Here is a 72,089-nt window from a genome sequence, read left to right on the forward strand (position 1 = left end):
CTTCCAGTCTTCTAACTCTTTCCATGCATATCTTCATTTGTTTTAGTCTCGATCTTCTACTGTAAATCAGCTTCCTTCCTTAACTGTAAGTCTTCCCTCACTTAAGTTCTGATATGACATTAAGTTCTAATATTAAGTTCTGACTTCCAGTAAGTCCTGATTTCAGTAAGTCCTGATTTGTCCTGTTGTTAAATTCTGAAAACTAAACACAAATCATATTAGACATGACATCTCAAATATATCTAACAATCTCCCCCAACTTAAAATTATGCAAAATATACAAGTTAATAAATTTGATGATGTCAAAAACATTTAAGTACAAATGCAAATAAGAGTTTAACTAGATAAATAACTACAATTTACAGTCCTTGTAGCTTTTACCAATCTCACTGAGTCAATCTGAATCCATGATGATTCTTGACAAAGCTTGATATCAGCTTTTCTTCTTTACTCCTTAGGACTTGAGATATTGTAGTCTTGACTTGCTTCATCTCTTCATTTTGACTTCCAATCTGGTAGATTGCAGTCCTTAAAGCAGAGATATGGTTTCTTTCTAAACCATCATTCAATCTTATTACCTTAGGATGAGAAGAATCTTCATTGTAGCACAGACATTTCTCATTCAGTATCACTTCAAGCATAGCAGAATCCTTCTTCATTAGAATCTCACTTCCATCATTTTCAACAATATTAGGAATGAATTCTGTAACTCTTGAACCAGAAATTCTTGCTTTATCTCTGATGGTCTTCAATATTAAGTTTGACCATCTCCTGGTATTATCAGACTTTACCTCTAAAAGGTAATGAAAGAATTGAAGTTCTTTCAGTGATTTGTTTAACACATCTGATTCTAACATTTGATATGTCCTTCCATCTTCAAGAAATAGAATCAGATTTTCCTTGACATTGTGCTTGTTATGAACATCCAGTACCACTTGAACAGTTATAACTTTATCAATGTGCTTATGTGTAACATCTTCAAGAGGTCTGTCAGTCAGTAAAAATGGATCTCTAGTAGCAACTTCATGTCCTGTCATGATCTTAGCTTCATCAAAACCTAGCCCAGCCCTGTCTCTTGGTTCTCTAGCATTTAACCCAATAGTCATGAAAGTAGACAGTAATTGGCTTTTCTTTGGATCTGATGGTTTGACATTTTTCCACAGAAGTTTCGTTTTATCAGCTACTTCCATCTTGTCTAAATCAACTTGAGCACTGTCAGAGGTTGACTTGATTACTTTATCAGAACTTGCTATTTCAGTTATAGCTTGTTGTTCTTCACTCTGAACAACTTGAGCCTTGTCAGAGGTTGTCTTTGATTCTTTAAAAATCTTCTTTCTTTTCAGAGTTTGAACATCTTCATCTTTAGCAAGATTATCATCAGTAACTTGAACCATTTTGCACACTACTTTCATCATGATTTGAGGAATTTTCATCTCCAGTGGCTTGGTTGGTTCATCAACTTTTCCTTTCCCTTTGTCTTTGGGATGAATCTCAGTTTGTGATCTTATTTTGGGCTTTAATGCCTCAGTTTGTGACTTCTCCTTGATCACAATGCCTTTTTCCTTAGACCTTGGAGGTTTCTTTGCAACAGAAGCTTTTGGCTTTAGATTTTTCTTTTCAGCTTTAAATCTAGCTTCTTCCTCCTTGAGATTTTCTAAATCCATTCCTGGATTATGCTTCAGAAATAATCTTCTAGCAATTTGCTCATCAAGTGTCTGAATCTTGGGATCCTTGTAGTAGAAAGTAGTCTACTTTCCCTTGAGTTTCAGAGTTTGCATGAACTTTTGAGAATCTTGACTTCCACCTTATATCAGAACATCAAGCTTTGTCATCAGACTTTCCTCATCAGAACTTGATATCAGATCTTGAATTTCAGTACTTGCTATCAGATTTTGAGTTTGAGCAGCTTCAGAAATTATCTTCTTTTGAGTAGAAGATTTGCTTGCTTCAGTAATTAGTTTCCTTGAAGAAACCTTGCTGCTCTGCTCTTTTCCTTGAACTTGACCTTTACCCTTGCTAGGGTTTCCCTGGTCATCAGCTTCATCATCCTTATTTTCAGTAATTGATCATTTGAGCATTTGGACTTAACTAACTTTTCCCCCTTTTTGGCATCATCTGATAGTAGGAGTGAGAGAAGAAGTTCCACTGAAGATTGAATATCATTCAATTGAGCTTGTTGAGAAGCTTGATTTTCCAGGACCTCAGAGATTTGGGCCTGTTGCTTCTCTTGAGCTTTCTCAATTACTTCTATTTTCTTAAATGTAACTCGGGATATGTCGATTCAACTTCAACATTTGTTTGTCAAATCATCACAAATTATTAGTAAACATAATTTTAATCAAAACATTCATCAAGAAATACAGTTCAAGTAGTTGAAGTAAAGATTAACAGGCTTCAAAGAATATTAGAGAGAGAGAGAGAGAGAGAGAGAATAAGAGAGATTAAGAATAGAAAAGTAGGTAAAAGATTAAAAAATCTTTTAACTCCCATATATACTCTCTCCACTCAACAGTCCTTTTTAGAAGTAAAACTAACACTTGTACACCTGTCAGCCAGTAAATAGTTAAAGCAAAGTTAGTGGGCAAGAGAAATAAGCAATAATTAACGTGCACATGCAGTTTTTCAAGACAAACACGTTTACCACTAACCCAAATGATTATGACTTTTTTTTATCTCACCGAATTATATTCTGATTTAATATGACCGTTTCAGCATTTAGCACAAATAAGTCAAGTAAAGAATAATGCCACATAAGCATCAGAGTTTCCATCAGAATTTAATATCAAAACCTGACTATTATCAGATTTTAACAGTCATCAGAACATGGCTTCTGTACTCAAAAAGTGAATGTTTGTTATTGTGATTCTTCATACAAATACTGACTTGTTTCTTCAAAGTTTAATCATTAGAACTTCCATCAGAACTTGTCCTCAGAATTTATACATATGACACTTAACTGTTTGTCAAAAATAACTTAATCACCACAGTAATTTTCATCATTCATATGGAGTGAGAGTGTGTGCATTAGCAAAATATCAGATAAAGATTAAAGTCTGATAAAATTCAGTACATCTTAGAAATAAGGCATCACTGAGAAAAGTGTTGAAAATCTGTCATTAATAATGAAGTCTACTATAGGATAAATTTGTTCATGAGTCCACCTCAACTATTTGTGTTCATTTTATGCATCTTTTGAAATTCCTTTTTACAGTGGCTTCTCAGTGTAAGTGAGTCACAACTGCTTATCAGAATTTATGCAATTATCAAAGTATTTCTCCAGTAATCATAGAATGTGAAAAGTCACCAAGAAAATTTTATTTGCTTTTCTAATGCATATTACTTAATACCAACAATGCACTTGGGTCTTCCCTTCCACATATTTACTCTAGATCTCAAAGGAGTACCTGACTTCAATTTTCTTTTCTTTTCTTTTCTTCAGATAAGTGAGGCTTATCAAGCATGTGGCTCATCCTTAAGATTTTCCTGTATATTTTGCATCCTGCAAAATCTGCATCTGAGTAACCTATTAGCTTAAAGTCTGATTCTCTAGGATACCACAATCCTAGATCAGCTGTACCCTTAAGGTACTTGAAAATTCTTTTCACAGCTATTAGATGAGGTTCTCTTGGATCAGCCTGAAATCTTGTACAAAGACAGGTAGCATATATGATATCAGGTCTACTTGCAGTTAAATAGAGTAAAGAGCCAATCATACCTCTATAGTTAGTAATATCTATTGATGAACCAGTATCTTTATCTAACTTGGTTGTAGTGGCCATGGGAGTTGAAGCAGTAGAACTGTCTTGCATTCCAAATTTCTTGAGTAGATTTCTGGTGTACTTGGATTGACTGATGAAAGTACCATCTTCAGTTTGTTTGACTTGAAGTCCCAGAAAATAACTCAACTCTCCCATCATACTCATTTGATATCTTGACTACATTAACTTGGAAAATCTTTCAAAAAGTTTTGTATTTGTAGAGCCAAAAATGATATCATCAACATATATATGTACCAAAAGTAAGTCATTTTCATGGTTGATGTAGAATAAAGTCTTGTCAATTGTGCCTCTATTAATCCACTTTACAGAAGAAATTGAGCTAAAGTCTTATACCATGCTCTTAGAGCTTGCTTAATCCATAAAGTGCTTTGTCAAGCCTGTAAACATAATTTGGAAATTTAGGATCTACAAAGCCTGGAGGTTGTTCAACATATACCTCTTCCTCCAATTCTCCATTGACAAAAGCACTTTTCACATCCATTTGAAAGACTTTAAACTTTTTGTGAGCAGCTTAAGCAAAAAAGATTCTTATGGCTTCCAATCTAGCAACTGGTGCAAATGTTTCATCATAATCAATACCCGCATGTTGAGAGTAGCCTTTAGCAACCAGTCTTACTTTATTCCTTGTAATTATGCCATCACTGTCAGTTTTGTTTCGGAATACCCATTTTATGCCAACAATAGACTGTTTTTTGGTCTTGGCAATAGGGTCCAGACTTTATTTCTTTCAAATTCATTTAACTTTTCCTGCATTGCTTGCACCCAATCAGCATCTTGAAGAGCTTCATCCACTTTCTTTGGTTTAGTCTGAGATAGAAAAGAATGATAGAGACATTCATTTGATGTTGTAGTTCTAGTATTGACACCTGCTTCAGGATCTCCAATTATCAAGTAAGGTGTATGTGATTTAGTCCACTTCCTTGCAGATAGAAGTTGATTTCTAGAACTGGATCCTCCCCCATGATCCATGCTGTCTCCATCAGCATTTTCTAATGCTCCCCTTGCAGTTATGCTCTCTGAAACTTCAGAATTTGAGTTGGATCCTTCAGGATTTGAAGAATCGGAGTTTCCAGAATTATCAGAATTTGGCTCATCCAAGCTTGATGAATCAGAACATGAAGAGCCAGTGACATGTTCTGATGCTTCTTGAGAGTCTTGAGTTGTGGTAGGATCATTAGTTTGCTCCCCCTGGACAGGTGCATTTTCCCTTTCAGTAGTTACCATAGTTTCAATGACATCAGAATTTAACCCATCAGAACTTACAGGATCAGGATTTTAATCATCAGAATTTGCAGATTCAGAATTTAAATCTTCATTTTCAAATCTCAGTTGATCATGATCATTGAAATCTTCAAGTCCAGTAATCTTCTTATCATCAAAAGAGACATTGATAGATTCCATGACAACCCTTGTTCTAAAATTATAGACTCTGAAGGCTTTTGTGGAAAGTGGATATCCAACAAAAATTCCTTCATCAGCTTTTAGATCAAATTTTGACAGCTGTTCAGGATGAGTCTTAAGAACAAAACACTTGCATCCAAATACATGAAAATATTTCAGATTTGGCTTCTTTTTCTTCACCATCTCATATGGTGTTTTTCCATGCTTGTTGATCAGAGTTGAATTCTGAGTAAAACAAGCAGTCTGCACAGCTTCAGCCCAAAAGTAGGCTGGTAGCTTTACTTCATCAAGCATAGTTCATGTAGCTTCAATGAGAGTCATGTTCTTTCTTTCTACAACTCCATTTTGATGTGGAGTTCCAGGTGCAGAAAATTCTTGTTTGACTCCATGCTCTTTGCAGAACTCTTCCATTATTATATTCTTGAACTCAGTTCCATTATCACTTCTTATAATTTTAACAGAATCTTTGACCAACTTATCCAGCTGTCTGATATGATCAGTTAGAGTAGATGCAGTTTCAGTCTTCTTGTGCAAGAAATACACCCAAGTGTATCTTGTGAACTCATCCACTATAACCATAGCATATTTCTTCTTTACAATGGACATGACATTGACTGGACCAAATAGATCAACATGTAGTAGGTGATAAGGCTCAAGAATTGAATATTCAGTTTTGCTCTTGAATAAATATTCTCTTTATTTTGCCTTTTGACATGAATCACAAAGGCCATCAGGAGCAAATACTGATTTTGGCAGTCCTCTCACAAGATCTTTCTTTACAAGCTCATTTATGTTGTTGAAATTTAAATGAGAGAGTTTTTTGTGCCAATTCCAGCTTTCTTCAATTGATGCTCTACTCAACAGACAGATTGCAGAACCATCAGAACTTGTTGAAAGTCTGGCTTCATAAATGTGACCATGCCTGTAACCTTTTAGAACCACTTTGCCTGTAGAATTGCTTACAACTTCACAGTGTTCTTCAAAGAAATCCATATGATAACCTCTGTCACAGATTTGACTCACACTTAGCAGATTGTGTTTAAGTCCTAAGACAAGAGCTACTGATTCAATGATAACATTCCCAAGATTGATATTTCAATATCCCAGAGTTTTTCCCATGTTGCCATCTCCATAAGAAACTCATGGGCCAGCTTTCTCCACAAAGTCTGATAGCAGGGCTTTATTTCCAGTCATATGTCCTGAACATCCACTGTCAAGAACTAGGATGTTTTTCCTGTTGCCTTGCAATCACAAAGACCACTATTAGTTAGTTTAAAGGACCCAGACTTGCTTGGATCCTTTGGCCTTATTATGTTTGTTAGCATTTGCAGCGGATTTAATTTCATAGTTTATGCTAACATGCTGTTTATCAGAATTTACAGTATCAGACTTTGCATCAGAACTTACACTAGATGGAATAATGCTAACATTCTTTAAAGAAGGTTTTATTTGATAATAATTATAAATGGAATGCCATAAACTACCACAATGAAAACAAGGATTTTGTGGTTTAAACCTAACAGACTGACTCTTATCTCCTGATCTAGGAGGTAAAGAGTTTATATCCTTATTCTTCCTGCAAAAAGAAGTAAGATGGTTAGAGTTTCCACAGTTATAACATTTCTTTCTAGGAGCATTAGGAACAGGCATATAATTATTGTTTTGATTCACACCTTCCTTTTCATTCCTATTTTTCCTAGCTTCCTTGACCTTGTTTACATTTCTAATCTTTTTCAGCTTATACTTAAGCTGCTTCTTTGTCATTAAGCCTATGTTGACTTCAGCTGGTTTATCCTGTTTTAATTTGTCAGAAGTTTACTTATCTTTGACTTCTGTCACGGACTCTTTCATCTTTTCAGAATCAGACTTTACAGTTTTTGCTACAAACTTAACAGGATTTAATTTTGGCTTAGTAGTCTGTTTAACAACAATTAGCTCAATTTGTTCAGTTCCTTTTTCACTTTTATCATCTCCATAACCTAATCCCTCTTTCCAGTTTCCACTACTTAGCAAATTCTGAGTTGTTCTACCAGAGTTAGTCCAAATTCTGATAATCTCTCTTTCCTTTTCTAACTCAATTTTTAGAGATTCATTCAATTTTAGCACTTTATCTCTAACATAAAAGGCATCATCTCTTTCTTTCTGAGTTTGATGGAACATAACTAACTCTTTTTCTAAATAATCATTTCTCTTTTTAAAAGCAAGATTTTCAGATGTTAATCTTTCACATGTTAAAGTCTGATCTCTATAACTAATGAACATGGTTTTAAGATATAATCTCAACTCAGTAATATCATCAGTATGAAAGGCATAAGTTGTTTGAGATACCTTAAGTTCAACAGTGTCAGTACTGCTATCAGCACTTGCCATCAAGGCATAGTTCACCTTGTTAGATATATTTGATAATGTCATGGCTAATATATTTTATGTTTAGCTTTCAGATCTTACTTGAACAGGATAAATCAGTACTTAACTGTTGATCAGTACTTATACTGGAAGTCAGGACTTAAGGATATCAGTACGTATGTTATCAGGAGATAATCATCAGAAGATAGATATCAGAACTTAAGTGCTGAAGGACAATCAGATAAGGACAGTAGCTGATTAAAGGAAAGAAGATCAAGATAAACATAAGAAGAGATATGCATGAAGAAGGAATTCCGTAAAGAATGGAATACTTGGAAGAAAAGATATCTGATTGATATATTTTAGGAAGCAGAATTATATTCCATATCAATTAGCGATTATCTTGTAACTGTGTAGTATATAAACACAGATATAGGGTTTACACTATAAGTGTTATCATTATTAGAGAAGATTATTCATTGTAACCCTAGCAGCTCTCGTGATATTTGTTCATCACTGAGAGGTAACAGTTCCATACTGTAACAGAGTTTATTGTTTCGATAAAGTTTGTTTTCTGTTACTTAGGTTCTTAAAGTTCGATTTGAGTGTACTATACACTGTATTCACCCCCTCTACACTGTGTGTGTGACCTAACAATTGGTATCAGAGCCTATCTGTTAACATACATACAGTTAAAGATCCAAACACAATCATGTCGGACACAGAAACTCCAACTAAGCCTACCAAAACTGAGGAATCACCAAAGACACAAATTCATAGTAGGTATGAGACCATCAGAGTTCCCATACTGAGACCATCTGAATATCCCATATGGAAGGTAAGGATGACCATGTTCCTGGAAGCAACAGATCCAGAATACCTTGATAGAATCAAGGAAGGCCCTCACAAACCAACCAAGCTCGCTGTTGCAGTTGCAGGTGAAGCAGCAAAGACCGTACCAAAAGAGAAGAGTGATTATACTGCTGAAGACATAGCATCAATTGCTAAGGATGCTAAGGTACGACACTTACTGCATAGTGCCATTGATAATGTAATGTCAAACAGGGTAATCAACTGCAAGACTGCTAAGGAGATATGGGATGCTCTGGAAACAAGGTGTCAGGGAACTGACACAATTAAGAAGAACAGGAAGACAATACTCACTCAAGAGTATGAACACTTTGACTCAAAGACAAATGAGTCATTGAATGATTTATATGATAGATTTGTCAAACTTTTAAATGATTTGTCATTGGTTGATAAAGAGTTTTATCTTGAAGATTCAAACCTTAAGTTCCTGTTAGCTCTTCCTGAATGCTGGGATTTGAAGACAACGACAATAAGAGACAACTACAATCTTGATGAAACAACTCTTGATGAAATCTATGGAATGCTCAAGACTCATGAGCTGGAGATGGAACAAAGAAGCAAGAGGAAAGGAGGAAAGTCAAGGACAGTTGCTCTTAAGGCTGAAGAAGAATTCCCCAAAGCAGCTTCCTCAAAGAAAGACAAGGGTAAAGCTCTTTTCATAAAGTTTGATACTGAGTCAAGTTCTGAGAGTGATGATGACTCAGATTCTAAAAGCTTGCCTGAGACTGATGCTGATGAGGAGATGATGAAGCTGTGTGCTCTTATGGTAAAAGGAATCACAAAGATCGCATACAGGAAGTTGAGGAAGGGAAAGAAGTTTTCCAGGAAAGGCATAAGTTCTGATAAGAAGAATTTCAGAAGATCTGAAGGCAGAGGAGGAAAGTCTGACAGAGGAGATTACACCAATGTTAAATGCTATAACTGTGGTGAGAAAGGCCACATATCTCCTGACTGTAAGAAGGTAAAGGGTGACAAAGGCAAGGCTCTTGTCACAAAGCAGAAAAGCTGGACAGACACCTCAGACTCTGAAAGTGAGGAAAACTATGCATTCATGGCAAATGCTGATAAAGAAAGTGCTGAGAGCAGTTCTGAAGCTGCTGAAACAAAGGTACCTCAGACTACTTATGCTTTTCATACTGATGATATTAATGAGTTCAGAAGATATCTTAAAACCATGTTTGTTAGTTATAGAGATCAAACTTTAACATGTGAAAGATTAACTTCTGAAAATCTTGCATTTAAGAAAAGAAATGATTTCTTAAAAAAAGAGTTAGTCATGTTCCATCAAACTCAGAAGGATAGAGATGATGCTTTTTATGTTAGGAATGAAGTGCTAAAATTAAATGAATCTCTAAAAACTGAGTTAGAAAAGGAAAGAGAGATTATCAGGACTTGGACTAACTCTGGCAAAACAACTCAAAATTTACTAAGTAGTAGAAACTGGAAAGAGGGCTTAGGTTATGGAGAAGATAAGAAAGATAAAGGAACTGAAGAAATTAAGTCTGTTGATAAGCAAAAGCCAAAGTTAAAACCTGTTAAGTTTGTAACTGTAAAGTCTGAAAATGAAAAATCAGAAGCTACAAAGAAACTAACTTCTGACAAACTAAAACAGGAAAAGACAGCTGAAGTGAACATAGGCTTAATGACAAAGAAGCAGCTTAAGCATAAGCTAAAAGATGTCAAGAATGCAAACAAGGTAAAATCACCTAGGAAAAATAGGAATGGAAAGGAAGGTATGAATAAAAGCAATGATTATAAACCTGTTCCTGATGCTCCTAGGAAAACATGTCATAACTGTGGAAGTTCTAACCATCTGGCTTCTTTTTGCAGGAAGAATAAGAATATTAACTCCTTACCTTCAAAATCAGGAGTTAAGAGTCCGTCTGTTATATACAAACCACAAAATCCTTGTTTTCATTATGGTAGTTTATGGCATTCCATTTATACTTGTAAGGAATATCATAGTTTGTACTATGATTATTATCAAATAAAACCTTCTTTGAAGAAAGTTTCCATTGTTCCTTCTAGTGTAAATTCTGATTCAAAGTCTGATAGTGTAAGTTCTGATAAGAAAATTGTTAACATAAACTCTGATGCTAAATCCGCTGCAAATGTTAATAAACTTAATAAGGCCAAAGGATCCAAGCAAGTCTGGGTCCTTAAAATTAATAATTAATGGTCTTTGTGATTGCAGGGCAACAGGAAAAATATTCTAGTTCTGGACAGTGGATGTTCAGGACATATGACTGGAAATAAGGCCCTGCTATCAGACTTTGTGGAGAAAGCTGGCCCAAGTGTTTCTTATGGAGATGGCAACATTGGAAAAACATTGGGATATGGCAATATCAATCTTGGAAATGTCATAATTAAACAAGTAGCTCTAGTCTCAGGACTTAAACATAACCTACTGAGTATAAGTCAAATCTGTGACAGAGGTTATCATGTTGATTTCTTTGAAGAACACTGTGAAATTATAAGTAAATCTAAAGGCAAAGTTGTTCTGAAAGGATACAGGCGTGGTAACATTTATGAAGCTAAGCTTTCAACAAGTACTGATGGTTCTGCAATCTGTCTGATGAGTAGAGCATCAATTGAAGAAAGCTGGAACTGGCATAAGAAACTCTCTCATTTAAATTTCAACAATATAAATGAACTGGTCAAGAAAGATCTTGTGAGAGGATTGCCAAACACAGTATTTGCTCCTGATGGTCTTTGTGATTCATGTCAGAAAGCCAAACAAAGAAAATCTTCATTCAAAAGCAAGACTGAATCATCAATTCTTGAGCCTTATCATCTACTACATGTTGATCTATTTGGTCCAGTAAATGTCATGTCTATTGCAAAGAAGAAGTATGCGTTGGTCATAGTGGATGAGTTCACCAGATACACATGGGTGTATTTTTTGCATACAAAAAGTGAAACTGCATCAACCTTGATTGATCATATCAAACATCTGGATAAAATGGTCAAAGATTCTGTGAAAGTTTTAAGGAGTGATAATGGCACTGAGTTCAAGAATTTGATAATGGAAGAGTTCTGCAAAAGCCATGGAATAAAGCAGGAATTTTCTGCTCCTGGAACTCCACAGCAAAATGGAGTTGTTGAAAGAAAGAATAGAACTCTCATTGAAGCTGCACGTACAATGCTTGAAGAAGCAAAGCTTCCAACCTATTTCTGGGCTGAAGCTGTGCAGACTGCTTGTTTTACTCAAAATGCAACACTCATTAACAAGCATGGAAAAACACCATATGAGATGGTGAAGAAAAAGAAGCCAAATCTGAAATATTTTCATGTATTTGGATGCAAGTGTTTTGTTCTCAAGACTCATCCTGAACAGCTATCAAAGTTTGATCTAAAAGCTGATGAAGGAATCTTTGTTGGATATCCACTTTCCACAAAAGCCTTCAGAGTCTATAATTTGAGAACAAAAGTGGTCATGGAATCTATCAATGTCTCTTTTGATGACAAAAAGATTACTGGTCTTGAAGATTTCATTGACCATGATCAGCTGAGATTTGAAAATGAAGACTCAAATTCTGATACAGAAAATCCTGATAGTCTAAGTCCTGATACTGTAAGCTCTGATGGATTAAACTTTGATGTTATTGAAACTATGGAGACTACGTCAAAGGAAGATGCACCTATGCAGGGGGGGCATACTCAAGATCCTACCACATCTCAAGAAACATCAGAACATGCATCTGGCTCTTCAAGTTCTGATTCGTCAAGTTCTGATAAGCCAAGTTCTGATAGTGCTGAAAATCTAAATACTGAAGAATCCAACTCAGAGAACATAGTTTCAGGGGGAGCATCAGAAACTGAAAATGAAAATAGCATGGATCATGGGGGAGCATCCAGTTCTAGAGAAAACCTTCCATCTGTAAGGAAGTGGACAAAATCACATACACCTGATTTGATAATTGGAAATCCTGATGCAGGTGTCAGAACTAGAACAAGTACTTCAAATGAATATCTTTACAATTCTTTTCTCTCTCAGACTGAGCCAAAGAAAGTGGAAGAAGCTCTTCAAGATGCTGATTGGGTACAAGCAATGCAGGAAGAGTTGAATGAATTTGAAAGAAACAAAGTCTGGACCCTAGTGCCAAGACCAAAGAATAGATCTGTTGTTGGTACAAAGTGGGTATTCAGAAACAAAACTGACAGTGATGGCATAATTACAAGGAATAAGGCAAGGCTGGTTGCAAAAGGATATTCTCAACAGGAGGGAATTGATTATGATGAAACATATTCACCAGTTGCTAGGTTAGAAGCCATAAGGATATTCTTGGCTTATGCTGCTCACAAAAAGTTTACTGTCTTTCAAATGGATGTGAAAAGTGCTTTTCTCAATGGAGAATTGGAGGAGGAGGTATATGTTAAACAACCTCCAGGTTTTGTAGATACCAAACATCCAGATTATGTCTACAGGCTTGATAAAGCACTTTATGGACTTAAGCAAGCTCCTAGAGCATGGTATGAGACTTTAGCTCAGTTTCTTCTGGAAAGTGGATTCAACAGAGGGACAATAGACAAAATACTGTTCTACCTCAACCATGGAAAGGACTTACTTCTGGTCCAGATTTATGTTGATGATATCATTTTTGGATCTACAAATGACAAACTTTACAAAAGTTTGCCAAACTAATGCAGTCAAGATATCAGATGAGTATGATGGAGGAACTTAGCTATTTTCTGGGCCTTCAAGTCAAGCAGAATGAGGAAGGCACTTTTATTTGTCAAACCAAGTACACCAGAAACTTGCTGAAGAAATTTGGAATGCAAGATTGTTCAAGTGCATCCACTCCAATGGCCACTGCGACAAAACTAGATAAGGATACCGGTAAATCAGTAGATATTACTGACTACAGAGGTATGATTGGCTCTCTACTCTATCTAACTGCTAGTAGACCTGATATCATGTATGCTACCTGTCTTTGTGCAAGATTTCAAGCAGATGCAAGAGAACCTCACTTAACAGCTGTAAAAAGAATCTTTAAGTATCTTAAAGGAACAGCTGTTCTGGGATTATGGTATCCTAGAGAATCAGATTTTAAACTAATAGGTTACTCAGATGCAGATTTTGCAGGTTGCAAAATTGACAGGAAAAGCACAAGTGGAAGCTGCCAATTTCTTGGAAGCAGATTGGTTTCTTGGTACAGCAAGAAACAAAAGTCAATTTCCACATCAACTGCAGAAGCAGAGTATATTGTTGCAGGAAGTTGTTGTGCACAGATTCTTTGGATGAAGAATCAGTTACTGGATTATGGGTTAACATATTTCAAAATCCCTATTTACTGTGATAATCAAAGTGCTATTGCTATGACAGGTAATCCAGTTCAACACTCAATGACAAAGCACATCAGCATCAGGTACCACTTCATCAGGGAACATGTGGATGAAGGTACAGTGGAATTGCATTTTGTTCCCATAGATCAACAACTAGCAGATATCTTCACAAAACCACTGTGTGATGCTACTTTTATAAGATTGGTAAATGAACTTGGAATGGTTTCAGGTTCTTTCTCTAAATCTGCTTAGTCTTGTTCTGTGTTATCAGACTTTATGCTCAGTATTTACAGAATTAATCTCATTGTGTATTCTGTGCTTAATTGATAAATGTCTTTAAGTACTGACTGTTGTCTGATATATGTTTCTAAACTCTGATAAGTGATATGTCTGTTCAAGTAACTATTCAATCCTATGAGGATAACTGTGCTAGATACTGACCTAGTAGTCTTCAATAAACAAATGATTCCATGTAAGAAGTAATTATTTCAGTGGAAACCCTATGACACTAGCAAATTCTGATAATTGAGCTTAGTTAAGTTTACTTTGTATATCTTATTACTAAGTCACAAATTAGAATAATGCTACTCATCTGTTAAGTTCTGATACTAGTAAAACTGCTGAATGTACTAAGTGCTGATAAACCTCACTTATCAAAAGAAAAAGCAAAAAGATCAAAGAATAAAATCAGGTACTCCTTTGAGATCTAGAGTAAAAATGTGGAAGGGACGACCCAAGTGCATTGCTGGTATTAAGTAGATATGCATTAGAAAAGCAAAATATTTTCTTGGTGACTTTTCACACTCTATGATTACTGGAGAAATACTCTGATAATAGCATAAATTCTGATAAACAGTCGTGACTCACTTACATTGAGAAGCCACTGTAAAATAGAATTTCAAAAGATGCATAAAATTAGCACAAAACAATTGAGGTGGACTCAAGCATGAACTCATTCATCAGTAGGTTTCAGGACAATGACAGCTCTTTAGCAAAATTTTAGTTATGCCTTATTTCTAAGATGTACTGAAGTGAATCAGACTTTACTCTTTGTCTGTTATTTAGCTTAATGCACACACTAATCACTCCATTTGAATGATGAAAATTTCTGTGGTGGTCTATGTTATTTTAGATAAACAGTCATTGTGTCATTACTGCACAAATTCTGAGGACAAGTTCTAGTTACACGTTCTGATGATTAAGTTCTGAAGTCTATAACTCAGAACTTGTATGAGGATTTACTGAGATGGGCATTCATTTTTCGAGTTAAGAAATTATGTTCTGATGACTGTTAAGTTCTGGTATAGGTCTAAGTTCTGATTTCTCAGTCTAATCCTTTACTTGGCTTATCTGTGAATAAAATTTGATAACAGTCTCAGTTCGAACTAGAATATGTTGAAGTGGAAGATTAATAGTCACTATGATTAGGATTAATGGTATTCGTACTTGAACAGTCCACTGTTTCTTATTTCTTGTGCATTTTAAACCATGATTCCTCTTTCCAATGAATGTTATTCTTTTTCAAAGTCTAGGGAGACGAGGTAGAATTAATTCTATCTGTCAGCATTCAATTTCTTTGCGTCTCCTGGCATTCTCTTGCCTATATAAGCAGCCACTTCACATCAGTCTTTTCATCAAATTCTTCTTACACACTTATCTTCATAATTCTTCTTTCAAAAACACAATGGTCAGATACAACATATTTTTGAACTACCAAAACTTCAATATGGAGCTAAGCTGTGCCGAGTGGCAGCAGGAATGGCATGTCACAGCCATTCCTGAGGAGATATGGGACTCTGTCCCACAGGAGGTACTGACACACCTTCTGTTCTTCTATATGGACTACCATCGCCATCTGGAGCGATTGGAGGAGGAAAGGCTGGAAGCTCTCCGCCAGCAAGAGCGAATCATCAGACTCGCCATTCTGTTTGTCGAGAGTAGGAAGAAGAAGATGACTTAATTTCGTCTTCTTCCTGTTTTTCTTCATCATCAGCTTTGTCAGGCTTCTTAGCTCGGACTAAGGCTGTTGATGTTAGGTTTAGAAGCTTAGGGAAAATCTTGTATAAGTATTGATGTAATTTCCATTTCATAAATGTATTGTCTTGATATATTAATGAAAGTTGTTTTTACTTCAAGATTTTATCTCTGAGTTATTTTATCTTGTGTTGATAAATCCTGATTGATATTCTGATGACCATATAAATTTTGTTTTATATTAAGTTCTGATTTATTTTCAGCACTTACTTATCTAATTTATCTTGGTCATTTTCATGTGATGTATTTTCAGAATATTAATGATGCAGTGAAAAATAATTCAATCAGTGCTAACGGTTTAAATTTTGAATTAAAACTGTTTCTCTTGATACATGGAACGGTTTTTCCTTGAAACTAGGCAAATGGGTAAGTAATGATTCATGTTTTCTCGAGCCCAGTAACTGTCCGTTATTACCTCATGTCTGACAGGTGTCCAACGGTAACATTTTTGTTCAGAGTATAAGTACAACAGAGAGAAGATTTCTTTAATCTTTTATTTTCTTCCTATTTTATCTCTCTCCTTACTTTTACTCTCTTTCTCTTTATTTCTCACGTTGGTTTTTCATACAGACTTATCTCAAACACCTAACAGGCATACTTGAATCTCATATTTTTCACATGGCACCAAAGGATTTAATCATTGATGGAGCTAAGTTTGTCCCCAACAACTATGCTGCAGTTCTTGATCACACTGAAGCTCCATCTGAATTACACTTTGTGCAAGATCTTCTTGCACATAGTGAGGTTGGGTATGCATTAACACAGCCTGAATTCTTTTCAAGCCAACAAGTTCTGAGGTTTTGGAGGACTGGACTTTTTGATGATGGTGGTCAACGTGGAACTCCCAGTATTATCTTCCAAGTGGGTGATTCATCCTTTGTAGTCACTCCTGGTACAGTACGCAGGGCTTTACATCTTCCAGAAGATTGTACTTTCTCAATTCTAGAGGACTCAGCCCTTCGGGAGTTAATGGCTGAATTGGGATATGAAAAGAGTCTGACGAAACTTGGACAGTTGAAACGGGCTAATATCAGAAGAGAATGGAGTTTCTTCTTTGATTGTATCACCAAAGCTTTTGGGAACAAATGTTCGAATTTTGATGTTATTCCAATTATGAGTCAGCACATCGGGTATGCAATTATCAATCAAACTCATTTTGATTTTGCAACTGCTTTAATTGGTTTTATTGGGGATAGGATGACAGAGGATCGAGATGTTGTTTATTTTGCTAGATTATGTCAACTTATTTACACTTACTGTACTGATGAACCTCATTTAGTCAGCACTCAAACCCCACCTTTTAAGATTGCAAAACGATACTTTAATGACCTGGTAAATGCTGATACTAAGAAAAAAGTGGTTAGACCATTACCGATTCCTAAGTCTGTAAAACAGATCCTGATAAATGCTGATCCTGATACTTATAGATCTGTTTACTCTGATGTCCAACCAACTCCAAACACCCAAAATCCATCAACCTCAGTACCTACCTCTCATTCTACTCAACCTACCCTCAGAACATATCCCAAATCCTATCTCTCCACTTCACAGACTGCTCAACCTTCATCTTTAGTACCTACTGTGAAGCCTTCATCTTCCAAGCCAAAAAGGACAAAGAATGTTCCTCAAACATCTCAAAAGAGAAGGAGGATTGGGGGTTCTAGGCTTCTCAAGAGGCTTAGACGAATGACAGTTTCTGAAATTCCCAAGGAATCCAAATCAACAAGGAAGTACAAGAAACAGAGGGCACAAAGGCCGGTTTCAGATGATGAAGAGGAAGCAGCTAAGGAAGGGGATCAGGAATCTCTGATCTCACAAGACAAGGAATTTGCTCCAGTCACTTCTTCTCCATCAACTCCATCTCAGGAAGCTGTATCTGACAAGGCTAACTCACCATCTGTGTCTCTTGTTGATCCAGGCACAAGTGCTGATATTGATGTTCAACACTTGGTTGTGTCTGAAGTATTTCTCTTAGAAGCTCCAACAGCAAATAATCCTTCCACAACACCTGTTACTGATGCTGTTCAAACTCCAGAGTTATCAACAACACCTTCTCTGCATCAAGATGCTGATGATCAGACTTTAGGTGAGCATCAGGATATGGCTGTTCATCAGAACTTAGTATCAGATCAGCAATTAGAGGATGCTGAAGCCTCCATTGCTACTCACACTGTTGTCTTATCAGAAGATACTGATTCTTTAAGTTCTGATGCTGCAAATGCTGGAGATACTGGTGATGCTGCTCCAACTGTAGATGCTGATGAAGCAGGTCCTTCAGGACATACTCCTCAACAGACTCTTCCTAAGTCTGAACTGGTAAAGGAGTTTGTTATCGGGGATGCACCAGTACCTTGGAGTGAAACTCCTGCAGGTCAGGAGTGGACTAAGGAATGGAACCCAGTTTCATGTGTTCCAACTGCAATACATCTTGCTGAGCACTTGACTAAAGCTGATGAAATGTTAAATTCTGATGATTTAAAAACCCAGCTTAGAGTCACTGCATTGAGTATTAAACATCTACAAGGTCTTCATTCAACTACTCATGCAGAGCTACACAAGATTCAGGAGAACTTTATCAAACAAGAACAAGTTTGGAAAATTGATAAGAAAAAGTTCTTTCAACCTACCATTGACAGGATTGCTTATATTGAGAAAACTCAAGAGAAACAACAAGCTCAGATTGATGATATTCTGACAAATCAAGCTTCTCAGCAATCGCAACTTACTGAAATCCAATCCTCAGTGGAATTACTTATCTCTCTTTTACTACCTGCTGATGCCAAAAAGGGGGAGAAGGTAATTAAGTCCAAATGCAACACTAACAAGCCACTGCAAGGAAAGGATGATGGAAATGATGATCAAGGATACTCTGGAATGGGTAGCGGTCATAGTCAAGGTAGAAGGTTTACATCAAGACAAGCTAGTCACAGGACAAGTTCTGATACTGGGAAAAGAATAAGTTCTGCTGTTGGTAAAAGGATAAGTTCTGATGAACTTCTAGATCTTGATGAGGAAATGTCAATACAGTTATTTCTTCATGAAAATCCAGGAATGGACTTGGAAAGTTTAAAGGAAGAAGAAGCTAGACTTAAATCAGAGAAAGTCACATCTAAATCTGAAGCTTCTGGTAAAAATTCACTTCCAAAACTCAAAGGCATTGTGATCAAAGAAAGGACACATACTGAAGCAACATTGGCTAGATCACAACCACAGATAGATCCAAGATCCAAGGGTAAAGAAAAGGTTGGTGAACCTATCAAGGTTTATGTACCTCCTGAGGAAGAAGAAATTACTGATGAAAAGGATGATCTTGCTCTGACTTCAAGAAAAGTTCTTAAGACAACCTCTGACATGGCTCAAGTTGTTCAGAGTCAAGAAATTGTAAGTTCTGATATTCAGAAGAAGCAAGTAACCTCTGACAGAGCTCAAGTTAACTTGATATCAGAAAATAGATCAAAGACACTCCTACCAGGATTCACTAAAGTAAAACAGACTCAATCTTTGAAGACTACTGCAAGTGGTTTTGAAGCAAGAGTAGTTACTGGAAAGGAAGCTAGAGATAAAACTGGATTGGGAAGTGCTGATGAAAGAAGAGTACACAACACTACCAATGATCCAACTTCCTTGAGTGAACCAGGTATTGGAGCAACTCCTAAGAGATTGAATCAACTGGAATCTGTACAGATGGTTTACCATACCTACTTGAAAGAATACATCATGTTGTATTTCATGACAGATGGTAGGGTTTATCATATAAGACAAAATGCCATTTCATTAAAGTATTTTGAAGAATTGGAGCATGTACTTTTCTTACTTCAAGTGGATGACAGAATAACAGAGACTGCTGCAAACTACTTAAAAGAACAGATTCAGAGATAGAAAAGGCTTTATTCTGTTAAGTCTGACAGCATATATGTTCCAAAGTACAGAGATCACAATGGTGATATTGTTGATATGAAGCCTAATACTGCACAGATCAGAACATATCTTAGTATTAAGGGACTTGAATTCAATCTGGAGTCTGACAAAGCTTATGTCATAAGACTAGATCAGGAGTTGAGAAAAGCAAAGATCAATGATCTCAGAGCTGCAATCTTTCAAACTGGTGAAGATGCTGCAGAGCTTAAAGATGTTAAAAGGAGAATGATTGATGAACTAAGATATGCTAAGAAATGTTTGTTGAAGAACTATCTCAGAACAACTCCTGACATCAGAGAGATCAGAAAATGATGAAGCCAAGTCAAAGATCTACAACTGCTTAAATACTGATATTTATACAGACTGAAGTTGTTATCAGAAGTTGAAATTGGTACAAGCTTTAAGGACTGTAAGTTGTAGTTATCTAGTCTAATTCTCATGCATTTGTACTTAATGTTTTTGACATCATCAAATATCTATTAAACTTGTATATTATGTTAATTTACAAGTTGGGGGAGATTGTTAGATATATTTGATAATGTCATGGCTAATATGTTTTATGTTTAGCTTTCAGATCTTACTTGAACAGGATAAATCAGTACTTAACTGTTGATCAGTACTTATACTGGAAGTCAGGACTTAAGGATATCAGTACGTATGTTATCAGGAGATAATCAACAGAAGATAGATATCAGAACTTAAGTGCTGAAGGACAATCAGATAAGGACAGTAGCTGATTAAAGGAAAGAAGATCAAGATAAACATAAGAAGAGATATGCATGAAGAAGGAATTCCGTAAAGAATGGAATACTTAGAAGAAAAGATATCTGATTGATATATTTTAGGAAGCAGAATTATATTCCATATCAATTAGCGATTATCTTGTAACTGTGTAGTATATAAACACAGATATAGGGTTTACACTATAAGTGTTATCATTATTAGAGAAGATTATTCATTGTAACCCTAGCAGCTCTCGTGATATTTGTTCATCACTGAGAGGTAACAGTTCCATACTGTAACAGAGTTTATTGTTTCAATAAAGTTTGTTTTCTGTTACTTAGGTTCTTAAAGTTCGATTTAAGTGTACTATACACTGTATTCACCCCCTCTACAGTGTGTGTGTGTGTGACCTAACATACCTCATCTTCAGAATCTGAAGTGTCTGTCCAGCTTTTCTTCTTTGTGACAAGTGCCTTGCCTTTGTCACCTTTTCCTTTCTTACAGTCAGGAGATATGTGGCCTCTTTCACCACATTTGTAGCATTTGATATTTGAGTTATTTCCTCTGTCAGACTTTCCTTTACCTTCAGACTTTCTGAATCATTTCTTATCAGAACTTCCACCTTTCCTGAAAAACTTCTTGCCCTTTCTGAATTTCCTGTAGGCAATCTTTGTGATACCCTTCACCATAAGAGCACACAGTTGCATCGTCTCTGCATCAGCATCCAATTCAGGTAAACTTTCAGTTTCTGAATCATCATCGTCAGAATATGATGACTCTGAATTAGACTTTATGATGAGAGCCTTTCCTTTGCCCCTTTTTGAGCAGCAACTTTGGAAGATTCCTCATCAACATTAAGAGCAACTTTCCTTGACTTTCTTCCATGCCTCTTGCTCCTTTGATCCATCTCAAGTTCATAATTCTTGAGCATACCATAAATTTCATCAAGAGTAGTTTCAGTGAGGTCATAGTTGTCTCTTATGGTAGTAGACTTCAAATCCCAATTTTCAGGAAGAGCTAAAAGGAATTTTAGATTTGAATCTTCAAGATCATATTTCTTGTCCGCCAGTGACAGATCATTCAAGAGTTTGACAAACCTGTCATATAATTCAATTAATGACTCATCAGCTTTTGAGTCAAAGTGCTCATACTCTTGAGTGAGTATAGTCCTCCTGTTCTTCTTGATTGCATCAGTTCCCTGGCATCTTGTCTCCAAAGCATCCCATATCTCCTTTGCAGTCTTGCAATTAATTACCCTGTTTGACATGACATTATCAATGCTACTATGCAGCAAATGCCTTACCCTTGCATCCTTGGCAATAGATGAGATATCTTCAGCTGTATACTCACTTTTCTCCTTAGGTATGGTCTTTGCTGGTTGATCAGCAACTATAACAAAGAGCTTGGTAGGCTTATGTGGTCCTTCATTAATCCTGTCAAGGTATTCTGGATCTGTAGCTTCCAGAAACATAGCCATCTTCACTTTCCATATGGGATACTCAGAAGGTCTCGGTATGGGAACCCTAATAGTCTCATATCGCCTGTGGGTCTGGGTGTTTTGAGTCTCTTCAATTTTTGTGGGCTTAGTTGGAGTTTCTGTTTCTTCAGACATGATTGTTTGGATCTTTACTGTATGTGTGTTAACAGATCAGCTCTGATACCACTTGTTAGGTCACACAACACTGTAGAAGGGGGTTGAATACAGTGATATTACAATCAAATCGATTTTGAACACAAGTAACAGTAAACAGATATATTTAATATGATAAACTCTGTTACAATGGAACTGTTCTCTCTCAGTGATGAACAAAGATCACTAAGAGCTGCTAGGTTACAATGTATAATCTTCTCGATAATGATAACACATATAGTGTAAACCTAAATCTGTGTTTATATAGTACACAGTTACAAGATATATTCTAATTGATATGGAATATAATTTTGTCTCCTAAAATATATCAATCAGATATCTTCTACAAGTTTTCCAGTCTTCTAACTCTTTCCATGCATATCTTCATTTGTTTTAGTCTCGATCTTCTACTTTAAATCAGCTTTCTTCCTTAACTGTAAGTCTTCCCGCACTTAAGTCCTGATATGACCTTAAGTTCTGATATTAAGTTCCGACTTCCAGTAAGTCCTGATTTCAGTAAGTCCTGATTTGTCCTATTGTTAAGTTCTGAAAACTAAACACAAATCATATTAGACATGACATCTCAAATATATCTAACAAGTATGATAGGGGAACTGAGTTACTTCCTTGGACTTCAAGTCAGTCAAAGAAGTGATGGTATATTCATCAGCCAAACTAAATATGTCAAGGATCTATTGAAAAAGTTTGGAATGGTTGATTCTTCACATGCATCTACACCTATGTCTACTGCAGCAAAGTTGGATGAAGATAAAAAGGGCAAGAGTATAGATATCTCAAGCTATAGAGGGATGATTGGATCATTGCTTTATTTAACAGCAAGTAGACTAGACATCATGTTTTCAACATGTCTATGTGCAAGATTTCAAGCAAATCCAAAAGAATCACATTTGATGGTTGTAAAGAGGATTTTCAAATACTTGAAGGGAACTCTAAACTTGGGATTATGGTATCCTAAGGGAACTGGTGTTGAAGCTGTTGGTTACACAGATTCAGATTTTGCTGGATGCAGGGTTGGCAGAAAGAGTACTAGTGGTAGTTGTCAATTTCTTGGACAAAGACTTGTATCTTGGTATAGCAAGAAATAACAATCTGTATCAACTTCTACAACTGAAGCTGAATACATAGCTGCAGGAAGTTGTTGTGCTCAAGTCCTTTGGATTAGAAATCAACTAATGGATTATGGCCTAGTGTTACACAAAATCCCTATTATGTGTGACAATACTAGTGCTATATCTATAGTAGCTAATCCAGTTAATCATTCTAGGACAAAGCACATTGATGTGAGGTATCATTTCATCAGAGAACATGCTACAAATGGTACCATTGGGCTCATTTTTGTACCAACGGAAAAACAATTAGCTGACATTTTTACTAAACCTTTGGATGAAGCAACTTTCACTACACTTGTAGGTGAAATTGGAATGCTTAATTCTTCATCCTAAGGCAAGAACTCAGCTAATGTTTTGCAGCAGATTAATCTTCAGTAAATCAAAATTAATTTGATTTAATTGGAAATTAACTGAAATATGAATTTTAAATATTTCAGAAATCTCTGCATATTTATTTTTCAAATTCTAATTCAACTTAGAATTTTTCAAATTCTAAGTAAACTGCTCAGATGTTAATTTACATTCTTAATATGTAAAATTAACACAAGGCAGAATTACAAAAACCAAAAGTATATAGAGAACTGAGTTCTCGATAAGTCAAAATTGACCTCTCGACAAGTCATTTTAGGACTTCTCGAGTGAGTCCTCGATAAGTCAACTTACTGACTTCTCGAGTGACTTCTCGATAGGATTAAAAATGACCTAGCGATAAGTCCTTGAAGAGTTCTCTAGTACTGATAGTTCACAAAGTTCTCTACAAGTACAATTTTTGACTTATAAATAACTCAGAACTGGGATAATTTAAATTAATAAATTATTTTGGTAAAATACTCTTGGAAGATTTATACTAATTTTATTTTGAATTTATTCAAATAAAAGTTGGAATTAATTCAGTCCCCTCTTTGGACAAACTGGGTATTTATTTGATATCTCGATAAGTCAATTTTGAGTTCTCTAAAAGAAATATTTAAAATGACTTCCTGATATGTACTTCATTTCTTAAAATGACTTCTCGATAGACAAACTCCAAACGTCTATTTTTGAGTTCTCGACAAGTCATTTACTTTTTCTATAAATACCCAGACTTCTCGATACATATTTTAACTTGGAATTTTTTTAAAAAAATTTTAAGTAAACTGTATATTTATTAATTCATATCCTAAATATATGAAGTTAATAAATAACAGATCAAAAGAAGCAAAAAGTATAAAAAACTGGAATAATTTAATTCATAAATTATGTTCAGCAAAATACTTTTGACATACTTTGCCTATAATTACTCAGACTTATTGACACATTTACGTGCTTATGTGTATATTTTTGATCAAATGTGGAATATGTTAGTCTAATTTAAGTAGACTAGTATATTATATGTAATGTTTTGAGAATACTGATAATAGTTGAATTTATTTGACTGTGTGCTAATTATGTATTTTTGAACCTATTCAAAATAAATCTTTCTCAGTATGGAGTATTTGATTTGATTAGTGAGCTGGTGGAATATATTTTGCTGCTAGGGAGGGTTACCTTTGTGTAAGTATTCTTGAGTACTTGCATGGGGAATAGTTAAACTAGAAAGTTAAGTCACTTTTTAACTGCCTAGGTACGCATAAAATATGTTTGTGTGATTATTACACTTATTAACCGGGCAATTCAAGTGTCTCTTGGTTTATTTTCTCCCTCCCTAAATTCAAATCCTTCTCTCTTCATTATTCATCACTATTTCTTTTTTTCAACAAACATCCTAACTCCAAACCCTCAACTTTTTCAAATCTCTCCAATGGCTGCTCCTGTATTCTACAAGCTTAACAATGGCGTTTATCTACCAGCCCTTCATTTGGCTGATAACCAGGTCTACTATGACCCTTTGGTCTTCATGTCCGCATCAGAGGGATCGTTTGCAGCCCTTTTGATGTTCCCCTTGAAGTTTTTGACGAACTTTTTTGGGACGATCAGATAAACTTTCTATTTTTCGAGGGTGAAGTCTCTCCCGAGCAGGAGAGACGTGCTTTGGAGGCTGAGCAGGAATGCCTTGCTGCTCTGGAACTGCAAGAGAGAATCATTTCCCTTTCACACTTCATGTCCAGAGCGTACCAACACAGGGCAAGGAGGATTGAAGCAGAAACTAGAGTAGTTAGGATTAGGGTTTAAATTGTTGAAATCTAAATCATCCTGTACTCTGTTTCTATATTAATGAAAATCTTCCATCTTCTCTATTTTAAAGTTGTTTGTATCTTGTTTGCTATGTGTTTACAATTTATCTGATTATCATATTTCATGTAATGCTGCATGCAACTGAGAATCTCACTGCATATGTCAAACTAAACATCATAAAGTTACATATGTTCAATGCAGTACAGGGTAAACAAAATCTCTTCAAGACAACAACAGGAAACTCAGACAAATCACTCGAAGCAGAGATAACACATTTGGTTTCAACTGATGCATCAGACATATCAACGGATAAGTAAAGTAGAATATTACACAAAATCATTCTTGAATTATGTTGTTAGATATATTTGATAATGTCATGACTAATATGATTTATGTTTAGTTTTTAGATCTTACTTAAACAGGATAAATCAGTACTTACTGGAAGTCAGGACTTAAGGATATCAGTACTTATATTATCAGGAGATAATCATCAGAAGATGGATATCAGGACTTAAGTACTGAAGGACGTTCAGATAAGGACAGCAGCTGATTAAAGGAAAGAAGATCGAGACAAACATAAGAAGAGATATGCATGAAGAAGGAATTCTATGAAGAATAGAATACTTGGAAGAAAAGATATCTGATTGATATATTTTAGGAAGAGAATTATATTCCATATCAATTAGCGATTATCTTGTAACTGTGTAGTATATAAACACAGACATAGGGTTTACACTATAAGTGTTAATATATTCGAGAAGATTATTCATTGTAACCCTAGCAGCTCTGGTGATATTTGTTCATCACTGAGAGGTAACAGTTCCATACTGGAACACAGTTTATTGTTTCAACAAAGTTTGTTTTCTGTTACTTGAGTTATTAAAGTTCGATTTGATTGTACTTTACCTTGTATTCATCCCCTCTACAGTGTGTGTGTGACCTAACAAGTGGTATCAGAGCCTATCTGTTAACGCACAAACAGTTTAAGATCCAAACAGAATCATGTCTGACACAGAAACTCCAACTAAGCCTACCAAAACTGAAGAACCTCCAAAGAAACAAATTCAAAATCGGTATGAGACCATCAGAGTTCCCATACTGAGACCATCTGAATATGCCATATGGAAGGTGAGGATGACCATGTTTCTGGAAGCTACAGATCCAGAATATCTTGATAGAATCAAGGAAGGACCTCACAAACCAACCAAGCTCGCTGTTGCAGTTGCAGGTGAAGCAGCAAAGACTGTACCAAAGGAGAAGAGTGATTATATTGCTGAAGATATCGTATCAATTGCTAAGGATGCTAAGGTACGACACTTACTGCATAGTGCCATTGATAATATAATGTCAAACAGGATAATTAACTGCAAGACTGTAAAGGAGATATGGGATGCTCTGGAAACAAGGTGTCAGGGAACTGATACAATTAAAAAGAACAGGAAGACAATACTCACTCAAAAGTATGAACACTTTGACTCAAAGGCTAATGAGTCATTGACTGATTTATATGATAGATTTGTCAAACTCTTGAATAATTTGTCACTGGTTAATAAGGAGTATGATCTTGAAGATTCAAACCTTAAATTCCTGTTAGCTCTTCCTGAATGCTGGGATTTGAAGGCAACAACAATAAGAGACAACTACAATCTTGATGAAACAACTCTTGATGAAATTTATGGAATGCTCAAGACTCATGAACTTGAGATGGAACAAAGAAGCAAGAGGAAAGGAGGAAAGTCAAGGATAGTTGCTCTTAAGGCTGAAGAAGAATCCCCCAAGGCAGCTACCTCAAGGAAAGACAAGGGTAAAACTCTTTTCACAAAGTCTGATACCGAGTCATCAAGTTCTGAAAGTGATGATGACTCAGAATCTGAAAGCTTGCCTGAGACTGATGCTGATGAGGAGATGATGAAGCTGTGTGCTCTTATGGTGAAAGGGATCACAAAGATTGCATACAGGAAGTTCGGAAAGGGAAAGAAGTTTTCCAGGAAAGGCACAAGTTCTGATAAGAAGAATTTCAGAAGATCTGAGGGCAGAGGAGGAAAGTCTGACAGAGGAGATTATACCAATGTCAAATGCTATAACTGTGGTGAAAAAGGCCACATATCTCCTGATTGCAAGAAAGTGAAGGGTGACAAAGGCAAGGCTCTTGTCACAAAGAAGAAAAGCTGGACAGACACCTCAGACTCTGAAAGTGAGGAGAATTATGCTTTGATGGCAAATGCTGATAAAGCAAGTGCTGAAAGCAGTTCTGAAGCTGCTGAATCAAAGGTACCTCAGACTACTTATGCTTTTCATACTGATGATATTAATGAGTTGAGAAGATATCTTAAAACCATGTTTGTTAGTTATAGAGATCAAACTTTAACATGTGAAAGATTAACTTCTGAAAATCTTGCTTTTAAGAAAAGAAATGATTTCTTAGAAAAAGAGTTAGTTATGTTCCATCAAACTCAGAAAGATAGAGATGATGCCTTTTATGTTAGGGATGAAGTGCTAAAAATGAATGAATCTCTAAAAACTGAGTTAGAAAAGGAAAGAGAAGTTATCAGGACTTGGACTAACTCTGGCAGAACAACTCAAAATTTGCTAAGCAGTGAAAACTGGAAAGAAGGCTTAGGTTATGGAGAGGATAAGAATGAAAAAGGAACTGTAGAAATTAAGCCTGTTGTTGTTAAGCAAAAGCCAAAGTTAAAACATGCTAAGTTTGTAACTGTAAAGTCTGATAATGAGAAATCAGAAGTTAAAGAGGGATTAACTTCTGACAAACTTAAACAGGAAAAGACAGCTGAAGTAAACATAGGTTTAATGACAAAGAAGCAGCTTAAGCATAAGCTGAAAGATGTTAAGAACGCAAACAAGGTAAAATCACCTAGGAAAAATAGGAATAGAAAGGAAGGTGTGAATAAAAGCAATGATTATAAGCCTGTTCCTAAAGCTCCTAGGAAAACGTGTTATAACTGTGGAAGTTCTAACCATCTAGCCTCTTTTTGCAGGAAGAATAAGAACATAAACTCCTTACCTTCAAAGTCAGGAGTTAAGAGTCAGTCTGTTAGATATAAGCCATAAAATCCTTGTTTTCATTGTGGTAGTTTATGGCATTCCATTTATACTTGTAAGAAATATCATAGTTTGTACTATGATTATTATCACATAAAACCTTCTTTAAAGAAAGTTTCCATTGTTCCTTCTAGTGTAAATTCTGATTCAAAGTCTGATAGTGTAAGTTCTTTTAAGAAAAATGTTAACATAAACTCTGATGCTAAATCCGCTGCAAATGTTAACAAACTTGACAAGGCCAAAGGATCCAAGCAAGTTTGGGTCCTTAAAACTAATCATTAGTGGTCTTTGTGATTGCAGGGCAAGAGGAAAAACATTCTGGTTCTGGACAGTGGATGTTCAGGACATATGACTGGAAATAAAGCCCTGCTATCAGACTTTGTGGAGAAAGCTGTCCCAAGTGTTTCTTATGGAGATGGCAACATTGGAAAAACATTGGGATATGGCAATATCAATCTTGGGAATGTCATCATTAAAGAAGTAGCTCTGGTCTCAGGACTTAAACACAATCTGCTGAGTATAAGTCAAATCTGTGACAGAGGTTATCATGTTGATTTATTTGAAGAACACTGTGAAGTTGTGAGTAAATCTAAAGGCGAAGTTGTTCTAAAAGGATATAGGTGTGGTAACATTTATGAAGCTAAGCTTTCAACAAGTACTGATGGTTCTGCAATCTGTCTGATGAGTAGAGCATCAATTGAAGAAAGCTGGAATTGGCACAAGAAACTCTCTCATCTAAATTTCAACAATATAAATGAGTTGGTCAAGAAAGATCTTGTGAGAGGACTGCCAAAGTCAGTATTTGCTCCTGATGGCCTTTGTGATTCTTGTCAGAAGGCCAAACAAAGAAAATCCTCATTCAAGAGCAAGACTGAATCATCAATTCTTGAGCCTTATCACCTACTACATGTTGATGTATTTGGTCCAGTGAATGTCATGTCTATTGCAAAGAAGAAATATGCCTTGGTCATAGTAGATGAGTTCACCAGATATACATGGGTGTATTTCTTACACACAAAAAGTGAAACTGCATCTATCTTGATTGATCATGTCAAACAACTGGATAAATTGGTCAAAGATTCTGTGAAGACAATAAGGAGTGATAATGGCACTGAGTTCAAGAATTTAATAATAGAAGAGTTCTGCAAAAACCATGGAATTAAGCAGGAATTCTCTGCTCCTGGAACTCCACAGCAAAATGGAGTTATTGAAAGGAAGAATAGAACTCTCATTGAAGCTGCACGTACAATGCTTGAAGAAGCAAAGCTTCCAACCTATTTCTGGGCTGAAGCTGTGCAGATTGCTTGTTTTACTCAAAATGCAACACTCATTAACAAGCAAGGAAAGACACCATATGAGATGGTGAAGAAAAAGAAGCCAAATCTGAAGTATTTTCATGTATTTGGATGTAAGTGTTTTGTTCTCAAGACTCATCCTGAACAGCTATCCAAATTTGATCTAAAAGCTGATGAAGGAATCTTTGTTGGATATCCACTTTCCATAAAAGCCTTCAGAGTCTATAATTTGAGAACAAGAGTGGTCATGGAATCTATCAATGTCTCTTTTGATGACAAGAAGATTACTGGACTTGAAGATTTCATTGATCATGATTAGCTGAGATTTGCAGATGAAAACTCAAATTCTGATACTGAAAATCCTGACAATCTAAGTCCTGATACGGCAAACTCTGATGGATTAAACTCTGATGTTATTGAAACTGTGGTGACTACGCCAAAGGAAGATGCACCTATGCAGGGGGAGCATACTCAAGATCTTACCACATCTCAAGAAGCATCAGAACATACATCTGGCTCTTCAAGTTCTGATTCGTCAAGTTCTGATAAGCCAAGTTCTGATAGTTCTGAAAATCTAAATTCTGAAGAATCCAACTCAGAGAGCATAGTTTTAGGGGAAGCATCAGAAAATGAAAACGAAGACAGCATGGATCATGGGGGGCATCCAGTTCTAGAGAAAACCTTCCATCTGCAAGGAAGTGGACTAAATCACATACACCTGATTTGATAATTGGAAATCCTGATGCAGGTGTCAGAACTAGAACAGGTACTTCAAATGAATTTCTTTACAATTCTTTTCTTTCTCAGACTGAGCTAAAGAAAGTGGAAGAAGCTCTTCAAGATGTTGATTGGGTGCAAGCAATGCAGGAAGATTTAAATGAATTTGAAAGAAACAAAGTCTGGACCCTAGTGCCGAGACCAAAGAATAGATCTGTTGTTGGTACAAAGTGGGTATTCAGAAAAAAAACTGACAGTGATGGCATAATTACAAGGAATAAGGCAAGGCTGGTTGCAAAAGGATATTCTCAACATGAGGGAATTGATTATGATAAAACATTTGCACCAGTTGCTAGGTTAGAAGCCATAAGGATATTTTTGGCTTATGCTGCTCACAAAATGTTTACTGTCTTTCAAATAGATGTGAAAAGTGCTTTTCTCAATGGAGAATTGGAGGAGGAAGTATATGTTGAACAACCTCCAGGCTTTGTAGATTCCAAATATCCAGATTATGTCTACAGGCTCGATAAAGCACTTTATGGACTTAAGCAAGCTCCTAGAGCATGGTATGAGACTTTAGCTCAGTTTCTTCTGGAAAGTGGATTTAACAGAGGAACTATAGACAAAACACTGTTCTACCTCAACCACGGAAAGGACTTACTTCTGGTCCAGATTTATGTTGATGATATCATTTTTGGGTCTACAAATGACAGACTTTGCAAAAAGTTTGCCAAACTGATGCAGTCAAGGTATCAGATGAGTATGATGGGGGAACTTAGCTATTTTTTGGGCCTTCAAGTCAAGCAGAATAAAGAAGGCACTTTTATTTGTAAAACTAAGTACATCAGAAACTTGCTAAAGAAATTTGGAATGCAAGATTGTTCAAGTGCATCCACTCTCATGGCCACTGCAACAAAAATGGACAAGGATACTGGTAAATCAGTAGATATTACTGATTACAGAGGTATGATTGGCTCTCTACTCTATCTAACTGCTAGTAGACCTGATATCATATATGCTACCTGTCTTTGTGCAAGATTTCAAGCAGATCCAAGAGAACCTCACTTAACAGCTGTGAAAAGAATTTTCAAGTATCTTAAGGGAACAGCTGATCTGGGATTATGGTATCCCAGAGAATCAGATTTTAAACTAATAGGTTACTCAGATGCAGATTTTGCAGGTTACAAAATTGACAGGAAAAGTACAAGTGGAAGCTGCCAATTTCTTGGAGGCAGATTGGTTTCTTGGTTTAGCAAGAAACAAAAGTCAATTTCCACATCAACTGCAGAAGCAGAGTACATTGCTGCAGGAAGTTGTTGTGCACAGATTCTTTGGATGAAGAATCAGTTACTGGATTATGGGTTAACATATTTCAAAATCCCTATTTACTGTGATAATCAAAGTGCTATTGTTATGACAGGTAATCCAGTTCAACACTCTATGACAAAGCACATCAGCATCAGGTACCACTTCATAAGGGAGCATGTGGATGAAGGTACAGTGGAATTGCACTTTGTTCCAACAGATCAACAACTAGCAGATATCTTCACAAAACCATTGTGTGAAGCTACTTTTACAAGATTGGTAAATGAACTTGGAATGGTTTCAGATTCTTTCTCTAAATCTACTTAGTTTTGTTCTGATGCATCAGACTTTATGATCAGTATTTACAGAAATTACTCTCTTTGTGTATTCTGTGCTTAATTGAAAATTTGCTTAAGTACTAACTGTTGTCTGATGTATGTTTCTAAACTCTAATAGTGATATGTCTGTTAATGTAACTACTCAATCCTATGAGGATACCTGTGCTAGATGCTGACCTAGTAGTCTTCAATAAACTAGGGATCCCATGTTAGAAGTAATTATTTCTGTGGAAATTTATTGACACAAGCAAATTCTGATATTGAGCTTAGTTGAGTTTACTTTGTCTATCTTATTACTAAGTCACAAACTAGAATATTTCTTCTCATCTGTTAAGTTCTGATGCTAGTAAATCTGTTTGGATATACTAAGTGTTGATAAACCTCACTTATCAAAAGAAAAAGAAAAAGAATCAAGGATTAAAATACAGGTACTCCTTTGAGATCTAGAGTACAAATGTGGAAGGAACGACCCAAGTGCATTGCTGGTATTAAGTAAATATGCATCAGAAAAGCAAAATATTTTCTTGGTGACTTTTCAAACTCTATAATTACTGGAGAAATACTCTGATAATAGCATAAATTCTGATAAGAAGTCGTGACTCACTTACACTGAGAAGCCACTGTAAAATGGAATTTAAAAATTAGCACAAAATAGTTGAGGTGGACTCAAGCATGAACTCATTCAATAGTAGGTCTCAGAATAATGACAAGTTTTTAGTAAAGTTTTAGTTATGCCTTATTTCTAAGATGTACTGAAGTGAATCAGACTTTACTCTTTGTCTGATATTTAGCTTAATGCACACACTAAATACTCCATATGAATGATGAAAATAACTGTGGTGATCTATGTTATTTTAGATGAACAGTTTATGTGTCACATTGCACAAATTCTGAGGACAAGTTCTGATTGCATGTTCTGAGGATTAAGTTCTGAAGAATCTATATCAGAATTTGTGTGAAGACTTACTAAAATAGGCGTTCATTTTTCGAGTTAAGAAATTTTGTTCTGATAACTGTTAAGTTCTGATATAAGTCTAAGTTCTGATACTCAATTCTGATTCTTTACTTGACTTATTTGTGGATAAAATCTAAAAACAGTTTCATTTTAAATCAGACTATGTTTGGGTAGAATATTAACAGTCAATATCATTAGGGATAGTGGTTCATATACACGTACAGTAATTTTTACTTGTTACTTGTGCACATTAACCCTGACATAAACTTTCAATGACTGTTTTCCTTCTTCCAAGTCTGGGGAGACGAGGTAGAATTAATTCTACCTGTCAGCATTAAATTTCTTTGCGTCTCCTGGCATTCTTTTGCCTATAAAATCAACCACTTCACATCAGCCTTCACATCAACTCTTTTATCACAACCTCACTCTCATTTTACACTTACCACCACAAATGGCTGCATTTGGCTGGTTTTACAACTATAGCGATGAGACTGTACATGTCTTTTTAAATGGGATTCCAACTCCATACCCTATCGACAACATCTCTCACAATCTCTGGATTTAATTTCCAGAGGCTATTAAACGTGATCTGATGGCAATTCGAAGAGAACTTCACCTTCGTCGTCTTCGAAAGCAGGAGCAAATAATACGACTCGCTATTCTCTTTGTCGAGAGTAGGAAGAAGAAATAATTTATTTTCTTCATCCTGTTCTTCTTCATCATCAGCTTTGTCAGGCTTCTTAGCTCAGGACATTAGTTGTTGATGTTAGGTTTAGCAGTTTAGGACAATCTTGTAAAAGCTCTGATGTAATTTAAATTTCATGAATGTATTCTCTTCATATATTAATGAAATTTCTCTTTTTGCAAGTTCTTGTCTCTGAGATGTTCTGAAATGCATTGATAAATCCTGATAAATATTCATATTCTGATGACCATTACAATTTAAATTTAAATTAAGTTCTGATTTTACGATTATCAGTACTTGTTCCCTTGATTTATTTTGGTCATTCTCACTCGAATTTTTTTTCAGAATATTGGTGTTGGAGTGAAAAATAATTGAATAAGTGGAAACAGTTTCAATTTTGAATTAAAACTGATTTACCTTGATTAATGGAATTACTGGGTAAGTGGAACAGTTTTTCCTTGAAAAACTGCAAGTGGGTAAGTAATGATTACTGTTTTCCCGTGCCCATTAACTATTCATTATTACTGCATGTCTGACAGGTGTCCAACGGTTACATTTTTTAAAAAAGTAAAAGTAAGACAGAGAGAGGATTTTCTAATCTTTTATTCACTTTTACACTTTATCTCTCTATTTGCTTTTACTCTCTTTCTACTCCTAACATTTTTTTTTCAGTTAGACATTTTATCAAACACCAAACAGGCACTCTTAAATCTCGATTATTTTCATGGCACCTAAGGATTTAATCATTGATGGAGCTAAATTTGTTCCAAATAACTATGCTGCAATTCTTGATCATGCTGAAGCTCCGTCTGAGTTGCATTTTGTGCAAGATCTTCTTGCACACAGTGAAATCGGGTATGTATTGACCCAACCTTCAACCTTTTCGAGCCAACAAGTTCTGACATTTTGGAGGACTGGACACTTTGATAATGGTGGTCAAAATGGTACTCCTAGTATTGTTTTCGAAGTGGGTGATTCTACATATGGAGTAACTCCTGGTACAATTCGAAAGGCCCTACATTTACCAGAAGGATGTACTTTTTCAACCCCGGAGGAATCAGCTCTTCAAGAGTTAATGGCCAGTTTGGGGTATGAGCAGAGTTTGGCTAAGCTTGGGCAGTTGAAACGGTCTCATATCAGAAAGGAATAGAGCTTCTTCTTTGACTGCTTAACTAAAGCTTTTGGGAATAAATGTTCAAACTTTGATGCTATCCCTATAATGAGTCAGCACATCGGGTATGCTATCATTAACCAAACTCATTTTGATTTTGCAACTGCTGTGGTACGTTTTATTGGGGATAGGATGACAGAAGATAGGAATGTTGTCTACTTTGCTAGATTTTGTCAGCTTATTATTAATCATTGTTGTGCTGATAACCCCCAACCTACCACTGACTTAACTCCATCTTTCAAAATTGCAAAATGAGCCTTTAATGATTTGGTAAATGCTGATGTTAAGAAGAAGGTGGTTAGATCCTTACAGATTCCTCGATCTGTAAAACAGATCTTAGTAAATGCTGATCCTGATACCTACAGATCTGTTTATCCTGATGTTCAACCAACCACCACATCTCAAACACCACAACAATCATCAGCACATACCACTCATACTACTCAACCTACCCTCAGACAATATCTCAAAGCATATCTCTCCACTTCACAGACAGTTCAACCTTCATCCTCCGCATCTCCTGTGAAGCCTTCATCTTCCAAGGCTAAGAGGACAAAGACAGTTCCCCAAACACCTCAGAAGAGAAGGAGGATTGTTTTGAGAGATGAATCTGACAGTGAGAAACAGGTTTCTACATCAGAACCTGTTCTCAAAGAAGCTGAGAAAGTTCCTTCTCAGAAGGATTCTGCAAATGGGGGATCTAGGCTTCTCAAAAGGCTTAGAAGAATGACTGTTGATGAAACTCCCAAGGAATCCATATCTTCAAAGAGATACAAGAAACAGAGGGCAAAAAGGCCAGTTTCAGATGATGAGGAAGTAGCAGCTAAGGAAGGGGATCAGGAATCTCTGATCTCACAAGACCAGAATCTGCTAAAGCCGCTGCTTCTCCATTAACTCCAACTAAGGAAGCTGCTACTGAAAAGGCCAACACACCATCTGTGTCTCCTGAGACTGTATCTCCTGTTAATTCAGGTACAAGTGCTCATATTGATATTCAGAACTTGGTTGTGCCTGAAGTACTATACTTAGAAGCTCCAACAGCAACTAATCCATCAACAACACCTGTTACTGATGCTGCTCAAACTCCAGAATTATCAACAACACCTTCTCTGCATCTAGATGCTGATGATCAGTATATAGGTGAGCATCAGGATATGGCTGTTAATCAGAACTTGGAACCAGATCAGCAATTAGAGGATTATCCTGAAGCCTCCATTGCTACTCATACTGTTGTTTTATCAGAAGATACTGATTCTATAAGTTCTAATGCTGCAAATGCTGAAGATACTGGTGATGCTGCTCTAACTGCAGATGCTGATGAAGCAGGTCCTTCAGGACATGCTCCTCAACAAATTGTTCTTAAATTTGAACTTGTGAAGAAGTTTGTTACAAGAGAAGCACCAGTGCCTTGGAGTGAAACTCCTACAGGACAGGAGTGGACTAAGGAATGGAACTCAGTTTCCTGTGTTCCAAATGCAAAGCATCTTGCTGAGCACTTGACTAAAGCTAATGAGATGTTAATTACTGATGATTTCAAAACACAGCTTAGAATCACTGTATTGATTACTAAACATCTACAAGGTCTTCATTCAACTACTCCTGCAGAGTTACATAAGATTCAGGAAGAATTCATTAAGCAAGAACAAGTTCAGAAGATTGACAAGAAAAAATTCTTCCAACCTACCTTTGACAGAGTTGCTTATATTGAGAAGACTCAAGAGAAACAACAAGCTCAAATTGATGATATTCTGAAAAATCAAGCTTCTCAGTAATCTCAACTTAATGAAATCCAAGCCTCAGTGGAATTGCTTGTCTCTCTTCTCTTACCTGCTGATGCCAAAAAGGGGGAGAAAGTAATTAAGTCCAAATGCAAAACTGATAAGACACTGAAGGGGAAGGATGATGAAAAGGATGACCAATGAAACTCTGAAATGGGTAGAGGTCATAGTCAAGGTAGAGGTTTCTCATCAAGAAAAGCTGAAATCACAAGTCACAGGACAAGTTCTGATACTGGAAAAAGAATTAGTTCTGCTACTGGTAAAAGGATAAGTTCTGATGAACTTTTAGATCTTGATGAAGAAATGTCAAGACGGTTATTTCTTCAGGAAAATCCAGGAATGGACTTGGAGAGTTTAATGGAAGAAGAAGCCAGACTTAAATCAGAAAAAGTCACATCTAAATCTGAAGCTTCTGGTAAAAAGATACTTCCAAAACTCAAAGGCATTGTGATAAAAGAAAAGACAAATACTGAAGCAACATTGGCTAAATCACAACCGCAGATAGATCCAAGATCCAAGGGTAAAGAAAAAGTTGGTGAACTTATCAAGGTTTATGTACCTCCTGAGAATGAAGAAATCACTGATGAAAAGGATGATCTTGCTCTGACTTCAAGAAAAGTTTTTGAGACAGCCTCTGACATGGATCAAGTTGTTCAGAGCCAAGAGACAGTAAGTTTTGATATTTCGAAGAAGCAAGTAACCTCTGACATAGCTCAAGTTAACTTGATATCAGAACATAAAACAAAGAAACTCCTACCAGGATTCACTAAAGCAAAACAGACTCAACCTTTGAAGACTGCTGCAAGTGGTTTTGAAGCAAGACTAGTTACTGGAAAGGAAGCAAGAGATAAAACTGGATTGGGAAGTGCTGATGAAAGAAGAATACAGAACACTACCAATGATCCAACTTCCTTGAGTGAACCAGGTATTGGAGCAACTCCTGAGAGATTGAATCAACTGGAATCTGTACAAATGGTTTACCATACCTACTTGAAAGAACACATCTTGTTGTACTTCATGACAGATGGTAGGGTTTATCATATAAGGCAAAATGCCATTCCATTGAAGTATTTTGAAGAACTGGAGCATGTACTATTCTTACTTCAAGTGAATGACAAATTAACAGAAAGTGTTGCAAACTATTTGAAGGATCAGATTCAGAGACATAAAAGGCTTTATTCTGTTAAGTCTGACAGCACATATCTTCCAAAGTACAGAGATCACAATGGTGATATAGTTGAAATGAAGCCCAACACTGCTAAAATTAGAACAACCTTTCTGGGTTATAGGGCTGTGGAATTCAATCTTGAGTCTGATAAGGCATATTTGATCAGACTGGATCAGGATATAAGAAAAGCTAAGATTAATGATCTCAGAGCTGCAATCTTTCAAATAAGTGAAGATACTGCAGAGCTTAAAGATGCTAAAAGGAGGATGATTAATGAACTTAGATATGCTAAGAAATGTTTGTTGAAGAACTATCTAAGAACAACTCCTGACATCAGAGAGATCAGAAGATGAAGCCAAGTAAAGATCTACAACTGATTAAATTCTGATATTTGTACAGACTGAAGTTGTTATCATAAATTAAAGATTGGTAAAGCTTTAAGGACTGTAAGTTGTAGTTATCTAGTCTAATTCTCATGCATTTGTACTTAATATTTTTGACATCATCAAATATCTGTTAAACTTGTAAATTATGCTAATTTACAAGTTAGGGGAGATTGTTAGATATATTTGATAATGTCATGACTAATATGATTTATGTTTAGTTTTCAGATCTTACTTAAACATGATAAATCAGTACTTATTGGAAGTCAGGACTTAAGGATATCAGTACTTATATTATCAGGAGATAATCATCAGAAGATGGATATCAGGACTTAAGTACTGAAGGACGTTCAGATAAGGACAGCAGCTGATTAAAGGAAAGAAGATCGAGACAAACATAAGAAGAGATATGCATGAAGAAGGAATTCTATGAAGAATAGAATACTTGGAAGAAAAGATATCTGATTGATATATTTTAGGAAGCAGAATTTTATTCCATATCAATTAGCGATTATCTTGTAACTGTGTAGTATATAAACACAGACATAGGGTTTAGACTATAAGTGTTAATATATTCGAGAAGATTATTCATTGTAACCCTAACAGCTCTCGAGATATTTGTTCATCACTGAGAGGTAACAGTTCCATACTGTAACAGAGTTTATTATTTCAATAAAGTTTGTTTTCTGTTACTTGAGTTATTAAAGTTCGATTTGATTGTACTTTACACTGTATTCACCCCGTCTACAGTGTATGTGTGACCTAACATATGTTTTAAATTTTCTAACTTTTGTATGTAAACATCTTTGAAAATCAATTTTTTGCAAAATTCTCTAAATTTGCCTATAATTGCAAGAAACTTGTTAATTACAAGATTTCTGAGATCTATGGATCACTCAACAGGAATTTGTGCTAAGCTGCAGTTAATACATCTTTCACAACCAAACTGCAGTTCACCCAGGCACGGTAACATAAACACAAACTCATACACAATCTCACTCAGGTGACTCTCAAAAGGAACCTGTTTTACAAAAGGACAGAAACCTCACAAAATGTTCCTTATTTGTTTTGTTGTTTGAGAAAAAAGGATGCAATAAGCCAAGATCCTCATGCTTATTTAAAACTTTCAGAATTCATGAAGGGGATACTTGTACTTACTATATCAGAACTGCTATAAGCTATTCTGATTCATCTCCAAAGAAAGGACCAGAACTTCATCTGAAACTGGTCTTCACAGAAGCTCATCAACCCTGTTATGTCAACCTTAAGGAAGATTTGTTAAGGAAGACTATCAGAAGTTCCTACAACAACAAAGTTAAAAAGGAGTAAAGGAGATTACTGTTGGATATATAGATGAGACTATCAAAAGATTTTTACTTCCTGGATCATGCACACAAGAACCTGTGTCTTAATGGGGCATAGCAGCAACATCATTCCTTGATCCATCTTCCACAAGAACCTATACTTCACATAGTATAGAAGACAAGGAAGAATCTCTTGCAATACATGACACAAATGTACAGCAAATAGTATTAACAGAAGTTCAGACAGTGGAGTAGAGTACACAAGAACCTGGAAACTCTGACTCTTAAAAGTCATGAGACTGGTACAATAAGAAGTAGTGAGACTACTTTAAAAGAACAGAGAGTTTAGGACTTTTTTTACTGAAAGACTTTTTCTGCACGTCTAAGTAAAGTCTCTTATCCTACCTGTTGAATTCATCACTACAGAGATCACTGAAGCTTGAAGCTGCAGATATTGTTCTACATGGACAACAAAAAAAGCTTGAACAACATGCATCTAGTTGAATCTTTCCACCTAGAGATAATGTCAAAAAGGGGGAAAATATATCTAAATGCAAAAACAGTTGTTGGATGTTGCCAGACACTAATACTATCTTCTTGATATGGGGGAGAAGAGAAAATCCTAAATGCACTGGTGGTACAAACTTTACAAGTGAAAATTGAGTAAATATAAATGCAATGTTGATGCAGATAGTACTGAAGACATGTATAGAAGTAAAGTTTGTTAAACTCATAGAAGAAGACAAAATAGGGAGATTGACTTCTGCATTTAGTTAGAGTTTTGACATCATCAATCAAAACTTGTGCATAATTTCATAATGAACAAGTTGGGGGAGATTGTAATATATAAGTGATGATGTCAAAGATTATTGAAGATAATAATATCATTAGTGTCCCTGATTAAAGTATGAAGCAAAGCCAAATGGACATATGATCTAAGGAGAATAATGAACTGTTACTTTTCATAATCTTTTAAGCTTGGGTTTACCCTAAGTAAGTTGTATTGTTATCTTAATTTGTATTTTGTACTTGTAACACTTTAAAGTCTATAAAAATGCAAAGGAGCAGACTGGAGTCTTTTTCCTGAAACAGTATCAAGCCTAAGGATTCTATCTGGAAGAAGATCAAGAAGATAATGCCTCAGAAGAATTTTGAAGAAGCTTGGAGTTGAATAAATCTGTTTGGATAAAAATACTCTAAGTCAGGATCTCTACAAGTCACAGATTTAGTATTATAGAGAAGTCATTCGAGAACTCCAAATGACTTATCGAGAAGTCAGGAAAGCTACAAGAGAACTCAGAGAGATATCGACAAGTCAAGAAGACATGAAGGTTGGAGATATCGACAAGTCATTTCTTCACTAGAGAACGCAGAGTTATCGACAAGTCTACATTCATTAGAGAACTCTGAGTTATCGATAAGTCTAAGTCTACTAGAGAACTTAGAGATATCGATAAGTAAAAATTCACTAGAGAACTCTAAGTTGTCGACAAGACAAAGTGAAGACATGATGCTGAGAGATCTCGACAAGCTAAAATTTCATTCGAGAACTCAGAGACCTCTATAAGTCAAATTCACTAGTGCATTAGAGATCTCGATAAGTCATTATACTTATCGAGATGTCAAGATCTCTATGTGCCTAATTGGAGATCTAGAGTAAAATTCTCAAAGTACAAAATCACAGACCAGTTCAATATTCAAGATTAACAATCAACAAACAATCCAAGCAGCTGGATTGACAAGTCTATAAAAAGCAGCGTGAAGAATGTGCAAGATCAATGGTGAAGATTAAATGACAGAGGAAGATTAAAATTATCACAAGATGCTAAAGATATGCTAAGACAGAAATAGAAGATCTACTTTTCTATAAATAGAAATGACAAGTGACAGCTTAGAAAAGCTAATAGCATATCTTATTGCATACTGTGTAAACCAGCAGTTAACTAAGTTATAAAGTTAACACTGGTCCTTTAGTCAGTTGTAACAATTTAGATAAAATTTCTTGTAACACTCTCAAGGAGAAGCTAAGCTCTTTATCAAAAAAGAGCCTAGAAATTTTGTAGCAAAACAGTCTTAATTTTAATATAAAATTAAGTGAGTTTTGAAGATCTGTGTTCTTTATTTTCTGCAAGCTTAATTTCTGCATGAACACATTTCACTACAAGATTTAATTTATTTTGTTCAACCATAAACATTCAAGAAAAGCCCAAAAATAGTAAAAACACATTCACCCCCCGTGTGTTATTCATTTCCTAACAATAGGGGTCAATATTTAGGCGGGATAACAAAAGCGGCCTTTATTTTAGCCAAAATTTTGGGCGGCCCAAATGAAAAAATGACCCGTGCTCATTTTTAACACACACACACTCAGAAAAATAAAACTTTTAACACTTTTAACACTCACACACTCAGACAAACACTCTCACACTTAGACAAACACTCACACACTCTAAAACACTCTCACAACATCTCAGTCCATGTAGAAATTAGGGTTCTAAAACACTCTCACAACAGCTCAGCTCACTCGGGCCAGAGAAATTAGGGTTTAGTAATTAGGGTCAGAGCTTGAATATCAGCCGGGGTTGCTTAGAGATTAGGGTTCTGAACAATCAGTCGGGTTGCTTGGATCTTGGAGAAATTAGGGTTTAGTAATTAGCTCAGATCTTGGATATAAGTCGGGTTTGCTTTCTTCTTGTTCGGGTATGCTATTTTCTTCTCTGAAATTGGGGTTTAGTAATTATTTTATCTTTTTTTTTTGATAATTTATCTCTGAAATTGGGGTTCAGTTAGTTTATTATTTGGGTTTGTGGTTTGGGTATGCTCTTTTGATTTTTTTTGCTTTGCATGTCAGATATCTGTTATTTTATCTCTTTTTTTTGATAATTTATCTGTTATATTTGATTAATTTGATGTTTTTGATATTGTTGGAGTTGAGATTTGATTTTTTAGTTCTGTTTTGTTTTTATGTGTTATTTTATATCCCAATGATACACGTACATTAATTTATATATGTTATTTTGTTTTGTTGAGATGTTTCTCTGTTCTTTTGTTATATTCATCATTGAGTTCATCATTAATTTATATGTGTTATAGTGTTTTGTTGTGATGTTTCTTTGTTCTTTTGCTATGTTGCTATGTTCTATTTTTTAGTTCTGGTTTTATGATGTGATTGTTATTGATTTAAGTTTTTTTTCCCCGACATATTAGAACTTATAATGTAGTCTAATGATGGTGAAATACTAACATGGTTACTGAACAATATGGAATGGTTAAGTATGTAGTATTAGAAGTAGAAGAGTATTGTTGTCCTCTCACCTCTGTAGTGTTAGAAGTAGAAGCGTATTATTAAGTCGCGAAGATGAGCCTCGGCCCCTGAGTACCTTGGAATCGACTAGTCGACAAGTCGCCTGACTAGTAGAAAAAAGTCGACAAGTCGTTCATATAAATAATGTATAATTATATATATATATATATATATATATATATGTAGAGTAATACTGATAATGTTGGGTAATGTGTTTGATGTGTAATATAGATAAGAAAGGGGGATTATTAACAAAGGAACAGCACTTAATATTTATAGCCTGGTTAAACTTAATATTTATACGAATTGATGAATCTTTAAAATTTAAATCTATGCAACATTTAAAACTTAATTAAAGTGATAATCGTCCTTTAAATCAACATTTAAAACTTAATTAAAGTGATAATCGTCCTTTAAAAATTAGAACTTAATTTATGTGATAATTTAGCTTATAAGGACTGGTTATGTAAATTAAGTAGTGTAATCAAGATGTATCTATGTCCTTTAATCATATAGGCAGATAATAAAATGATAAAACATAAACAATTAAGGTGGTGCAAATATTGTATAATTTTAATGGTAAACGAAAATTTAATGATCTTTTTCATTTTATGTAGATATGACTGATTAGGATAGTACTTGGTTAAATCAACCTAAGTACAGTGAATTATATAGGAATGGAGTGAAAGAATTTGTCAAAAATTTAATGTCCAATTTCGGCGTCGGAAATGAAGTGAAGTGTCCTTGTCATCTATGTAAAATCGTCTATGGTGGTGTCAAAAGGATGTTCATGATCACCTTATCTGTAATAGACCGTCTGAGAGATTAGTACAGTGGATATATGAGGTTGCCTTATTGAATACGATGGATTGCGAAGAAAATAATGGATTTCAGGATAATATTGATGAGATGCTAAATGTTGTGTATGGTAATGTGGAACCTGTGGGACTGAATGTAGACGCAGAGAAATTTCTACGTCTTGTCGAGGAAGGAAGACAACCACTGTATCCAGGCTGTAATAAGTTTTCACGATTAAGTTTTTTAATCAGGCTCTATAACTGGAAGTGTCTTAATGGAATAACCGAGGCGGCGTTTAGTGAAATAATAGAATTACTAAAAGAGGCTGTTCCCAATATCAGATTGCCCAAATCTTTTAATTCCGCTAAAACTACCATCAAGGATTTAGGTCTTAACTATGAAAAAATACATGCATGTCCATACGACTGCATGTTATATTGGGGTGAGAATGAAAAAGAAGTTAAGTGCAAAAATTATGGTATTTCAAGGTGGAACGTTGTAGCACAAGGGTCGGAAAATAATAAAGTCGCAGCCAAAGTTATGAGATATTTTCCACTAAAACCAAGGCTACAACGCATGTTTTTATGCAAAGACTTCTCTAAACTAATGTTTTGGCATGCAGTAGACCGAAAGAAGGATGGGAAGTTGCGGCATCCGGCTGATGGTGAAGCCTGGAAGACGATGGATGTCGCATATCCACAATTTTCTTCCGATAACCGAAATGTCAGATTAAGTTTAGCATCTGATGGCTTCCATTCATATGGAAAAATGAGTTCCACACACAGCATATGGCCAATTGTTATTGTTAACTATAACCTTCCTCCCTGGCTAAACATGAAACCAGAAAATTTAATCCTCTCAACAATCATACCTGGTCCCAACGATCCCGGAAACAATATCGATGTCTACATGCAGCCGTTGATCGCAGAACTAAAAGAGCTATGGAACTTAGGGGTGGAAACTTATGATGCAAGCGTCCTATGGACCATTAGTGACTTTCTCGGCTATGCAATATTCTCGGATTGGAGCACTAAAGGGAAGTTAGCATGTCCTGTATGTAATTACGACACGTCATCGAAGTACTTGAAGCATAGCAAGAAAGTGTGATATATGAATCACCAAAAATTCCTAGATCCCAACCACAAGTGGAGGTCTGATAAGAAAAGATTCAATGGCGATGTTGAGACTGGAAAAACTCCAACAATGCTATCTGGGAGGGAAATTGAAGTTTTGTTGGATGGTTATGTGAACAAATTTGGAAAGGGAGGTAAACGAAAGGTCAGCTGTAAAACAAACCCTTGGAATAAGAGGTCAATATTTTTTTACTTACCTTATTGGAGGGACAACCTAACTCGACATAACCTGGATGTAATGCACATCGAGAAGAATATTTGCGATAGTGTTCTAGGCATATTGTTAAATATTGGAGGCAAGACAAAGGATTATATCAAAGCTCGATATGATCTGCAAGAATCAGGTATAAGAAAGGTCCTTCGTCCCATCACTGGTGCTGATGGAAAATCTGTAATTAGGGCGGCGAACTTTGACCTGACTAATAAAGAAAAAGATATATTGTGTTCTGTATTCCAAAATGCTAAGTTACCATATGGTTTTGGTTCGAATATTAGCAGATGCGTGTAAGACAAGAAAATTGTGGAATACAAAAGTCATGATGCACATATTTTTTATGCAGTATATATTACAAATTGCTGTATAAAAAACATTAAAGCCTGAGGTTGCAATTCCTTTAATCAGACTTGGCAATTTTTTGAGAGATGTATGTGCTAAATTGATTGAGGTAGGTGATTTAAAAAGGTTGCAGCAGGAGATTATCAAAATAATTTGTCAACTTGAGATGATATTTCCGGAACCATTCTTTGACATAATGGTACACCTACCGGTATATTTATGCAAGGAAATAGAATATGGTGGACCAGTCCATCAAAGATGGATGTATTCGATTGAGAGATACCTTGGAGTATTAAAATTATATATTCGCAATAATAGTAAACCAGAGGGATCGATTGCAGAACGGTACTTGGCAGATGAGTGTTTGACGTTCTGCGCAAGATTTTTAAATGATAGCCAGAATAACTCATCGAATGATTTTGCAAGTCCCGGTGAAGAAACTGGAGGGTATTCTCTCGGCTCAAGGAAGAAAAAAGATGGGAAAGATATTCATTTATCACATGATACGTAGATCACAGCTCATCGATATGTATTATTTAACTATGATGACAAGGAGGTTGAGGAGCTAATTGAGTAAGTCCTTATATCTTTAATATTTCTACAATTAAATAAATAAATAAAGTAATGCCTATACATACATTAACAGAACATACATGTCTATAATTGTAGGAAGCACCACTCACTGTTGGCGAATAACGCAAATTCTAAACTGTATAAAAGGGAAAGAACATATGCTGACGAAATATGTGTCTGGTTCAAGGATGAAATTGGGAAAAAAGTCATAGTTTCCAGGGAAGTAGCATCACTGGAAAGGGGTCCCAGAAGATCAGCTAGGCAGTTTAGTGGGTATTTCGTAAATGGGTATAGGTTTCATACAAAAGAGAAAGATTATAAGTGTACAACACAGAATAGTGGTGTGTATTTGAAAACCTTGACTAGTAGCTTCGCAAGTTCAAAGGATCAAAATCCAATAGTTAGGGATGTAGGCTACTATGGATGTATTGAAGAGATATTTGAAGTTGACTACTGGGGTGCTTTTAATGTAGTCTTATTTAAGTGTACCTGGTACCAAGACGAAAAGGACGCTCTTGGTTTTACGCGAGTTAACTTTAACCGAGTTTGTCAAGAACATGATTCTTTCGTTATATTCAAGATCCTGTTGAAACGAATTTTCATTATCCTGTTAAGAGGCTATCAACAGAGTTATCAGAAATTGGCGTTGAAAATACAGTTGAAGATGACCTTTCTCATCAGTTTTCACATTCACACGACACTAGCTTTCGTACCATGATAAAAAAATCATGATAATGAAGTTACCTGGTTCAGAGATGATGTTCCAGCAAAGGAAATTCCAGATGGAGATGATTAAATTTCTAGGGTTAATAATTCGAATTTAACACTAAAATTAGCCTAAAAATTATGAATTTAATTTCATATCAACAAATTAAACCAATCAATTCAAAATTATTAACCCTAAAAATTTTAAAAAATTGAATTTAATCATACAACAATTCATATGTTAATTCGATACTATAATACATACAGAAAATGACAGGAAATGACGCGTGTTTCAGCTCACAAGAAATGACAGCTATCGCAATTAAGGTTTGATTTGTTTTTTTTGTTGACTTATTTAATTTAATTAATTTATTTATTTTGTGAACTTGGGGACCAAATTCTTTTAAGTAGGAAAGAATGTAAAATCCGAAATTTTAATTTTAATTAATTTATTATAAATTAGATATTAATTCGTTTAGATAAATATTTTTAAATTAGAATATTCCGGAAATCTGTTTGTGCAAGTTATTTGAATTGGTAAAAAAATTGTTATTTGTGTAAAGAGGTGTGAGAATATTTTAAAAAATCGATTTTTTTTTAAATTAGATATTTGTGTGTATTGAATATTTAATTATATTTAATTTTAGAAATTTACTTAGAGTGATTGGAGAAACTTTAGCTCCAAGTTTTGTAATAACCTTAATTATTAATTAAAGGTTTCACGTGTCTATATAAAAACCCAATAGTTATAAAAAGAGACTCGTACAGATATTCGTCTAAACAGGTAAATCTATTCGTGTTTGACTTTTAAATTGTATGTTTATTAGTACATGCTCTCCTTCTCAATATGAGTTGTTTGAATTTTAAGTGCTTGTAGAAATTGATTCATATTTATTTCTCTTCTCTGCATAAGACTGGTCTATTGAAACACATGATTTCGAGATTACTAATGAGCTTGATTAGTAAATTTAAAAAAGATATAAATTTTGTTTTCATAAGATATTAGTTATATAAATGTATAATTCATGATTTTATATGCTACATGTATACACAATACTTCGGGCTATATAGGTAATAAGTAGGTTATATTAATTAGAGTCTTGTACCATGTAAAAGCATGTGTATTTATTATGGCTAATTAAATTGATTCATTTCTTTTATTGATTCATTTTTTTTAATTGATCCATTTTTAGGATTTTTTGTTACATGACATTTATGTCTAGTTGTTTGGCCATGATTATGTATTAATTAATTTATTTTTTATTAGTAGAAGCGTAAGCAATTTTCATCTTATTTGCGAGATGTTAATTTAAAAATAGACTAATTGCGTTCAAATAAACTAATTCATCATATATTCCTGCAACTATGGATGTTAACTTGTACTTGTATAAGTAGTTATTGCCATGCTTGGGCCTTAGTCCATTTATTCTTCCTTATACGATTTGATCATTTAATTTAAATGTGAGGCTTTGGTTTTAAATAGTTTTAAGTTGGAGTTAATTGTTAAACATGTACAAACTGCTTGTAAAATAAAGAATTAATTAGGTTCCGCTTTAGGATTTGTTCGTGTGTTAATATTCGTGTTCAGTCGCTTTCAAGGTAAGTGACTTTTTGTTACTCACTTAAATTATAATATTTGTTTTGCAATATATAAATCTGTCTGATTTGAATTCTGAAAATTTGTGAAATCGAAAATAGAATTTTAGAAAAGATTATTTTTATAGAATTCCCCCGGTTTTAGATTATGCATCGAAAATCCATTTCGTAAAGTATAAGTCCTAAAAAATGACCGGCCTCCTCCACAATTTGAAAATTTTGATTCAAATATGGAACTCCCCCCATCAACATTTTCAATTTTAATACATATTTGCATCCTCTACATTATCATTTTTATCCTCACCCTCAAAATTATCATTTTCAAGCTCATTTTCAAGCTCATTTTCAACCTCATTTTAATCATTTTCATCCTCAATATCAACTAAATCGTCATCTAAATTAATAAATTCCTCATTTTTATCTACAAAATCATCATCTTCAACAAATACAGGGGTTTTAGGTTCTTCACTAGTATTTAAATCATCAAGATATAAAATATGATCAATAGGCTCTTTTTCATTTTTACGTTTATGACGAAACATACGAGCAAATAAATTATCCGCCATGAAAATGTGAAATTGACAAGAAATATACCTTAAATTGACAAAAGTACTTGAATTTCTTGATGAAAATGCCCCAAAATCGCCTAAATTGGTCACTTTCCAAGTAGAATTTTTGTTGTGGATTTTGGTTGTTTGTGTGGTGAATGGAGGTTGTTGGGTTGCTGGGGATAAGAGAGCAAATCTTACCAACCGCGGAAATTTTCACCGGTCCGTCCTACCAACCGCAGAAATTTTTCGCGGTCCGTCCCTCATCCCAGCCACCCATTCCCCCATCCAACGGTGAAAAAACCGTTTGTTATAAAACGGTCTAGAACAAACGATTGTTGTAGACCGTTCCCCTTAAATTAAATGATCAAATCGTATAAGGATGAATAAATGGACTAAGGCCCAATCACGGCAACAACTACCTATACAAGTACAAGTTAACATCCATAATTGCAGGAAGATATGACGAATTAGTTTATTTGAACGCAATTAATCTATTTTTAAATTAACATCTCGCAAATAAGATGACAATTGTTTACGCTTCTACTAATAAAAAAAAATTAATTAACATATAATGATGGCCAAACAAATAGACATAAATGTTACGTAACAAAAGATCCTAAAAATGGTTCAATAAAAAAATGAATCAATTTAATTAATCATAATAAATACACATGTTTTTACATGATACAAGACTCCAATTAATATAACCTACTTATTACCTATATGGCCCGAAGCATCGTGCATACATGTAGTATATAAAATCATGAATTATACATTTATATAACTATATCTTATGAAAACAAAATTTATATATTCTCTAAATTTACTAATCAAACTCATTGGTAATCTCGAAATCATGTATTTCAATAGACCAGTCTTACGCAGAGAAGAGATATAATATGAATCAATTTCTGCAAGCACATAAAATTCAAACAACTCATATTGAGAAGCAGAGCATGTATTAATAAACATACAATTTAAAAGTCAAACACGAATGGATGTACCTGTTTAGACGAATATCTGTACGAGTCTTTTGTTATAACTATTGGGTTTTTATATAAACATGTCAAACACTAAATTAATAATTAAGGTTATTACAAAATTTGGTACTAAAGTTTCTCCAATCACTCTAATTAAATTTCTAAAATTAAATATAATTAAATATTCAAAACACACAAATATCTATTTAAAAAAAGATTTCAATTTTTTTAAAATATTATCACACCTCTTTTCACAAATAACAAATCTTTTATCAATTCAAATAACTTGCACAAAAAGATTTCTGAAATATTCTAATTTAAAAAATATTTATCTAAACGAATTAATATCTAATTTCTAATAAATAAATTAAATTAAAATTACGAATTTTACATTAGTTGTATTTAAAATTATAATGTTCGAAATTAAAAATAATATAGAGTTCAATAAAAAGTATTGATTCCTAAACATTTTCACAATAAGTTGTCGGCAAAAAAATCTTATACAAACTCAAGAATTTCATTTACTTATATATTAATGTTATCTTATTAACATTTTGTTTGATATTAATTACTATAATTTTTATTTTAGGAAATATAAAATCAATTTTTAAACCAATTAACTATTGAACATTTTTTTCGCATAACATAAATTTATTGTATGTTATATATTGAAATATAAAACACATTTTTTTTTATTATCATGTAAAAGGGTTTAAGTTATGTTTATATAATATATAATACATTATTTTAAATTTACGCTATAAACTGTCATATATTTATCTCAATCGATAATATTATCTAATCAAAAAATTTTAAAATAATTTTCATGGTGCGCATAAAGCGGCTTTATATCCTAATTGATACTATGTCTCACCGTAACCCGTTTTATCTAGGAAAACTGTTCACTCATATATACGGTGGTGAAGGCTAATACACTTTAAGAAGTTTGTCATTGTACTCATAATTTATTTATACCACTATATTAATCACACACACTATTATAACTTGATTTTTTGTAGGCAAAGCCCAACGAATATGAAGCTGAAAAGTGAATGCAAAATAAGACTAGCAAATTTAAACAATCCGCTATAAACCCAAGCAAACTCAATTGAACGGCCCGGTACATCCAAAGATATTTCCCTCGCCAACACTCCGATATCCTATTGTTATACACTTAACAATACCCGCATGCCGACATGAGCCCCTACAATACGGGTCCACATCAAAAGGTCCCACAGGAGGTCACTTGGTAATAATGTCGAATTGAATGATTAAACAATATGTGAAGAGTTGAAGACCCACTTAGCTAATAGCTAATGGATATAATTAGTGGGAAAAAGATAAAGTGAACTCAAGTCTGTGATATAGACATAAGCCACGTCTAAAATACTGCCAAAGTCATTTTCTCCTCAACAAATCCCCTCCTTGGTCAACTAACAGCTGCACATTTCACTTTTTCTACTATGTCACACCCACACTCATTCATACTATTATACAGGGAGTATTATATCTTTATACTCATGTAGATACTTTATTATTTTATTTCTTAATATTATAGTAATATCTTTTCTAATACACTAAAGAATCATGATATAAAGAAATGGGCCCCTTTCACTTTGTTAGCAAACAAAATGGTCCCCCACAGCTGTACTGCAATTGAAAGCTCCCTTGCCCCTCGTCTCTCCAACCATCTCTTCCACCATACATTACATGTATGTTTTTAGGTCTCAACTAATCCAAGATACCATCTCATCACCTGTGTGTCAAAAGATGAAAATAAAAATACGATCTCCCCTTCGTAGCTAAGAGAGACACGGCTCTATATCTGTCATGTGTCATTGTTTCCTACCTGTTTTTTCTTCTTTTTATATGGCCCTGTTTGACGATACAGGGTCCAGGCGGCAGTACCAGACTACACCAAAAATAAGTAGTCGTTTTCTGCTACCTACCTCAAACAAAAATTAGCATCAACAAAGTATTGCCGTTGTCAATACACAGGATATCTTGTTCAAAGTAACGACTCATTTCTGATTTCTCTACAAGTTTATGATCACAAACATTCAAAAAAGACAGAGAGAGATCAGGGAACCCATTAAATTAAAAAAATTGAGAGGGGGTTACTATCACATGTGCTAGACATATACATGCACAGCCCTCCAATACATATATATGTGCCAAATCTAAACTTCTACTTTTATGGTAGTAAACAGACAGAAAATGAACAAAAACTTTGCAAAATTACAGATGGAAGGAAGATGACTTCTTCATCAATTCTGCCGCTCATCTTTATTTAAATATCTGCCATGCACATCGCTGGGGACTTCTCTCCGGTTGTTATCGTCACCCTGGCTACTTCATCACGATTAATAGTACCACATGAACGCACTATCAACCTGTCAGATTAAAAGAAAAGTTTGCTCACGAAAGGGCACATACTCAGCAGCCTATACTTCATGTCCAGCCCATCCGCCTGCAGATCATTTCCCCCACTCAACTTCCCCAAAATTGTGGGTTGCTAGTTCGTAAAGGACACTCCATTCTCTATGGAAGATCAGTCTAAGCTCCAACAAGGCAGTGTATCTTTAATTTTTTCTTGTCAGGCTGCCAACATGAATGCAAATTATCATTTCCTGGTATTAAACGTATTTCCTTCTTTTATATATTAAGTCACCATATATAACCTAATCTTTTAGAGATTTACATATCCATGGGGATTTATTTGAAGAGTACTCACCAGCCGGTTGTTTCTGCTCCGCTGGCTGTTTCTGCTCCGCTGGCTTCACCTGGACCGCAGCAGGAATGCTGTTGTGGCCATAGGAAAATCCAACAGGCAGTAGCTGATGAGAATTTCCTGGTGATTGTACACCAAACTGGGGAGAATGGAGAATGCCCTGCGAAGAGAAGCCACCTCCTTTCATATTGCTAGCAGCTGCGGCCGCAGCTGCTGCAGCCGCTTTTGCAGGATCAGTTGTGCTGGTATTAGATTGTGTGGCTGGAGGGCACATAGATAACATTCCAGAAGAACTTGGGGAGGATCCTTGGGGTTGTTGCGACTGCTGCGGTTGCTCAGAGTGCCTTCGTTGAAGATTATAGCCACTCGCGGGTGAAGTATTAGAACCAGCAGAATTCGGTTGTTGGCCTTGAAAATAGGGATTCGAAAAAAACATTGCCTGCTGCAGTGTTTGTTTTGATAACTGCTGCTGAAACTGTTGTTGTTGACGCTGCTGTTGTTGCAGCTGCTGCATCTGGATTTGGGTTTTGGTTGAAGCACTGTGAGGGTTCCCAAGAACTGATGGAACATTTCTTCCAACTGCCGGAGAGGACTTTTGGTTCGGAACAGATGTTGAATTCTTGGCCTGTTGTGACGATAATGTAGATGCTTGGCCAGTCTTGTTTGCAGAAGCAGTATTTGTCCTTGGGCTAGAGCTGGCACCTTTAGATAGGGAAGAGTGAGTAGGAGATCCGACAGCGACTGGCGGGGATGGGGACTGGCTGCTATTAGGATGCTGCTGCCCTTGAGATGCTGCTGGTTTTTGATTTGTCCCGAAGGATATTTGAGTGTGGTTTTGTAAGGTTCTTGTCTGCTGCTGTTGATGATTTTTGGGGGATGATGTTGATGAGACCAGTGATGATTGAACTTGGGAGGTGGGAGTTCTGTTAGAATTTTTCCACTGTGAAGATTGTGTTGGGCTACTGTTGTTGCTGCTTTGAACAAAATTTGGTGGAAAGCCGGATACTGAATTTGGGAACTTGGAAGGTACTGATGATGAAGTCAAGTGCTCAGAGGACGCAATCCCATTACTTGTTGGCGTCTTACTTCGAGCTGTCACATTAGCTGCTAGTTGCTGTTGCTGTTGATGTTGCTGCTGGTTGTGCATCTGAATCAACTGTTGCTGATGTTGAAACTGAGCATGTAGCTGCGAATTTGAAGCGCTGACCAAATTCATAACATTAGGCATACGAGTAGGACCAGGAGCAAGGTTTAGCATACGAGCTATGCTATTGGAAGAACTATCTTTAGGAGCTGCAGATTCAGATGCATCAGCAAAGTCCGGTCTCGAGAAACTAATGGACTGTCCTCCACCCGAAGGACCCTTCCCAGTTAGCACCTTCCTCTCTTCATCTACATTGGTTGAAACAGCACCACCAATCTTACCATCTTCTGACATTCTATTGTTCTTCTTTTGCTGAACAGCCTGGGCAGTTGCGGCAGCCTGCATGATCTGATGATAGCTTTGCCTTGTAGCCTCTGGTAAGTTCTGAAGGATGGCATGATTTTGTGACAGGGAAGACAAGTCAATTCCAGAAGCAGATGTGGAACCAATCATGGGGCCGAATGACATGGCAAACGCTTGAGATGGAAGGGATTCCACCCCTGATTTGAACCCTGAATGTTGTTGGTGCGTTTGCTTCTTATCATTCTGATTCCCGCCACCGGCACCGGTAGCACCAGCTGAAGCAGCAGATGAGCTCATCAAAGCAAAATTCTGGGGATGAATGGGCATGGCAAAGTTCTGATTGTAAACATTCACAGGAGCCCGAGATCCTCGACTATCAGTAGTTGATGGGCTGTCTTCACCACCCACCTCACTCTCAAGCTGCCTTGCTTGTGATGGGGGCATATGCTGAGATGGACGACTTTTAGGGGCAGCAAAGTTCTGCAAGACTCCGTTTCCCGTTCCTCCGCTATTGATGGCAATGCCTTGTGGACGGTGTTGTTGGGACTGCAAATGCTTCTGAGACGATGTGGAGCCATTACTTGTGTTTTGATGAGTTTGTTGGATTTGTTGTTGCTGAGAAGTTGGTGCTTGCTGTTGCTGGAGTTGCAACGGATGGATCATCTGAGAAGGATAAAAAGATCCGTTGAACATTGGCATTGGCTGAGCATGGCCTCTAAAATTTGGTGGTGCCCCCACTGCTGGTATCGGGAATGGATATGGACTGTTCTGTAACACCAAGTACTGTGTTTCATTGGCAGACATATTTGGGTAGTTGAAGCCTAGTGCACTTGCAGGTGGTGGTGCCGAAGCAGTCGTAGTAGCTAAATTTTGTGCACCAGTTGAAGGTAAACTCCCTGTAGTGGTTGGAGATTTTGTAGACATGGGTCTGCCAGAAGTAGCTACCACTGCCGCCTGCTGCTGGTTGAAAGGGAATATGATAGCAGGGCCATGCTGAAATAAAAATATCATATTAGTAACAATACTAAAATGATGAAATTGTATAGCTACGAGTCAATTAAAGTGGTAGCAGCATGGGAAGGGAAGTAAGAGTAACATACCATCATATTATTGGGAGGCACTGGAGGCATAGCTTGCTGAAGTAAAATCTGTTGCTTTCCATGTCCAGCATCTGCATTGTTTACAGGTTGGGCAAATTTTTCTTTTCCAGCATTACCTGGAAAGATAGCAAGACTATGGCCCTTGTCTTGCACAGAGTTCAAACTCCTTCCGGCACTGTTACCATGAAGCTCTGTAGGGGGCATAACATTGACATTGGAGGGTTTCGCTCCAAACATGGAAGCAGTGCCAGAAGGTGGAGGCCAAAAAGGATTCATCTTCATGAGCTGCTGATAATAATGAATATTTCTCGCAACATGACAATGAGTGGCACACCTCTTAGGCCGTGGTTGAGAGAAAAGAGGCTGTAATTGTTTGATTTACCACAATTAGAAAGTTCAATTAAGGATGGACAATCACTTGGGGATATGTAAAAAACATAAACTAGATCAAAAGTAGTAAAGTTCAAACTGACATACCTGGACCGGTGCTGAAGGCATGGAAGCCCCCTCAACTGATACAACTCCTTGTAGGGGTGCCATGTACCTAAAAAACAAAGACAAAATTTATTCAGCCAGGAAAAAAATTGATTAGCTCAAACCAATACCGGCCCAATAATGACCAAAAAAATGAAGTGCAATAGGCATTATATATCTTCAGCACATACCCAATTGGAGGAGGAATTCCACCAGGCCAGCTAGCAACAGACATAGGTAGAGGCAAAGAAATGGTTTGAGCTGTACCAAAAAATGGAAGTAAAATTCATTAACTGATCATAAAACCAGTTTCAGTAACCTTACAGAGTAACACTGAAGGATAACGTACCACTTTTTTCCGTGTTTGGTGGCTCTTCTTTGAATGGAGCCTTAGAGTACTGTGCTTGTGACTTCACAACATGATCACTTTGAGGGTTGTTTACAGTATCCATGCCCGGCTTTTCCAAATCGAAGCGAAGATCAATATTCCGCTCCTTGCTTATATATGATTTCTGGAATTCAACTTCTTCAATTACCTTCTTTGCACCTTTTTCATCAGATTGAATCACTGTGTCGTCCTTGCTAATTCCCACTTGGTCAGTTTCGTTAGCTTTACTCATCTCTCCATTATTTTCCTGAAAGAATTATAATACATTTACATAAATACAATTAAAAAGATATGAGGATATCCTACAACATGTAAATTTACTTACCAGTTCAAAAACCATCCTATTTCGATCACCCATAAAACTAACAGCTCTGTCCCTTTCTGGTGATGATCTTAATTGAGGAGGTGGAGCCTACATAAATCAATAACATAAGTAGGCAACTTGTGAAAATCAGAAGTCCAGATCAGCAACAAAGAATTTAATAATTAAAAAAATTTAAAAAAAAAACATCTTGAATTTTCTACACCCACCATCAGATCTATCTGATATTTTTCCTCCCTTTTCTTCTCATTTGCTGGAGCTGCTGCTACCCTGAAAATTCATCCATCAACAACTAATTAGAGACAAAACAACTAGATAGAATATCAAACAAGAGAAATCATTTAAGCACTTACACATTAGTTGATGTCATTATCGATGTCGCTATCACCTCCTTGGGATCATCTTTTAATTTAACCATAAGTGAATCCTTCTTGATAGAATTAACCTCATCCTTGGTAGTTGACACCGCATCTCGGCTTTCCCCAGCTTCTTCCATTAGAACCCCTTTCGATTCGGACAACGTGCTAGCTTCCAGTTTCATAGACTTCGAAAGATGTTGACTAGCTTCTGCGCCAGATTTACCTGAATTTGCAGATTCGCCATTCTCAGCTGCAGATCCGAAATTCCTTTCCAGATTTGGAGGACAGAGTTCCGACCTCGCCGTCTGATCAATCTCTACCTTCATTCCTGGACTGCTCCTTGTACTGGAACTACCAACTAAATTATTATCAACCAATTGTCTTGGCTTCTTCCTCTTTGGAGCTGCAGATTCAACAAAAAATAACATAGTTAAAACACATAATCCGAAAAGTGAACAAACAAACAAAGAAATCGACCCACAAACATCTCAACTCACCAACAGCGGTTATGGGAGCTGCTGAAGAAGAATTAGAAACTGGAGAAGAAGCTCTAGATTTAGCTTCACTGCTAGATTTGTTATTAAATTCATTTTTTGCCAATAAATCATTTTTCGAAGGAGCTTGAGACTGAGTCATGAGTCCATACAAAACCTCGGCAATCTCAATTTCCAGCTCCTCCGGATTATTATTCGAAGACGAGGACTTGGAAGTTGTGGCAGACCTCGGTTGTGGTCTCGGCTTTACTCCACCTCCGCTAGGCTTCTACACACAAACAAAAAACACAAATCAACAACTACAAAAAACACGAAAACAAATCAAACAACACAAATTCATCATCACTAACAATTTTCTTCTTAATGGAAACATTAGAAGACGAAGGAGGTGACAAAGGAGCAGCATCTCTCACACCCGCCCCAGACTGCGTTGACATAACAATCCCTCCTCTCACCGGTGAACTCGAAGCTTGCCGGTGATTCATCTGCTCTCCTCCACCACCAGAAATCCAATCATGCGACCTCTTTGTCGACGCTGCAAAAAAAACAAATTAACACAAATCCAAATCAAACAAATCAATCAGAAATCGTTCAAATTAAAACCATACCAGTTCTCGCTTTTCGCGGCACCGAGACGCCAATCATTTCATCAGCAGCAGCTTTCCAAGCCGGAACAACAGCTTTAAACACCTTTCCTCCACCACTCTCCGCTAACAAACTCTTCCGATTCAGATTCTGACTATAACTATGACTATGACTATTATTATAATTACTCGAAATCGACGGTTGCGATAAGATCGGAGTCGGTAAAGGCGGTAACATCCTGGAGAAATTACCACCACCGGTGACATCTTCATCATCATCTTCTTCATCATTTACACTCTCATCTTCCTCCGAACTCTCATCTCCAGCGTTCATTAATCTATCTGCTCTTCTTCGTTTACTACTCCTCGACCTCTCTCGTTCTCGATCTCGATCTCTCTCCCGATCTTTCTTCACTCCTCTCTCTCGTAATCTCGCTGGCTCGTGCATCTCCGGTTCATCTTCTGCAACAATTTCACCAAATCAATACAAAAAATTCACAAAATCACAGATCTATTACATATATGTATATAAATATCTGTAAATATACGTATATACCAGGTGATTCTCTGAAAGTACTTGTTCGATGACGCCGGCGCGATAATCCGTTGGGCATACTCGAAGCAGCAGCTCGTCGACCTTCTCTAATTCTATCCATTACAGTTCCGATCTATACACACGTATATATGTATATCATCAGAGTTGTAAGTATAGATTATAATCAATTGAGCTGGAGTCGCCGGTTAAAATCGCCGGAAATGATGAAACTCGAGTGTTTTCCGGCGAATCTGAAGACTGGAGCAAAAAAAATGAAATATTTCAACTTTCTCTCTCTGGAAAAGGAGGGGGGATAGGATAGTGTTGTTGTGATGTTTATGTGAGTTTCTCTCTCTAAAACTTCTCTCCTCGTTTTTCTGATTTTATCATCTCTCCTCTCTTGCTATTTCACTCCCACCGAAACGTACTGCGTGGATGACTCAATCTCAGCCGTTTGTTTCGGACGGGAATGGACGGTAGAGATTGGTGAGAGTCCAGCGTGGCAATGTTTTCATCCGTTCGATTGCGTCATGAGCTGGTCAGTGTTTATCCCTGCTTTTACACTTCCTGTGCAAGCAATAATAATAATATAATAAAACAAAGTAAAGAAATATAGTCATAATAATGAATAGGATAAACCGATAAAGAAATAAAAAAAGGTAGTTGTTCAAGTTTGATTATTTTATAGAAATTAATAACAAGATGGTATTATTGTGAATATTTTATTCCGCACAACGCTAGAGGTATATTTTATGTGTATAATAATGCTAAAAGCACTTTTTTATTATCAAACAAATAAATAAATCCGGCCTACCCTTGGCAATGTTTGCCACCGGCTATAACCGGTCACGCGGCTACACCTCGGTAAAAGGAATATGACGAAAACCAATCTCATGAAATAAGGAATTAAAAATACTAGTATTATTCAAAGCACAATGAGTATAATAAAACAGTTTTGACCTAATGCAAAGTAAATAAAAATAGTACAACTCGCCGTTCCCAATCCCAAAAAGTCTTACTTTTTTATTTGAACAAGGTTTAATCACACACATTGATATCTTGTATTTTCCGAATTATAATGGATGATACTTTATTAAAAAATTTAAGATATTAATTAGCAGTCTGTGTTCAATATATTTGAAGAGAATTGAATCCAAAATTTAGACATATTGAAAATGTAACTATACCAACATTAATGAATAATTTTTATATTTTAAGAAATTTATTAGTATATCGAAGATACCTAAATCTAGAATTCCGGAGTTATTGAAAAAATAACTGTTCCGCTTAGGTACTTTCTTCCCATAACAAAACTTCCTATGTCCCTAAATATTTTTCTTATTTGTATCAAACACGTTTGTCTTAATTTCGTATTAGTATTAAATATAAAAATTTCACTGTATTAAAGTACTCGTAAGCACGAATACAACAAGATCACTCATGATTATGTTTGATCTTATAGATTAACCGTAAATTAATAGTTAATCACTTAACGTAAACAGTGACAAAAATCAAAATGGGAAAAATATTATGATACGGGGAGTATAATAAAGTATAATTGATCGGACTATATGGAGAATATTTCTTATTTGATTGAAATTTATATAATTTATTAGAAATTATTAAAAGCGGGGAAGAGATGACTTGGCAAACTGTAAAACAGATTTTGCAAAGGACACCAAACTATTGCTTGAATGTACTCTAGGTAACTCGCTGGGACCCATAAATTATGATAGCTTAACCTAATCAACGGTCCGGATACCCCACGTGGCAACCAAAAGCTTCTCGACACCGTTAGATCAAGATCTGATGTGGCCGGTTTGCTGTTTTAATAGAAACGCCAGATTCAACGTACAAATCGGGCCTACGTGACATTTCCCAAACCTGATTAGAACACGAGTTCGTATACACCGTTGGATGGAAACATCGGACGGGTGAAAACTGAAGACATGGAGACGGTCACGGAACTTCCGAGAAAAAGAAAAGTGGGTCCCACGTATTAGTGCGGCCAATCTAGAAATTAATTAATTAAAAATATTGTATATACCCATCTTATAAAGTGGCCCAGTGTTGTCACGTTTTTCTCATGGGTCCCACAATTATAGTTAATCAAGTCAAATTTTACCACTCACCATTACACTACTCCCTCACTCTCTCACCTATTTTGATTATTTACATATTTTAATTTATTTTAATTGAACAGTAAAAAAATTAATTTTTAAATTTATTGTTAGTAAATTAAAATAGATGTTATCTACTTATTCACATAAAAAAATTACAAATAAAATTTCTAATTATCAGGTCAAAACACATTAAAATTCGTATAAATGTCAAAATTTATATAAAAAGTATCCTTTTTCATTAAGAGCTTTAATTTTTCGAGCAATCCCATCCACCCGGTTCATACATTGTGTAGATATATTTATATGAAGGATAAGCAACTTTTAAAAAAAAAATCATTTGTAGTATTATATAATTATTAAACATAAAGACTTTTCGAGTAACGAAGGCAAAACAAGAAATAATTATAGATTAAACTAACAAAGAAATGAGAGAATCACTTCACTCTAACAGAAGTTTTAACAAATTCTGAAAGAACTAATAACATCTGAGTCGCCTAACTTTCGAGAAATCTATACGTTTCTAAAGAGATTATTGTTCACTCACGTTGTGTTGGTTTGCAGCAATATCACTTACAGGATAAAGCTTCGTCCACATATACGTAACACTCAACAGCGACCTGTACCTCAATTCACCCAGAAAACCTATGCAGAGATACGTATAACTTTGGGGGGGAATGGAAAAGTTGGAGATAGGGTTTTCACAAGTACGTGAGATTTCTATATTTTCCAAACATTTAGTGTTGATTATATAACAAAACTAAAATGTAACAGTAAATAATCCATTAATTAAAATAAATATTTTGACTTAAATTTTATTTAATAGAATATTTTCCGATCAGATTTGTAGCAATCTGTATGAGAGTTTGACAGATTCTGAAGGTAGCCCAATCAGTATCAGTATTTAGCCAGCAAATCCTGATATCGTGCATATCAGTATTTGACAGCCATATCAGTGTTTGTAAACTCTAAAACAACAAATCTTGATAGCCCGTGTTATAGTTAAACACCAACTTAATATTCACGATAAAATAATATAACAAGTCGGAAAGTGTTTTAATTAAACCAGTTGTAAAATTACTCGCCCAGGTCGTCACGCGTAAGCGGGGAGCCGAAACATTCGCACAAATCGCCCTTCGACCCGATCCGTGTCGTGTCGTGGCGAGGCGTGGCTAATGGAGTATATTTATATATATATATATATATATGTGATTTTATTCATCCTATTTGTTATATTTTGCATTGATTTGGACTTTTATTAATTGGATTTTAATATTTTATTTTAGGAAGAAAGGAAATCCTAAACTTGGATGGATTTGAGAATAAGAGCTTAATTTGGAGATTTATTTGAAGGAAATTCGGATTTGTTGGACTTCATGCGCGCAATTCATTGTTTGGGCCCTATCTTGAATTTCAGAAGTCATAATTGGACGATTTAACAGCCCAAGCGAAACTAGCGGAATTATCTTTCATTATACAGAGTTTCAAGTATCAAATTACAAATGGAGCGGTCCGAAATTATTGAATAAAAAAATCAATTACGAATTTTCCTTTGAAAACCCAATCAATTTAGGAAACGTACTTCTATTTCCTAGAAACATCAAAAGATTTTTATAATATATACATAGAGAGATATACAGAGAGACATATATAGAGGAAGGGGGATCATTACTTTTCTTCTTGTAAAAGATTGAAGGTTTTCTTCTTGATTCTCATTATTATCAATTATGTGTTCTTATATATTATGTGTTTTGTTAATCTAGTTACGAGTGAGTAGATTTTTAATCTAGGGTTAAGTGGAACCCTAGTTATGGTTGATGCATAATTTTCCCAATTCCCATAATTTAGTTATATTACATGCTCTTGCTTGAGTTGTGTGTAATTAACAATTACATATCGGACGTGATTATGTGTATTGTTTGAATCCATTATCTATTTATCAACGAAAGTTGGACTTAGGTGTTTGTGATTTATCCAATAAGGACTTGAAACTCTCCATGGAAATAGGTAGAACATATTGTTTTAAAGTACGAAGACCCGAGGATTAGAGGATTAGGAGGCTTGAAGATACAGATGACCATATTTAAAAGATTTCGGGAATTATTTAAATGCTTGATTGTTTATTTCAAGAATAAATAAATAATTGTCAAACCATAAAATCAATTGTCAAATTGCCACAAATGGTGGAGCCCACAAGGTGGTGTAAATTGATTTAACCTAATTTTGTTAATGGAGAAATGGTTTGATTGTCAAATGCAAAAGGTAGTAGTAATTATCTCGAGCGAGATCTACAAGAAAATCAATTCTAATTGATTCATGCAAACATTCAAGTGGTTGATTTTCTTCATTTGTTTGTAAATGAACGAAGTGTAATACTCGCGGGACCCGGGTGGTTAAGGGAAGGAAAATGCAAGGATGTATTAGATTAAGAGGGACCCACGTGAACATTCTTGATTTTGGACAAGAAATTGTTGAGTGCATTCGACGTGGCTTAATTTTTATTTAAAGAATTAAACAAAGTCAAATAAGAATGTGAGAACTTGATCAAATATTACTTGCATGTTATGGGACCCACGAGAAGTGTACAATTCACAAATCAGGTCTCTTTATGTTTATTAAAAACGCTAAGGTAATTTAGCATTCTAGAGTACCAAGGAGTCGCAAGTCACTCTCTCTAGTACTTATAATCGCAAGTAAAGGTGCAAGGGTGGCTGCGGGATCGCAACTTAGTGAAAAACTAAGTAAAACTCTCTTTGAATGGTTCTAGTCGCAAGTAAGGCATTCTATGAAGGCTATCTAGTCGCCATTCACTTGTTTGGCATAGAAAGTGAGTGGAAAAACCTCCTAGTAGTCAAGGAAATGTAAGTAAGCCTCATGTGTCACCTAGGGATCGCCACTTATAGAATAACCAAGGCAATTGCCCTTGTATGCGCAAGTAATGAAGGAAAGGGATCCCAAGGACGCAAGTTACATCATTTTGCAAGTTGGCACTTTAAAATACTTGGTTGTAAGAGTGCATTGTGTCCCTTTTCTCTATCCTCAACCTACCACATATATAATCAATCAAAAAGCAGATTGGAAAAATAACTTCTCAACATATTACAAGCAAAGCTCTGTAGAATTTAATTATCGGAGAAAGTTTGATTTTATTTATTAAAATTAAGGAGAGAAGTGCTGGCCAATTGTTTTCACACCACGAAAGACTTACATCTTGATACACTCATCATTTATAGCCTTTTTATTTATATTGATTATCATTTGATAAGAGTTATAGATCTTTAGAGGGATGAAAAGAACCTGAGATTGATAACCTATTGTATTGGTTCTTTTTATACTTGTTATTTTGAATCATTTGTATTTGGAGTTGTAAGCAAATCCTCCGAGTATTTATACTTTGAATAAGAAAATATTTACCCAGAAATCTTTTTGTTTGTTTATTTCATTTTATAATTTCAATATCCACTACATTTAAATAGTAAAAACGAAGAACATACATTCACCCCCCTGTATGTACATTTTGGACCTAATAATACAGTCCTTATTCTTACCAATACAATTCTGGTTATGAAAATTCTCCGAATTTTTTCTACCAAAATAATCCACCTTAACCACAAAAATCGAGTTTGGAAACTGCCTTGGAAACTTTTATCTCCTCATATGCTCCAAATCAACAATCAAATACTCAGTTTGAAGAGGTATCAGTTAGTTAATGCCAAGCTTAAACATCTCATAGTAATAACTCCCAACCACCACAAGAATCCAACTTGAAAATTCTTTTGGAAGGATTTATCTTTACAGTGGAAAAGAAGAATGAAGATTTTGAAACAAGTCTGAATAAGATGAAAGCTAATAATAAGTTGGTGGAAGACAATGTGGCTCAACTTCTTTAAGAGGTAACTCAATTCATGAAAACTTGCACTCAAACTAATAAAACACCTATGAGTCATATTGATGATGTTGCTTTGTGGTGTGGTGAAAAGTTTGAAGAGTCGTCAAACGAGGTAATTGTTAGGAATATGTTGTAGGATTGATGATATTTCACCAAAACACCATAGTAGATTTAATTAAGTGTGTTTGTAACTTTTAACGGATAATCTTACTTTGTCATATATTGAAAGAGTAGCTTATGTTTAAATAAGTATTTGTATCAGATTCATGTATACTGTAATGTCTTAGAGAATTAGAAGTTGTAGGATATTCCAAGTCATGTTGACTACTAGAATGATATGCAAAATAGGTTGGCTAATTGTAAATATTAGATGCCTTGTAATTTTGTATAAATGAAATTATGTCAACTGCTGTGTAAATACTTTCAACTAGATAATTCTACAAGGCTTCAACGGATGACTCAAGATGCTCTCAACGGATGATCCAATAGAAACTCAATGGATAATCTATAAAGTCTCGACATATAACAAATTCAAATAGCAATTGAAAGTGACTTGACAATCACATGAGTTGATTGTATACAAATGGAATGTGGCAGCCTATTTGCAGGTTTATGAGAACAAAGAAGCATTTCCATTTCCATGCTTACTTGAAAAAATACAAAGATGTTGGATAGAGAGATGAAGAAACATGTGATTAGAACTAAATGTTTTGTTTAATATGTTTGTGTTTTTCATATGTAACTTGGTGATATATAAACTAAGAGCAGCAAGTAGAAAAATTATCGATTGAACTTAGAAATAGAAAAAACAACATGTTAGGAATTTCTCTGTTCTCTCTTTGTAAATTTAATTTTAAGCAGTTGTGTGCATTCTTGCTTCACAGAGTTCTCAATCAATATATATTGCCGGTGGAAAGATCAATCCACCATAAAGTTTTTAAATCTTTGTATTTAACTACTTTATGTTTTGAAGACTTTGTGAGAACGCATTAGCTGTTCGCTCTCAGGTTGGGCAGTAAAGGTCGGAGAAGGGCAATCATTCATATATAAACTAAGAGCAGCAAGTAGAAAAATTATCGATTGAACTTAGAAATAGAAAAAATAACATATGTTAGGAATTTCTCTTTTCTCTCTTTGTAAATTTAATTGTAAGCAGTTGTATGCATTCTTACTTCACAAAGTTCTCAATCAATATATATTGCTGGTGGAAAGATCAATCTACCAGTAAGTTTTTAAATCTTTGTATTTAACTACTTTATGTTTTGAATACTTTTATATTTCATTCCGCACATTTGCATATTCAAACACTGATATACTTTGATAAAGAATTTTCTTAAGTTTCAAAAAGAAACCAAGAATTACATTAACCCCCCCCCTCTATAATTTTATTGTTAGATTGTTTGGGAATAACAATTGGTATCAGATCAAGCTCTTCACATACAAAGAGCTTAAAGATCAAAACAGACTAACAATATAAGCAGAAAGGATGTTGGAGTGGAGATCCTTTTCTTGCATAAAGACAATTATCACCACTGGAAGGTGAAAATGCATGTTAGGAGCAATTGATGATATCAAGCAGAAACTATCAGAAGTTCATATCAGAATTTATATTAACGGATGATGATGACATCAACGGATGATGATATCGACGGATAATGATATTGATGGATGATGATGTCAACGGATGATGTAATCAGTATTTGTCACATCAGTTGATCTTCGATAGGAAAAGGAAACAGGAACTCAAGACGGTGAAGGACTTTATCTCAGAAGCATTGTATAGGTTTCCTTGTTGTTAATAGAATATGATTCATTATACATTGTGTAGTTGTGCTCTATATAAAGCACAGATTAGGTTCATGCTATATGCATTGCGACATTGATATATCTTTCACAGAACCTAGTAGCTCTCAAGGATATTTGTTCATCCTTTCGAGAGAGTACGTTTGTAAACAGTTTTTATCAGTTAATATAAACTATTTGATTATGTTGAAGCTTTGTCGAATTGATTGTATTAACTGTATTCACCCCCCTTATAGTTGATCAACAGTCTAACAATTGATATCAGAGCTTGTTGTTAACGTACACACATCTTAAGTTCTGAAAATCAATCAACGATGTCGGACAAAGAAGAAGAAACACAGAATCCGAAGCCACCACCACCAGTCACATCACAGATAAACAGCTACATGAGTAGGTATGAAGCAATCAAGGTACCTATCCTGAAGATACATGAATATCCAATATGGAAAGTCAGGATGACCATGTGTTTGGAAGCCACAGATCCCGAATATCTAAACATGATCTATGATGGTCCTCATAGACCAATGAAGGTAGTTGTTTTGCTTGCAGGAGAACCATAGAATATGATAGATAAAGACAGGAAGGACTGCTCTCCTGAAGATATCTCATATATCATGAAGGATTCTAAGGTCAGACATCTTGCACAATAGTCTTGATAGTGTTATGTCCAATAGATTCATTGGATGTAAGACAACAAAAGAGATATGGGATGCTTTACAAGTAAAGTGTCAAGGTACAACCGCTATCAAGAAGAACAGGAGGACTGTACTTACTCAAGAATATGAGCACTTTGACTCAAGGGACAATGAGTCCTTAACTGAGATCTATGACAGATTTCAGAAGTTGTTGAATGACTTATCCTTTGTCAACAAAGAATATGATTTGGAGGACTCAAACTTGAAGTTCCTACTTGCTCTCCCTGAAAAGTGGGACTTTAAAGTCACATCAATAAGGGATAACTACCGACTTGATAACACACCTCTAGATGAGATCTATAGAGTTCTAAAAACTCATAAACTAGAGATGGAGCAAAGAATCAAGAGAAAATGATCTAAATTTAGACCAGTTGCACTCAAGGTTGAAGAGAAGCCAAATGAGAAACCTAGGAGGAAAAGCTACTCCAAAGGGAAATCCATGATTGCAAACTCAGTTACTGAATCATCAAATTTCGATGATGACTCAAATACTGATACTGAATCAGATACTGACAGTGATCACAACAACAATGAAGACATGGATCAAATGGCTGCCCTACTGGTTAAAAGCTTCAAGAAGATGGTCTACAAGAACTTCAGGAAAGGGAGAAGATTTTCCAGAAAAGGTTCCAGTTCCTCAAACTCTGATAAGAGGAACAACATGAGAAATACTGATGGGAAAGAATCTATATCTGGAAAACTTGACAAGTCAAAAGAGAGATGTTACAAGTGTGATGGAATTGGACAATTTGCAGCTGACTGCAGAAAACCTAGAGCTGAGAAGAAACAAACCTTGATCTCAAGGAAGAGAAACTGGGATGATACATCAGATTCAGATGATGGAGTCAATTATGCTTTCATGGCAAAAGCTGATATTGAGGATGACAATGTTGAATTAAAGGTACCTCTGACTACTATTGCTTTTGATACTGATGATATCTATGAATTAAGATTATTTTTTAAGTCTCTGCATGTTATTTTTAGGGATCAAACCTTAGAGAATAATAGAATCAAGAGTGAAAACTCTGTGCTAAAGAAAAGGAATGATCACCTAGAAATTGAGTTACTTTCCATTCTAGAAAGTCAAAAAAAAAAGATAATGTTGTTTATGTTAAGGAAAAATTGTTAGAAAAGCATGTTTATCTAGAGAAAGAACTAGAAAAAGAAAGAGAAGTCATTAAACTTTGGACTAATTAAGGAAAGTCAACTCACGAGATTTTAGAGAATGGCTGTTGGGGATCAGGATTAGGACATTCAGCTAGATCTGATTCTGATAGGAAAAGTGGAAAAGAAACTGAGAAAACATAACCAATAAAAACTGATAGCAAGGTCAAACTGAACAAGGTTCAAATAAAGACCATTAAGTTTAATCCTAGTGTTAATACTGTTAAGTCAATCCATGAGGAAGGTACAACCTCAGCACCTAGATCAAACTTAATTACTAATAAGAGTGAACAAGTTCACACAACATTAGTAAATATTGGTTCAATGACTCAGAAACAGCTTAAGTAAAAGCTGAAGGATCTTCACATGAAAGACAAGAGGAAAAGGTCTAGGAAAAATATGAATGGCAAGGTAGGTGTTAATAAGAATGGAAATTATGTAACCCTTCCTAATGTACCTAGAAAGACCTGTTGAAACTGTGGTAGCATTAATCATCTTGCTAACTCTTGCAAGAAGAATAAAAAGATAAATGTTGTTTCTTCCAATTTAGAGTTTAGGAATAGAACAGCTAGATATAAACCATAGAGTCCTTGTTTTCATTGTGGTAGTGTTCGACATTCTATTTATACATGTAAAGAGTATTACAGTTTGTATTATGATTATTATAAACAAAAACCCTCTTTAATTAAAGCAAAATCTATTTCTACATGTATAAATACTAATAGTAAGGATGTTAACATAAACTCTGATAAAAAGTCTTCTGCTGCATATGTTAACAAACTTAAAAAGACCAAAGGATCCAAGCAAGTCTGAGTCCTTAAAAACACTAACTGATTCAAATTACTGACTGCAGGGTGACATAAGGAATGCTCTAGTCTTGGACAGTGGATGCTCTGGACATATGACTGGTTATAAATCCCTGCTATCAGAATTTGAGGAGAAGGTTGGCCCAAGCGTTCCTTATAGAGATGGAAATTTAGGAAAAATCTTGGGATATGGAAAAATCAAAGTTGAAAATGTAGCTCTAGTTACAGGACTCAAGCATAATCTGATCAGCGTGAGTCAAATCTGTGACAGAGGTTACCATGTCAACTTCTATGAGGAGCATTGTGAAATTGTCAGTAAGTCTGATGGCAAGATTGCATTGACTGGTGTAAGCCATGGTAGTTTATATGAAGCCCGAGTCTCCACGAGTATTGATAATTCAAAACTTTGTCTACTGAGTAGAGCATCTATGGAAGACAGCTGGAACTGGAATAAAAGACTTTCTCACCTTAACTTCAACAATATCAATGAACTTGTGGGGAAAGATCTTGTAGAGGATTGCCCAATGCAGTTTTTACTCCTGATGGCCTATATGACTCATGTTAGAAAGCCAAGCAAAGGAAAACTTCTTTCAAGAGTAAAACTGAATACTCCATTCTTGAACCATATCATCTACTTCATATTGATCTCTTTGGTCCAGTGAATGTTATGTCAATTGCCAAGAAGAGGTATGCGCTCGTAATTGTTGATGAATATACAAGATACACATGAGTGTATTTTCTGCACACCAAGGATGAGTCTCAATCCATTCTTCTTGATCATGTGAGGGGGCTGGAGAAAGGATCAACATACAAAGTGAAGATCATCAGAAGTGATAATGGAACTGCATTCAAGAATAGCTCTATGGAAGAGTTCTGCAAACTCAAGGGGATAAAACAAAAGTTTTCTGCTCCTAGAATTCCACAACAAATGGAGTTGTTGAAAGAAAGAACAGAACTCTGATAGAAGCTGCAAGAACCATGCTAGAGGAAGTAAGATTTCCTACCTATTTCTGGGCTGAGGCTGTGCAAAATGCTTGTTTTACACAAAATACAACATTGATCAACAAGCATGGAAAAACACCATTTGAGATGGTTAAGGGAAAGAAGCCAAATTTGAAGTTCTTTTATATGTTTTGTTGTAAATGTTTTGTTCTCAAAACTCATCCAGAGCAGCTGACCAAGTTTGATCTGAAAGCTGATGAAAGAATTTTTGTGGGTTATCCTTTGACCACAAAAGCCTTCAGAGTTTATAATCTGAGAACAAGAACTGTCATGGAATCTATACATGTATCTTTTGATGACAAGATGATAACAGGTCTAGAAGATACAGATGACCATGACATATTAAGATTTGAAAATGAAGTACCTTATGCTGAACTTTTAAGTCCTGACTCTGATACAGTAAGTTGGTGATATCACTCAAAGCTTTGAAGCTCCAAAAAATAGTGGAAATACTTCTAACACTGAAGCATATGTTGAGGGGGAGTAACATGACTCAAATCTAGAGACTACAACAAGTGATTCAACTCAAGAGACATCAGTGGAAACATCACCATACCCATCTTCCTCAAACTCTGATGAGTCAAATACCGATAACAATGGGAACACTGATTCAGGGGGAGCATCAGGAAATAATAGTGGTACTAATCAAAGAAATAATAGAGAGTTCATGGATCAAGGGGAGGTTCATCTTCAAGGAGTCAACTTCCATATGCAAGAAAATGGTCTAAGTCACACACACTTGACTTAATCATTGGAAACCCTGACAGTGGTGTAAGAACAAGAAAAGCCACTCAGAATGAATGTCTCTACCATTCTTTTCTATCTCAAACTGAACCTAAGAAGGTTGAAGAAGCTCTACAAGATGCTGACTGGGTCACAGCAATGCAAGAGGAACTCAATGAATTTAAAAGGAACAAAGTCTGGACTCTTGTGCCAAGACCAAAGAACATATCTGTAGTTGGCACAAAGTGGGTATTCAGAAACAAAACTGATAGTGAGGGCATTATTACAAGGAATAAAGCAAGACTGGTTGCAAAGGGTTACTCACAACAAGAAGGCATTGATTATGATGTGACATTTGCTCCAGTTGCAAGGCTTGAGGCAATTAGAATCTTTCTTGCCTATACTGCTCACAAGAAGTTTAAGGTGTTCCAAATGGATGTGAAGAGCGCATTCTTAAATGGAGAACTCGAAGAGGAAGTTTATGTTAAACAGCCTCTAGGGTTTATTGATCCAAAGTATTCAGATCATGTCTACTTACTGGATAAAGCACTCTATGGACTGAAGCAAGCTCCAAGGGCCTGGTATGAAACACTTGCTCTATTTCTGCTAGAGAGTGGTTTCACAAGAGGTACAATTGATAAAAATCTCTTTTATAAATACCATGGTAAGGACTTGTTATTAGTACAGATATATGTTGATGATATCATTTTTGGATCTGCTAATGATACACTTTGTGAGAGATTTGCAAAGCTAATATAGTCCAGGTATCAAATGAATAAGATGGGAGAACTGGGTTATTTTCCGGGGTTACAAGTTAAACAGACTGATGAAGGAATCTTCATAAATTATTCCAAATACACCAAGAATCTACTCAAAAGATTTGGAATGCAAGACTGCTCAACTGCATCAACTCCCATAGCCACTGCAACCAAGTTAGATTTAAATACTGGTTCTTCAGTAGATATAAATAACTACAGAAGTATGATTGGCTCACTCCTATATCTGACTGCTAGTAGACCTGATATCATGTATGCTACATGTCTATGTGCAAGGTTCCAAGATGATCCTAGAGAACTTCATTTGTTAGCTGTGAAAAGAATTTTTCAGTATCTCAAAGACACCATGAATCTGGGATTATGGTATCCTAGAGATTCAGGCTTTAAGCTAATTGGATATTCAGATGTTGATTTTGCAGGATACAAAATAGATAGGAAAAGCACTTCTGGAAGTTACCAATTTCTTGGTGGCAGATTGGTTTCTTGGTATATCAAGAAATAAAAGTCAATTTCCACATCAACTGCAGAAGCAGAATACATTGTTACAGGAAGCTATTGTGCTCATATTCTATGGATGAAGAATCAATTATTGGATTATGGGTTAAACTATTCTTCTATTCCTATATATTATGATAATTAAAGTGTTATTGCAATGATAGCAAATCCAGTGCAACATTCAATGACTAAGCACATCAGCATCAGGTACCATTTCATAAGGGAACATGTGGAAGCAGGTACATTAGAATTGGTCTTTGTTCCAACAGATCAGCAAGTAGCAGATATATTCACCAAGCCTCTCTGTGAATCTACTTTCACAAGATTTGTGAATTAATTGGGAATGATATCAGGACAATTTTCAAACTCTGATAATTAAGACTACTGATATTATTGATTCATGGTATCTTATTATTTGTCAGAACTTGTTAGATACTGGTTTTTGTGCTAAATGTTTATGCCATGATAACATGCAAATTGTGCTAAATGGTCTTATGTGAAAATTGCATGTTGAACTACTGATTATGCATACATGCTCTGTTATTAGTTAAACTTG

At 35.5% G+C, this 72,089-nt stretch overlaps 1 protein-coding gene across 2 annotated transcripts; it reads right to left on the reverse strand.

The window, feature by feature from the left end:
- Positions 1-51,704: 51,704 nt before the first annotated feature.
- On the reverse strand, positions 51,705-58,441 carry LOC141676622 (protein TIME FOR COFFEE). 2 transcript variants are annotated; one of them, XM_074482308.1, is made up of 13 exons: positions 58,082-58,441; positions 57,550-57,984; positions 57,292-57,476; positions 56,945-57,209; positions 56,442-56,850; positions 56,298-56,358; positions 56,092-56,178; positions 55,728-56,013; positions 55,570-55,639; positions 55,382-55,448; positions 54,905-55,267; positions 52,361-54,797; positions 51,705-52,227 (listed from the first exon to the last, which is right to left on the reverse strand). In XM_074482308.1, the coding sequence occupies exons 1-13, from the start codon at positions 58,179-58,181 to the stop codon at positions 52,223-52,225; spliced, it is 4,770 nt and encodes a 1,589-aa protein (XP_074338409.1). In that variant the 5' UTR covers positions 58,182-58,441; the 3' UTR covers positions 51,705-52,222. The 2 variants fall into 2 exon arrangements, with proteins under 2 accessions (XP_074338409.1, XP_074338408.1); XM_074482307.1 differs by having other exon boundaries at positions 57,550-57,987.
- Positions 58,442-72,089: the final 13,648 nt, after the last annotated feature.

This window comes from Apium graveolens, chromosome 8 (assembly GCF_009905375.1).
Source record: "Apium graveolens cultivar Ventura chromosome 8, ASM990537v1, whole genome shotgun sequence".
NCBI classification, from domain to species: domain Eukaryota; kingdom Viridiplantae; phylum Streptophyta; class Magnoliopsida; order Apiales; family Apiaceae; genus Apium; species Apium graveolens.

Coding starts and splice junctions, on each gene's coding strand:
- LOC141676622 (XM_074482307.1), bottom strand. CDS start 58,181: ATGGATAGAATTAGAGAAGGTCGACGAGCTGCTGCTTCGAGTATGCCC. Junction 56,359..56,441: donor ATAATGACATCAACTAATGT/GTAAGTGCTTAA, acceptor ATGAATTTTCAG/GGTAGCAGCAGCTCCAGCAA. Junction 55,268..55,381: donor TGCCTTCAGCACCGGTCCAG/GTATGTCAGTTT, acceptor AAACAATTACAG/CCTCTTTTCTCTCAACCACG.